Source organism: Gobius niger (genome assembly GCF_951799975.1).
Source record: "Gobius niger genome assembly, chromosome: 8".
Lineage (NCBI taxonomy): Eukaryota > Metazoa > Chordata > Actinopteri > Gobiiformes > Gobiidae > Gobius > Gobius niger.
Window position 1 is genome coordinate 10,847,886 of NC_136859.1, and position 60,667 is coordinate 10,908,552.

The 60,667-nt window shown below is 43.2% G+C and overlaps 6 protein-coding genes across 7 annotated transcripts in view; 2 read left to right on the plus strand and 4 right to left on the minus strand.

Moving 5' to 3' along the window:
- lpcat3 (lysophosphatidylcholine acyltransferase 3) overlaps positions 1-2,273 on the minus strand; it is a 17,796-nt gene extending 15,523 nt beyond the window's left edge. The window contains exon 1 of the mRNA XM_079560902.1: positions 2,159-2,273. Coding sequence (XP_079417028.1) covers positions 2,159-2,243 — 85 coding nt within the window. The 5' untranslated portion in view covers positions 2,244-2,273. The remainder of the gene's footprint in view (positions 1-2,158) is intronic.
- Positions 2,274-17,870: 15,597 nt separating this feature from the next.
- On the plus strand, positions 17,871-21,622 carry tpi1b (triosephosphate isomerase 1b). Its single transcript, XM_079561370.1, has 7 exons — positions 17,871-18,080; positions 20,031-20,154; positions 20,243-20,327; positions 20,404-20,536; positions 20,638-20,723; positions 20,804-20,891; positions 20,962-21,622. The coding sequence occupies exons 1-7, from the start codon at positions 17,972-17,974 to the stop codon at positions 21,078-21,080; spliced, it is 744 nt and encodes a 247-aa protein (XP_079417496.1). The 5' UTR covers positions 17,871-17,971; the 3' UTR covers positions 21,081-21,622.
- Positions 21,623-25,251: 3,629 nt separating this feature from the next.
- atn1 (atrophin 1) lies at positions 25,252-36,057 on the minus strand. Of its 2 annotated transcripts, none has more exons than XM_079561285.1 (10): positions 35,631-36,057; positions 33,350-33,475; positions 33,150-33,251; positions 31,565-31,684; positions 28,816-31,364; positions 28,382-28,592; positions 26,660-28,241; positions 26,376-26,519; positions 26,076-26,250; positions 25,252-25,909 (listed from the first exon to the last, which is right to left on the minus strand). In XM_079561285.1, exons 2-10 carry the CDS (start codon positions 33,374-33,376, stop codon positions 25,876-25,878), a joined length of 4,944 nt encoding a protein of 1,647 aa, XP_079417411.1. In that variant the 5' UTR covers positions 33,377-33,475; positions 35,631-36,057; the 3' UTR covers positions 25,252-25,875. The 2 variants fall into 2 exon arrangements, with proteins under 2 accessions (XP_079417411.1, XP_079417410.1); XM_079561284.1 differs by having other exon boundaries at positions 25,253-25,909; positions 26,352-26,519; positions 35,631-36,056.
- Positions 36,058-37,805: 1,748 nt separating this feature from the next.
- LOC306966552 (gamma-enolase-like) lies at positions 37,806-43,420 on the minus strand. Its single transcript, XM_079561350.1, has 13 exons — positions 43,297-43,420; positions 42,797-42,886; positions 42,433-42,528; positions 41,842-41,900; positions 41,684-41,753; positions 41,452-41,585; positions 41,003-41,225; positions 40,666-40,863; positions 40,132-40,208; positions 39,858-39,982; positions 39,595-39,703; positions 38,228-38,286; positions 37,806-38,105 (listed from the first exon to the last, which is right to left on the minus strand). The coding sequence occupies exons 2-13, from the start codon at positions 42,879-42,881 to the stop codon at positions 38,036-38,038; spliced, it is 1,305 nt and encodes a 434-aa protein (XP_079417476.1). The 5' UTR covers positions 42,882-42,886; positions 43,297-43,420; the 3' UTR covers positions 37,806-38,035.
- A 1,864-nt stretch (positions 43,421-45,284) lies between these two features.
- mlf2 (myeloid leukemia factor 2) lies at positions 45,285-52,451 on the minus strand. Its single transcript, XM_079561382.1, has 7 exons — positions 52,164-52,451; positions 51,526-51,679; positions 50,555-50,608; positions 50,352-50,480; positions 50,038-50,197; positions 48,320-48,533; positions 45,285-46,088 (listed from the first exon to the last, which is right to left on the minus strand). Exons 1-6 carry the CDS (start codon positions 52,205-52,207, stop codon positions 48,322-48,324), a joined length of 753 nt encoding a protein of 250 aa, XP_079417508.1. The 5' UTR covers positions 52,208-52,451; the 3' UTR covers positions 45,285-46,088; positions 48,320-48,321.
- Positions 52,452-52,581: 130 nt separating this feature from the next.
- cdc42l (cell division cycle 42, like) lies at positions 52,582-58,418 on the plus strand. The gene is made up of 6 exons (XM_079561385.1): positions 52,582-52,655; positions 53,382-53,486; positions 54,883-54,955; positions 55,048-55,157; positions 56,543-56,740; positions 57,758-58,418. Exons 2-6 carry the CDS (start codon positions 53,382-53,384, stop codon positions 57,845-57,847), a joined length of 576 nt encoding a protein of 191 aa, XP_079417511.1. The 5' UTR covers positions 52,582-52,655; the 3' UTR covers positions 57,848-58,418.
- Positions 58,419-60,667: the final 2,249 nt, after the last annotated feature.

A 60,667-nucleotide genomic window follows, 5' to 3' on the forward strand; every position in this document is an offset into this window, starting at 1 on the left:
ATTAACGGCAGTGACCTTGGAGTGAAAGAACACGAAACACGAAGGAGTTGCTGTTGCATATCTAGTATTTACAGCTGAAGATAAGAGTCCTGACCAAGAGCAAGGGCAAACACGCCTGTCTTTGCGCTTCATGTACAGTACTACCAAATCACAAAACTCACTGTAGATTAGATAGACATTTTTGATAAACGATGTCTCTAAATAAAAGACAACACATTTTGAAGATTATTCTTGAGTCACATCGATTCATTATTACCCACTTAATGCGATGATGTGAGTGAAATAATGACCGGAATTTGAGCTTTCTCAAAAGATAAATTGTGAAACAGTCAACATAGATGTAGTAAGACTTGGGCACATCATACTGTATGTTGTTTACGGATACTTTTCGGAAGACTGCAACTTAAATCCTCAAAATGTGGAGTAAAAAAGCCACTCAGAAAAGGATTACAAATGAGAAAATCGCAAACAGTGCTGAATTGTCCGCAAAAAGAAATAAAGGAAATAAAGAAACAAACATGATTGTTCAAATGCAACACTAGACATTTATAAAGTGTGCGGTCAGCATTAATCAGAAAGGGCAATTGGTGCAATAATATGATGGTCTATATAAGCGGAAACATAATGAATATTGTTGTTGAAACTTGCTCTTCCACAATGAGTGAGAGCAATAACGTATATAAAATGATACATAAATGCCGTGATTTGCCCAATAGAAGAAGATTTCTTATCAAATGTAACTTTGACTGCACCAGCCTGGCAGTTACTATATGACCACAATATTACGCAACACGTTGAGCAACAGGAGCAAGGAGCACTCAGCACTCAGCGTTAAGGCTGGAGGATTCACATTACTCAATCAGAGGATGTGAGCACAGCATGTACAGCATTAGAAAAGCAAAAAATAATATCAAAAACTGATCAACTTAAAGCCACATTTCACCCAATAAACAGAATATAATACACACATTGACTTCATTATGGATGTTTTTATTTGGGGAAATGCCTCAAAAATCTCTCCTTAGATTTGACTCATAATATCAGTGGGAGCGGGACATCATCAGCTCGTCTGGAGATGCTGCTCCTTTACTTTGACTACAGGCAGTCAAACATGAGATTAGGCCCTCTTTCAAAGGCTTTATTATGATCGCACAATATCATACGATTGCCACCTCGAGACGGGCCAATTGCATTTGATCTTAGAAGCTAAATTAGGGTTGGGCCTGGCCTCCCAGTCATTGGCTGGTTTGGATTCAGTTACACCGTCTTTGATTCATTTCAAGATACTGCATTTTAGATTTTCATATCAGCCACATCTTCTTCAACGAAAGCAAAAGCAGCAAAAGCCAAGCAAGCAACGTTGTTCTTCAGATTTAATCAGGCACACATTCATAATGCAAATGGACAGAACACAGAGGAAGGATTGAGTGCATTTATTCAGATGAATCGCTTTCCTCTTTACAGCACACATTATGATATTGTAGATATAGTTGTAGAGAAGGAGGAGGCGTCACCATATTGAGAACAGAGACGTGTCCAAGCTGCAGGTCAAAGTGCACGGTCCTGCCCCCCCTTCACTACACTACACTGCCTCTGTGGATCAGCAGGCAGGTAAATATAGGTTACATGGTCTTTACGTGTTGTAAATACCCAAGCCCTTGCTAATCCTTTCACCAACAAACCAAACCAGGGCTCGCTTCTGACGTCTCGGTAAACAAGCCCTGCAATCTTAAGTTACACCAATGTTTAACCAGGCTGTTCGCAACGGAGCCCGTCCTTTAAGCAATCCCCCTGTCACTTTTACACAAATGCATTTTTTGGAACAAGAGGGCTCATTGTTGAAGCCGAGGAGAGAACTATAAACACTGTAGTCTGTGGACATTTGGGTCAATGCGGTTATTCATGTAAGAAAGCCCTTATAACAGCCCCACTAGGCACGATCGGGACACGAAACTCTTTAGGCTTTGCAGCTTGGTTCAGGCAGCCATACATTTATTGTTTACTGCAGCTTTTTGTTGCAGATCTGCTTGTAGCCACTCTTGACTTGACAGAGGTTAGCGGTTGAGTGCTCTTTTACACCTAAAGGGCGCCTGTCAGTCCGATTGGCGTGACCTCGGCGTCCACATGTGAAAGATCGAGAATAAATGTGGTAACTTACCGATTAAAATAGATAAAATAAGCCGAACAGCTGGTTCTGGCGATCCTAAGGACTCCGATAGTTTCTCCAGCAAGGGAGCCGCCATCTTTCTTGTGGGCGGAAACGCGACGCCTGACTGAAGTCTCCTGATTCAACGGACATAAACGCCTGGCTTTTTATGTGCACGAGTCTCCTCCTTTTACCACTCCTCCCTCAGCTACCTAGACGAGCTGACTTGTGGACACTTTCATCAGGCATTTTAGCTCTAAGTCGTTGTTGTTTGTCTTCTCCTTCAAGGTTTCAATACCTTATACATGGACAGCCTTTTTAGCTTTTAAAGTGACCGGTTTCTTTTGTAATTATATGGCTTAGTTCTGTGTTGTTAGTAATAATAATAGATTTATTTCATTGAAGCAGCAATTTCATGAAGAAAAGTTGGGTAGAAAAGTTATTCTTATTAAAATTTTGAAGATGCAAGTTGGTCATTTTTACTCACTACTGCCACCTCAGGTCTTACGCATAACTGCAGGTTCTATATTAAAGGGATATTTCAGGATTTTTGACATAGGGCCTCATTTCCTATAGTTATCCAGAGTGTAAAAAAGGCCCCCTTGTGGCCGCTCAGACACTTTACTGTGACTTTCTCTCTCCTACGAAGGGACGTCTCGCTTCACCTGGACTCTTAGCCAATCACAAGTTGACGCAGGCTCGCGGCACGCTGGTATCATTCAGCACGAGACTTTTGCCAGTAGTGTACGCTCGTAGCACCCATAACCCACCTTGTGAATACAACTGTCCTGTTATTCTGTGTGCGTCTTACAAGTAAGCATCTGTATTTCTTTGTTTCTGTACTGTCGTTGCTAAAGCTACATTTGTCGTATGTGATCTGTTTAATGTTGCTAAACGTAAGCTCAGGCTTTGCCTGCCCTACAAGGCCTCGAGCGTGATGTTCCCTTCTATAGATGTGGAAGTTGCCACTCGGGCATTATTGTTTGGTTACACCATGTAAACTAGCAGTTAAGCACTGTAGGTGCATCGTTTGTAAGCTATCACTGCGACATTCGCGTTAAGTCCAGTTAATTGGTATAAGTCACGCATCTCCCGCATGACCACTGGTGGTCACGTGACACCTCCCGGTGAGGCCTGGTGTAGTTATTTACGCGACCAGCAGAGGGCGCCATCGTATTGTGGATGGTGTATTCTTTCCCATTTTCATGGTGGAGCGGTTAGGCCCACATAACATCCTTTTACGTTGTTTAATGCCAGTTTCGGCCATGTTATTATGTTACGGTGATGTATTCCAGCTATTATATTATCATAGCAGATAGGAAATATGGATAGATATTTGTTGCATTATAATTCATTTGCATTCAACTAATTCTGTTTTTATTTCTGTTTATCTGTTTCAGAACCACACACATACACACTCACGAACAGTTGTAACTTCAATAAACCAAATCTAAAGAAACATCTGGTGTGATTCTGATCGATCACCCACTGTGGGCTCTACTTAGCGATCCAACACAAATCTAACTCAACGAAGCCAGTCTTCTTCCGTACAAAGTGGTCCTTCGAGCCGGATCCAGAGCTTGCAGTGGAGCAAGATGTTTACCACAACGGATAAAGAGTCCAGTGCACGAGCCAGGAGGCAACGGTCCCTCCCCAACTACTTGCAAGATTACGACTTGTCTGATCTCCCGACCAGATCTCAAACCAAAAGGTCTTCTGAGTCACCATCCAGAGAGCGACCAGACGAAGAGGACAACAGCAGACCTGATTCACGCCCTGCATCTCCAGATGGTCAGCTGCACCGCAGCCCAGCGCAACGGTCAGTCACTGACACACGGGAATCTTCGGCAGAGGAGTGGAGAAGGGAGTGCCAAATCCTAGAACGTGAAAGGGAAGATCTCTTAGCATCGATGGAGAAACTGAAAATACAGAACAAGCAGCTCAGAGCCAAAGCGGAGCCCAGTAGTTCCCGTCAAGAGCCACGTCCTGTAACTGCCAGAGATAGACTTTACAGAGAAGGGCTGGATTATGGAGGTGCTTCATCCCGGTACAAATCGTCAGTCCACTTCCAGGACAGGGACACTGTATATAAAAGGGAGTCACCACCACGACCGTCCTCTGACAGGTGTCATGACTACAGCAGAAAGACAAAGGGCTACAGGGAATCATCCAGATATGACTCTCCCTCACCTAAGCGCTCTCCTGAGTCAGCACGCACCAGGCACCATTCCCCGCGACGAAGCTATGAGTCCAGAGAGGGGCGCTATAGTTCTCACTATAATTATGAGCAGTCCAGCCATCGCCGTTCACCTGAGCGTCGCGCCAGCTACAGAGACTCTCATTATTCCTCCAGAGAATACAGAGAACCATCACGCAGAGGTGACTTTTCTCCTGCACGTCGCCGCAGCTACTCTCCAGACCGACGTGACAGACATAGTACTCCTTCACCTCGGCGCGAGCCCAGACGTCGACGCTCAGTGACTCCCCCTGGTGGACAGGAAAAGACTTACAGAGGGCCTACTCCTAAAATCCCGGACTTCAACCAGCCTAACCCAAGAGACTTTGCGAGACTCCGCATCGCTCTGGACAATCTGCTTCCGAGGGATGCCACTGAACGTTTCAAGTTCCAAATATTAGTGGATCATCTGAAGCTGGAGGAAGCATTGCTGGTGGCAGATTCTTACAGCAATTCTGATTACCCCTTCACTGACACTATGACAGCCTTAAACCAGCAGTACGGGCAACCACACCAACTCGCCCTTCAGCGTATAGCTGAACTGATGGACGGCTCCAGCATCCAGAGTGGTGACATCAAGTCATTCAGGTTGTTCGCCCTGAACGTCAGATCCCTGGTGAGCATGTTGGAGCAGCTCGGTTTAAAGGGGCAAGTTGAGCTGGACTGTGGTTCTCATGTCACCCGTCTACTGGGCAAACTACCACACGACCTGAGATCCAGTTTCAGGCGCTACATCCACCCGCTCCGCATTCCTATTCCCACTCTTCTGGACCTAGCAGATTGGTTGGAATACGAGCTCCAAATCCAGGAGGATATAGCACAATATCGCTTGAAAAAGGACACTGGAGCTAAACCGAAAGAAACCAAGAATACTGTCAAGTCGTCACCCAAGGCATCAGTCCTCATGCTTGGGGCCGAACCTCAACCGGTTAGGGAGCCGTCCAAATCCACTCCTCCAACCAGTTTAGACCAAAAGAAGTTCTGCCCATTCTGTGACAACTTTAAGCACACTCTGAATAATTGTGCAAATTTCAAACTGCTCAGCGCTACCCAGAAACGCAACTGGATACAAGAGAACCACCGATGTTGGCGGTGTGGCAGAGAACACAGATCAGCTGAATGTGATCTGAAGATGTGCTGTAAAACATGTAACAGCAGACACCTGCTCGCTCTGCACGATGTCAGCGAGAGAAGCCAAGCCAAGACTGACAAAGCAGAGAGAGGACCTGTGCAGGTGAAATCCAGTGAAAGTAAACCTTTGGCCATAAAAAGTGCAGACCAAGTGCTATACATTGGCAAGCCACCGCAGGGACATCGTGTGCTTCTAAAGGTCAGTAAAGTTATCCTCCGCCATGGTGACCAGACCCTAGAAACATATGCTGTGCTAGACGACGGCTCCGAGCGCACCCTGCTTCTCCAACCAGCTGTCCAACAGCTGGGACTTGAAGGTCAGCCCGAGGATTTGCCGCTGCGTACAGTCAGACAGGAGCTGCAGACGCTTCACGGGGCGGCTGTCTCATTTACCATCTCTCCAGCCTGTTCCCCAGCCATGGTATACGACATCCAGGGAGCCTTCACTGCACCTAAGCTTGGGCTAGGCCAGCACACCTATCCCTTCAAAGCCCTTCAGAGCAAATACAGACATCTGAAGAAGCTTTCTATCCCTTCATTCAAGGACATTGTCCCACTACTGCTCATTGGCTCAGACCACCCCCACTTGGTGACTCCAGTTGAGCCAGTCATCTTTGGTCCCCCCGGCGCACCAGTGGCTGTCCGCACCCGTCTCGGATGGACGCTGCAAGGTCCGACCAACAACCTAAAGCAGTACCTTATAGAGCAGCGCTGTCTTTTCACCACCTTTGGGGCACCTCCAGCCGACATCTACCATCACGTCGAGAGACTGTGGCAGCTGGACGTCCTCCCATGGCGCAGCGAAAAGGCCAGTATGAGGTCACGGCAGGACAAGGACGCTCTTGAATGCTTGGATAAACAGACTGTGCGAGTAGATGTTGATGGTGTTCACCGCTATGCCACCCCTCTCCTCCGTGTGAAGAACTTTCCCCAGCTCTGTGCACCAAAGGAGGCAGTACTTCCTCAGCTCCGGAATACGGAAAGGCGGCTGGCGAAGACCCCTGAGACAGCCCAAGTCTACAACGCAGAGATCCAGAGACTCGAACAGGCTGGCTATGTGGCGAAACTACCCCAAAGCACAGAGACCACCTCAAGCAGCTGGTACATCCCTCACCACCTTGTTGAGCACAACGGCAAGCACAGAGTGGTTTTTAACTGCTCTTTCCAGTACAAGGGCGCTGACCTGAACAAACTCCTGCTCCCCGGTCCAACCCTCGGTCCACCTCTCCTTTCAGTTCTTTTGCGATTCAGAGAACATTGGGTGGCCTTCAGCAGTGACATACGGGGAATGTTTCACCAGGTCAGGCTCCTTCCGGAGGATGAACCTCTCCTCCGCTTCCTCTGGAGGGAGCTCAAGCGTGAGGAACAACCCACAGTCTACCAGTGGAAGGTCCTTCCGTTCGGCACTACCTGTAGCCCCTGCTGCGCTACATATGCCTTACAGAAGCATGTCACCGACCATACTCAGCCAGCTGACGCAGTGAGAGACTCCGTGTTAAGACATTTCTATGTTGATAACTGTCTTCAGAGTGTGTCCACAGTTGAAGAAGCCAAGCCCATCATCAACAAGCTGCAGACTCTCCTGGCCGAGGGAGGCTTTGAGCTACGCCAGTGGGCCAGTACCCACCCAGACACCATCCGTCACCTCCCTAATGAGGCGAGATCGGCTAGTGCTGAAAAGTGGATCGCCCAAGGTCACCCAGGTCAAGAAGAATCAGCCTTGGGCCTGCAGTGGGACTGTCGAGAGGACACCCTGTCCTTCAAGTGTCGAGAGGTTGCAGCCACTGAAGAAGTTGCCACTATGCGCTCTATCTACAAAGTGGTTGCAAGCCAATATGACCCCCTTGGCTTTCTAGTACCTTACACCTCCAGGGCCAAAGTTGTCATCCAACACCTGTGGGACAAAAAGCGCGACTGGGACGACCCTGCTCTACCAGACCACCTGCTTGCTGCGTGGAGAGAGTGGAAGGACGAGTTACCTCACCTACAAAACATAGCACTTCCGAGGTGCTACACTGACCGTGAGTTAGACTCTCCCACCTGTGACCGTGAGATCCACGTGTTCTGTGATGCCTCAGAGAAGGCTTATGGCTCTGTGGCATACCTCCGCACCGAGAACCCTCACGGTGTAGTCCAAGTAGCTTTCATCACCGCAAGATCCAGAGTTGCTCCAAGAAAGCAGCAATCAATCCCACGCCTGGAGTTATGCGCCGCTCTGACCGGAGCACAAATGGCACAGCTCCTCAAATCTGAACTCACACTGCCCATCCAGCGGGTTGTGCTCTGGTCGGACTCTACTACCGTGCTCACGTGGTTGCAGTCTGAATCATGCCGATTCAAAGTGTTCGTCGGCACACGTGTGGCAGAGATTCAAGATCTCACCAAGGACGACACATGGCGGTACGTGGACTCGGCACAGAACCCCGCCGACGACATAACACGTGGCAAACCTCTCAACACGTTGACACCAGACAGCCGCTGGGGTCAAGGCCCAACCTTCTTGTGGTGTGACCAAGACAGATGGCCACAAAGTCGTCAGCTTCATACAGAATCAGATCAGGGTGAAGAGCTCAAGAAACCTCCATTTTGCGGCCTCACGACTACCACTCCAAGTAATCTCCCAGACGCTACGCAGTTCTCCTCCTTCACAGACCTCCTGACCGCCGCAACTAAGACTCTACACGGGGCGGCCCCAGGCAACGTTGCAGCCTACGGGCAAGCGCAGTTGGCTCTGCTACAACAGGTCCAACAAGACAGTTTTCCTATTGATTATGCCCAGTTGCAATCAGGGAAACCGGTTGCCAAGACCAGCCGACTTCTTAAGCTGGCACCGGAGTTCGACCACAGTGACAAGCTCATCCGTGTTGGCGGACGTCTGCGCCATAGCAACCAATTGGAACCTGATACTATTCACCCGGTGGTACTGGATGCCAAACACCCAGTCACGCAGCTGCTCATCCAAGAGTACGATGACCGTCTGCACCATCCAGGCCCAGAGAGGGTCTTCTCGGAGATGCGCCGCAAGTATTGGATGCCTGGAGGGCGAGAGGCTATCCGCCGTTTTCAGCGCAAGTGCCAGGTATGCCAGAAATGGCGCGGAAAGCCACAAATCCCTAAAATGGCAGACCTACCACTTTCCAGAGTCCGACTTTTCAAGCCAGCATTTTACTCAACAGGAGTAGACTGCTTCGGGCCATACTCGGTGAAGATTGGAAGGAGGAGTGAAAAGCGCTGGGGAATAATCTTTAAATGCATGACCACCCGAGCTGTGCATATCGACCTGCTCTCCAGTTTGGATACAGACTCCTTCCTCATGGCCCTGAGACGGTTCATCGCCCGCAGAGGGAAGCCGTTCGAGCTGATCTCAGACCAGGGGACGAACTTCAGAGGTGGCAATCGAGAACTCCGGGAAGCATTCGCCGACCTCGCTCCAGACATCAAAGCTCAGCTCGCCTCTCAGCAAATAGACTGGAAGTTTAATCCACCTAACGCCCCTCACTTTGGCGGCTGCTGGGAGCGTGAGATACGCTCGGTGAAACAAGCCCTGCAAGTAACCCTCGGAGCCCAGCTGGTGACAGACGAGGTACTGAGAACCCTGCTAGTTGAGATTGAGGGGATTCTCAACTCCAAACCATTAGGCTACACGTCTGCAGACATCGCCGACCCTGATCCAGTAACCCCCAACTCACTGCTCATTGGTCGGCCAGATGCTTCTCTCCCGCAGGTGGTGTATCCGGACTCCGAGCTCCTGAGCAGCAGACGTTGGCGCCATAGCCAGCTGTTGGCTGACCACTTCTGGAAGCATTTCATCCGTTTCTATCTGCCCAGCCTCCAGGCCCGACAGAAGTGGAATGCTGAAAACCCAGACCTGCACATCGGCAAGACGGTCCTCATTATCGACCCGCAGCTCCCCCGCTCACTGTGGCCAGTGGGCAAAGTGACCAGCGTCTCCCCTGGCCACGACGGTAAAGTAAGATCTGCTGAAGTGAAGGTAGGAGACAGGTCATACACCCGCCCTGTGGCTCGACTCATCCCGCTTCCAGAGCTGCCAGACTAACCATTACTGGACGAGTGGGTGCCTTTTCTTCTTCAACAGATTACCTTCAGTAATCTGGGGGCGGCTGTAAAAAAGGCCCCCTTGTGGCCGCTCAGACACTTTACTGTGACTTTCTCTCTCCTACGAAGGGACGTCTCGCTTCACCTGGACTCTTAGCCAATCACAAGTTGACGCAGGCTCGCGGCACGCTGGTATCATTCAGCACGAGACTTTTGCCAGTAGTGTACGCTCGTAGCACCCATAACCCACCTTGTGAATACAACTGTCCTGTTATTCTGTGTGCGTCTTACAAGTAAGCATCTGTATTTCTTTGTTTCTGTACTGTCGTTGCTAAAGCTACATTTGTCGTATGTGATCTGTTTAATGTTGCTAAACGTAAGCTCAGGCTTTGCCTGCCCTACAAGGCCTCGAGCGTGATGTTCCCTTCTATAGATGTGGAAGTTGCCACTCGGGCATTATTGTTTGGTTACACCATGTAAACTAGCAGTTAAGCACTGTAGGTGCATCGTTTGTAAGCTATCACTGCGACATTCGCGTTAAGTCCAGTTAATTGGTATAAGTCACGCATCTCCCGCATGACCACTGGTGGTCACGTGACACCTCCCGGTGAGGCCTGGTGTAGTTATTTACGCGACCAGCAGAGGGCGCCATCGTATTGTGGATGGTGTATTCTTTCCCATTTTCATGGTGGAGCGGTTAGGCCCACATAACATCCTTTTACGTTGTTTAATGCCAGTTTCGGCCATGTTATTATGTTACGGTGATGTATTCCAGCTATTATATTATCATAGCAGATAGGAAATATGGATAGATATTTGTTGCATTATAATTCATTTGCATTCAACTAATTCTGTTTTTATTTCTGTTTATCTGTTTCAGAACCACACACATACACACTCACGAACAGTTGTAACTTCAATAAACCAAATCTAAAGAAACATCTGGTGTGATTCTGATCGATCACCCACTGTGGGCTCTACTTAGCGATCCAACACAAATCTAACTCAACGAAGCCAGTCTTCTTCCGTACACAGAGTGTTGTTGATTTCTGGAGATTTTTTTTTTTGTAATTCATGCAGTTCTTATATTTGAAGAGTAAAGTGGTGCTAGGCTAGTGCATGTCTATGGTATTAGCTAGCCTGCATTAAAAACAGTCTGACCCGCTCCACAGTGCACCTGAGGCAAATCACTTATAACACCAGACTAACCATATAAATGTCTGTGTCAATAGAATGTTTTTTTGTAATATAAATGACCTTGCTTCACATGAATGATCGCATTTTGAGGGACTATTTTCTAGCAGATCACTCCGCCGCTGTGTAGCTTATACAACCACGAAGCTGATGCTGCTCAAATATAACTTCTTTTAAATACAAAATGGTAAAAATTATTCTATCGACGCAGACATTTATGTGAGTCTGGTGTTATAAGTGATTTGCCTCAGGTGCACTGTGGAGCGGGTCAGACTGTTTTTAATGCAGGCTAGCTGGTACCAAAGACATGGACTAGCCTAGCACTAGCCTAGCGCCACTTAACTCATACCAGGAGTAGTTCGACATCCGCACAGTAAAGTGAAGATATACTTTATAGTGTAACACTTCACGTAACCATATTTAAATAGGGAAAACGTGGAAGAGCTTGGTAGGTTTTATGTCATATTTTTATTGAGCATAACATGAAAACATTTACAGGACAGCGAGGACAAAGTAAGTGAACCCTTGGATTTAATAACCAGTCGACCCTCCTTTGGCCGTAATATCTTCATCCAGACGTTTCCTGTTGCAGATTAGACGTGCACAACGATCGGGATGAATCTTGGACCATTTCTCTTTACAAAACTGATGCAGTTCAGCAAGATTCCTGGGATGTTTGGGGTGAATGGCTTTCGTGAGGTCATGCCACGGCATCTCAATCGGGTTTAGGTCAGGACTTTGACTGGGCCATTCCAGAACACGTATTCTGAATCCATTCAAGTTGATTTGCTTTTGTGATTTGGGTCATTCTCTTTTGAGCTTCAGCTGTTGGACAAATGGCCTCAGGTCTCTCGGCAAAATATCTTGATACATTTGTGAGTTCATTTTTCCATTGATGATAGCGAGTTGTCCAGGCCCTGAGGAAAGCAGCCCCCTACCATGATGAGCCCTGCACCTACTTGTGTGAGAATAGGGTTTTGATGCTGGTGTGCTTTTTCCATGTTTCCTCCACACAAGACATTGTGTGTTCCGCCCAAACAATTCAACTTTGGTTTCATCAGTCCACAGAAAATTTTGCCAGTCGTGCTGTAGAGCATCCAAGTGCTCTTTCAAAAACTTCAAATGTGCAGCAATGGGTTTTTTTAAACAGTTGTGGCTTCCTCTGTCCCGTTCTCCCATGAATCCAGTTCTTGTTCAATGTTTTACAGATTGTAGATGTGTCAACAGAGATGTTGACATGTGCCAGGGATTTCTGTAAGTCTTTAGCTGACACTCCAGGGTTCTTTATTTACCTTATTGAGTATTCTGCCCTTAGAGTCATCGGACACTCCTTGGAAGTGAAGCAACAGTGTTAAACTGTCTCCATTTGTAAACTTTTTTTCTAACTGTGGGTTAGAAAGACTTTTAGGGCTCTTGTTGTGTCGCTGCCCTTTGCAGGACACGTGTGGAACTCTGTCGAACTCTTTTTAAAAAAATTTTTTTTTAGCATATTAGGCATATTCAAGAAGTCATGTGCTGAAGGGCAGGGGCTGGATCCGCGGGCCTATGTTTGACACCCCTGATGTAAAGTATAAGACAGCCTCCAATTATTATTTTTTATCTTTACTTTTATTTCATTTTATTTTATGTTATTTTATTTCATTTTATTTTATCTCTTACTCTAATTTGTCTATTGTGTTGTTTTGTTACATTGTCTGTCCTTAAAATAAATTAAAAAAGACTAATCACCAAAAAAAAGAAAGACTTTTAGAGATGGTTTTATTACCTTTTCCAGCTACAAATCAACAATTCTTGATTGTAGTTCTTCAGACTGCACTTTTGAGTGAGGCATGGTCCACATCAGACACTGACAACAAGAGACAATTCCTAATAGTGTGTGTTTTCAGTTAAAGCCACACCTCAGGGATTGGACTTCAGGTTGGCTCACAACTGACTCTAATTTGCTCTGTGATGATCCTGAGCCTGGAGATTCCTTACCTTTTCCTCCCTGTCCTGTGAATGATTACATGTTATGTCCTCCGCAAGGATTTGGTTTTTTACCAACTCAAAAAACCTTAATGCATAAAAATCCTATTTGATTCAAAGACTCTATTCAAACTATTACCAATTACTCTGCCAAAAATTGCATAAAATGTCAAAGTTGTGTCCAAAGTTTGTATCAACACCAAACGGCTTTCCACAAACCTCATTGAATTTGACAATAACATCAACATCAGCATCACGTTAGCCCGGGCTGTTTCACTGGCTGCTCTGAGCATAATTCAGAAAAACAACCCAGTTTTATTATGGAACAAAACAAAATCGTCAACTCTATGTTTTCCTTATTTCAGATTCTTTACTCTCTTAACCCCAGTTTGGCTTTACCCAAATCTTGAACAAAGCATCAAAAAAGCGCAGAAAATGAGGATGAAGACACAACAAAACTGTGACGACCACTGAAGGAACACAAAATAACAACCTGCCTCGGTGCATCAGGTTTTAGGAGGAAACAGTCACTATTTTGTCAACTCTGTCAGATTTGTGTCTGACAGAGTTGACTGGTTGTTGACGAGGTGGACAAAATCACCTTAAACCTCTAATTGTGCCAGTATTTATTGATTTATATATTTGTAAACATGGGAAAGGTTTAAATTGTAATTTCATGGTGTCTTTGACAGATTATGAACACGAAAAGCTGTTTTTTTTACTTATTAATTCTAATGATGACGTCTTCTGCTCTTAGTAATCAGAATCAGAATAGGTTTTATTGATATTCAGTGAACTGGTTAACAAAATAGGATGATTTTTTTCCCCCGGTGCAACATGAAACATAAAACTTGAGATAAATAGTCAACAATAAAAACTACAATAAGGGCATAAATAGTTAGATAGTTAGCATTAATAGTAACATAAAATATAAATAACAATTGAACACAGAACAGCAGCGTGAATGGATTACAAATGTACATTACGTATTAGCAGAATATGAGTGTGGACATAACACATAGTGCAAAAGAGCTGCAGTGAAAAATGCTGTAAAGGATTAAACTGATTTTTTTCCACAATTTAATTACATTCAATTATGTAATTAAATCTAATGTTTGCTTTTACCAATTGGCATCGCTTTGACAGTTGTGAATTTAAACCTTTTGAGCCAGATGTGCCATTACACACAGTGCCACATGGACTATGAGGAGGGTGTGTAAAAATACAATGTGAAATCAAATGGGTTAGAATTCTTCAGGAAGTGCAGAAGAGGGGAGAAAAGAAACACCAGAGGAGCGGTTGAGAAAAGGAAGAGGAAGGAGAGAGGAGGGCGAGGGAGAGGGTGAAGTATGCTCCCCATGAGTGAGTTTACTCTTTAGAAAATAAAACAAATATTAGTTCTATAGTTTTCAGTCAACCATTTAGTTTCATCTAGATAAAAACAGGTTTGTGCAGTGTTCAGTGATTTTCTTTAAACTTTTTCTCAACTGTGTAGCTCAGACCTCTCTCTTCATAATACAGCAATAATACAATACATGTAGAAGAATTTTGAAAAACGGTTACTCTTAATCCTCACAATGATGTCATTTTGTAAACAATTAATTCTTTAAGTCACTATATTTATTACACTATATTTATTTACTGTACTTACTCAGATAACTTTGGCCAATTGGGTTTGATAATACTTTTTGGATTTGTAAAAAATTAAGAAGAAGAAGACGGAGAAGGAGATGAAGGAGAAGAAAATGAAAGAGAAGGAGAAGAAAGAGAAGAAGAAGAAGAAGAAAGAGAAGGAGATGAAGGAGAAGAAGATGAAAGAGAAGGAGATGAAGGAGAAGAAGAAGAAAGAGAAGGAGAAGAAGATGAAAGAGAAGGAGATGAAGGAGAAGAAGAAGATGAAAGAGAAGGAGATGAAGGAGAAGAAGAAGATGAAAGAGAAGGAGAAGAAGAAGAAGAAGAAAGAGAAGGAGAAGATTAAGAAGAAGAAGGAGAAGAAGGAGAAGGAGAAGATGATTAAGGAGAAGAAGAAGAAGAAGAAGAAGAAGAAGAAGAAGAAGATGATGAAGATGAAGATGAAGATGAAGAAACTGGATACGCCCATAGGCCCAGTTATATGATATTTGTATGGTATTTTATTGGGAAAATAAATATATTATATAAGTAGGCTTTTACAAGGTTCAAAACAGGCTATGCAATAACATCATAATTGATTCAATTGTGGCTTGCAAACCATTAAGTGGCCAGAAACATTTGAAAAAGACTCACCACAGGGCCAGGGGGATAAACAATGAATTTCAAGTCCTTTTCAAACCGTGTTGGATGAGTGTTTCCTCATCACACGTCAGTCCAGTTCTATAGGGGTGCAAAGGGGTGTATAGCAACAATGTTTTTTTTGTTTTTTTTGCATACAAAATTCTAAGTAGGCGACACAACTGTTCAAGACCAAATGAGTTACCATAGTCAAGGCCAAACTGCTGCTTTGAAGGCCATATCACTGACTGGTGATAGAAAATTTTGTATAAAACATATTTCATCAAGGACATTTGTATCACTCTCTGGCTGCTTCACCGTTCAAATAAATCTCACTCTATTCACCTCAGATATTTTTTAAATTCTATCTACGGATGCGCCGCGCCCTCTTGTGGTACATCTGTAAACCTGCACTTAGTTACCAGTGTTGGGGAGAATACTTTGAAATAGTATTTAGTTACAGAATACTAAATGCATTTATTTTTGTAACTATCCCGTTACTTTGCCCGATGTGTAGCTACTGTATTCCTGAATACTCAGAATAGGCCTACTTAATGTTTATTTGCATTTATTATCATGCCTAAAAGGGGCGTATGGTTAACCTCTTAACCCCCGCCTTAACCAAGTGCATTTCACCCAATTCAGCTTTACCCAAATGTAAAATGTTGCAGTCTATGGGCCAGTGTGACACCTCTTTTGAAAGTTAAGACCTAAAACTCATCGTATCTTTTTCGTCGCATTGTTGCTGCGTTGTCGTCACTTTTTTTGTTGTTACCATTTTTTAAATTAGTTTTTATTCCCTTTTTTTCCCCTTCTTTTTTTGTGTGCTTTTATTGTAACATTTTTGTCTGTGCTTGGTTCAGGTGGGGGTTAAGAGGTTAAAAACATGCTTATTTGCCACTTATTCAGAATGCATGGAAGCACTTTGCAAATGCCCACAGTCCAAAATAACAAAGAACTATGAATTATGCTTATGAATATGAAACTGAAACTTAATCATTAATTGACTGCAATGTTGATGATACTAGGAAAGTAACCGTATTCTAAATACTAGGGCTGGGACGATCCACTTCTGTCACGATCCGATACGTATCACGACACTCAGGGGCCGATACGATACGTATTGTGAAATAATTATGATTTGTAATATGTTTACCGTAAAATCAAAATAAAAAAAAATTCTCATGTGTCCAAAGTTTATAAACTCAAGGCCATTTGACATTTATTGAAGTGTTAAGATCAAAAAGTGCATTAACACAAAATGCAACAAAATGCGGTTACTGGAAAATAAAGGAGTGCAGGATAAAAATGCCTCCAAATTGATTGTATTGAAAGTATTTTCATTTCATTTATTTATTCATTTGAGCAGAAAAAAGTATGTCAACATTTTACAGAAAGAAAAAAATACAAAACAAGACTTTGTGCTCAAAAGGAGTAGGAAGAAGTTCAATAACTTATAGTAAACCTACCCCTTATCTCTCATTCAAGTAATCATAAACTTTCCGCTAGACTCATGCAGGAAACCGATGCATGAGTCTGTGCTTACATGTTGATATAAATTGTTTATGATCGTACAAAATGTCAAAGAATTTCATCATTTACAGTCTACCAAAAAATAAAAATAAAGGATTTATCATTTACAGTCGTAAATAAATAAATACACCATATGGTACATAAGAGTTATGCCAAGGCACATCTCTCTTTCGTTCTGATCACACAAAAATATATATAATATCATTCAGCCCTGCTATACCAACTATACCCAATGTACAAGCTCTGTATAACCATGTAGAAATAGAAACTATCTGTCCATAGTCACTCACTCAAGATTGGCAGGGAAAGGGAAAGAAAAGAAAAAAGACCTGTATACATCACATTGGTATGTGTAATCCATGAACATATTGAAAACATGTGTTTTGTCCATAGTCATGTAAACTTGAACTAGTATTGCGATACTTGAAAAAGTATCGATACTTGGTATTGCAGCACAAAGTATTGCGATCCAAATCCGATCTGATATTTTGTTCCGGCCCTACTGTATACCCTCAAGTACAGTTACCTAAATAAGTACTCAGTTACTTACTCCCCAACACTGGCTGCCACCTCAAATTTGAACACAATTTGTTATTACGATTTTATATTTTACATTCATGGGGGCTTCTCGTTATGAGAAACCTACTAGAGAAATATAAAAGAGCAAACTTCTGATGAAACCGGTCGATGTTTACTGTCTTATAAAATGGGCATAGCGGTCTGAGTCACGGTGCAAAAGCTTCACAGTGATATTATTCCGTTTACATTCACCGTGTACTATAAGCACATTTCACAACTACAGCGTATTTTTTTATGAGCGTAGATGTATCCAAAGTGGTAAAAACTTAAATTTCCACGTATGTCTGTTCATATTCAAAACAACGCCACCATTGTCCAATAGAAGGAGGTTTTACGCGTGAGGAGGGCGTGTACATAAACCACATGGCCAATCAGATGATCAGGATGAAATGTCGGGTTATTTGACCAAAAATGTAAGAAAACTGTGCGAACCTGTCAATCCGTGGAGTTTCTGATTTAGAAGCAACAAATTGAGACTCAAGTTTGCAGAGAATAGACCTGGCCTGACCGTGCGTAAAAGTGAACGGACTGTTAACGCAAGTCAATGACAACCTCAGGCACTGTTTGTTCATCGGTTCAAAGATGACGCTCTAGGCTTGACTATTACGCATTTCTATCGTAACCTTTTGACAAAGCGTGTATTTTTTACGCGCAGTGTTTGAAAGCAGCGTGACATTCGCCTCCACTTCCTCAAAAAGTCGGGGCGTACCAACGTTAAACCAATGAAACTCTGCGGGAGGAGGGCCCACGTGGCTCGGCGTATAAATACCCTCGAGCCGCCGTCTGCGACTGCTCTCTCGCCCCAGTCACGAAGGACCCTGGTGGTAGACTTTGAAGGTTACGGTTATTTCTCTGCAAATACGCACGCAAACGCCGCAATCATGAGCAGGAAATTCTTTGTCGGTGGAAACTGGAAGATGAACGGCGACAAGAAGAGCCTCGGGGAGCTCATTCAGACCATGAACGGAGCTAAAGTGGACCCCAATGTCGGTACGTGGATTTTTTTTAGCACCCGCTTTGCCCAGCCGTCTCACAATTAAAGACTTTTACGTAAGCGCGCCGTTGTGTTATGAATGTGCCACCCGTGCTTTACAACAGGAACGCACGACGAGTCCTTAGATCCAGTGGTTTATTGTTTGTAAAAGCACATTTAGTCCTTATTTCCACTTGGTTCAGTCCTCTCTGGTGGCCATTCATTGAATAAATCAATAAGCGCTCTAGTATTACGCGCTCCATAATAGTTTTCTCTCGTCAAAATTGCTCCCAGTTATGGCTTCCACATCCTCATCTGCACCAGAAATGATCCAGCGCGTTGTTGTTCAATGCTCAACTGGTAGACAAGCCTGGCTCATGTCGTTGCATTGGGCAGTGGGCGTGCGTTCATAGCGGCACGTAGGCCTCCTCCAGGGCTGCAGACGGGCAGGAGCGAGACGCCGAGCCTTCTCTGTGCAGCCCGGCGCATTCACGGACCTCTGTTATCAATGATGCAGCTGTCCATTGTCCTCTACATACAGATATACCGTGGTCTTTTTTTTTACAAATTGATCTTATCTGCAAAAACATGTGATCTTGATTGTGATAAATATGTTAAAATAGGTGCAATGTTTGCTCCACCCTTCTAGGCAAGCCTGAATATTAAATCTTTATCAAATACTATGTTGGAGGGAAAGCTATCAACAGTTTTTCAGTTTACAGTTTTTATGCCTCTTATGTCCTGTTGCTGATGGTGGTTATGCAACACTTGCACATCACAGCACTGCCCACATTCTCCCCTATTTGTTGCTTTTTCTTTTCTCAATTATAATTATTGACTGAATTACCAAAAAGTAAATCCACATACAAAGATCACAAAAGATCTTGATCTCAAACTGAGAGGATCTTGTTCCCATTCAAATCTAATAGCCTGTTTTACACTGTATCTTTGCTGCTCCATGTTAGCCACAGTGTTGCTCTTAACACAGAAGCTACTATATTTTTACAGTTTTGTGCTGTATTGATTTCTGTGTTTTGAACAGTTCAGTCCTTTTTTTTTTTATCGACCTTCTATTGACCCCCGGACTGGCCTCTTCAGTATGCAGCCCTGTCTGACATTTGCCAGATGAACTTAGACCTTTAACTCCGACTGAAATGACCTTCACTAAACCCAACAAACAGTTTTATATAGACCAGGGTCCGGTCACAAGATATAGATATTGTTACATTTCGAGAGCTTAACATTTGCACTCGCAAGTCCCAACTTGTAATCGATGCAGTGGTTCTGAAGCTTTTATAATGACTTAACATGAAAGTATTTGAAATCCAGAGTACCACCGTGATACAGCAAATCAAAATTTACTGTTTGAATGTTTGGAAATGGCTTATTGCAAATGAAATTCTGCAGTTATTTTAGGTAATAATATGGTCTAACCCTGTTTTATTAGAGAAGCAGCTTAAACTAAAGAATAACGTGCATATAAATGTTAAAGTGTACGGTCAATTTTATGTATTAAGCTCACTAACCATGTAGTTTGTCAGTCCACTTTATTTATGTACCACATTTAAACAACATTATTTTGTGCTACACATAAGATGAAAAAAACAAATGCAGTCCTTGGCTCCATCACTAAATAAGTATTTCAAACAAACGGATTAAAAACAAGAAATGGAACAGAAAAAATAGAAATAAACACACACTAAATTGGGGAGACTAAATGTGACCTAAAATTAAACCCAAGTTGGCCTAAATCATGACTTGAATGAACATAAACCAGGACACATCTCTACTTTTATGCAGAAATAAAACTGTATCAAATGAAATGAGGCCATAGATGCAAAAGGCCCATGCACAGAGCCACCAAATAACCCATTATATTGATTTAAATGGTTGCCTATTCATTTTTCCTTTTAGGTCTGTCCAGTGTAGTGCTGCTGTGCAAATGAATGGTTTGTTTTGCCTTCCAGAGGTGGTGTGCGGCGCTCCTTCAATCTACCTGGACTTTGTGAGGTCCAAGCTCGATGCCAAATTCGGTGTCGCTGCCCAGAACTGCTACAAGGTCCCCAAGGGCGCCTTCACTGGGGAGATCAGGTAAGAGGGTTGTTTGTTAGTCAGCTTGGGGATGATATGGGGGGAAAAAAAGCAATCTTCACACGGCCCTTCATGCTTTTATTCACAGCCCTGCTATGATCAAGGACTGTGGAGTGAACTGGGTGATCCTGGGACATTCTGAGAGACGCCACGTTTTTGGGGAGAGTGATGAGGTAAATGGAGCTTACTTTTGTGATTACGGTCGTCTCAAAGGCGATTGAAGAGACTAATTGTCATTGTGCTGTGTAGCTGATTGGACAGAAGACTGCCCATGCTCTGGAGAACGGACTGGGTGTGATCGCCTGCATCGGTGAGAAGCTGGACGAGAGGGAGGCAGGCATCACCGAGAAGGTTGTGTTCGCTCAGACCAAATTCATTGTAGGTGTGTACAACCTTTTCACTCCATTGTGACCCCTGTTTAAACCTGTGGAGAAATCCTCATGCTTGTGCAATACCCATTCACGTCTTATCACCTTTCTACAGACAATGTGAAGGACTGGAGCAAAGTAGTGCTTGCTTATGAGCCTGTGTGGGCCATTGGCACCGGCAAGACTGCCTCCCCCCAGCAGGTAAACATTACAAATAAAGTATTTTAGTTGTTGCAATATGTTCTCCCAGAGTTAAAGCTGTACTGTGCTTAATATTTTAGGCTCAGGAAGTCCATGAGAAACTGAGGGAATGGCTGAAGACCAATGTCTCCGAGGCAGTGGCCAGCTCCGTGAGGATCATCTATGGAGGTCAGTGTCTTTAACCGTTACATCTTTTCACCCGCTGTTTTTTCTTAACATTCTTCTTTTTCCTCTGTAGGCTCTGTGACTGGAGGGACCTGCAAAGAGCTTGGTTCACAAAAAGACGTGGACGGTTTCCTCGTAGGCGGAGCTTCTCTGAAGCCAGAGATCATTGAGATCATCAATGCTAAAGTGTAAAATGTGCACAACGGTTAACAATGGTGTTGAATGATTGGATCGGTTTAGGTAGTTCATCCATATTTGCAGCACTTGGTCCTTCTTCCCTTTTTTATTAAGACATTTGTGCAATGTTGTCATTCCCTGCTTTACCTGTACTTTGCTCTTTTTGTTTAAAAGGGACAGATTGGCACATCTAACTGCACTGATAGTTGAGTCCACTGAGGTGTAATCAGTCTGTGTGCTACTAACTTCACAGCAAGTGCTACAGCTGTAAAAACAGCTTTTCACTTTAAATGGACCAGCAGTCCACAACTTTACTTGAACAAGTCTACAGAGTATTGTGTAAACGCTGTCCGAGCAACGTCAATCAGATTTATTTGTCTTTTTACTGTGTCTCTATCATTATAATGTTCTGTGGCCTCATCCCTGTAGACGGCAGTGACCCAGTCTTTGGCTCTTCAGAGGGAGATGTACTTCATATGTTGCATACATGTGTAGTTTTATTTGTCATGACCAAAGGCTCATCTGAAACATTATAATAAACTGAGACTTTGCCAGTGCTTCAGTGTGTTCTTATTCCAAAACAGAAATCCTTTTCTTCTATTTTTAGTTCGAAGGGATCTTATTACAGACAGCACTATGCCGGAGCTCATCCATTTTTACCCTGGCCTTGAGCCAGTATTGTCACAAGACAAAAAAGAAAGTCTGGAATGCAAAAAAAGATCACTACACAAATTTAAGTTTGAAACTGTCGATATGAACTAACTGACCTTCTTTATTTCTGTCACTGAACACATAACTTACAAAGATGCACTAAAACAAAACGAACCCTCCATTTATTTCCTTATCATTTTTAGTCCTATGTAATTTCAAACATTTTCTCAGTTTGTCCAGCAGAGGGGGGTGTTGCTACGTAATCTGCACGTATTCAAGCGTGACGTTCACTGACAAGGTTGTCACGTCGCTTCCATGGTTACAACATTTTTGCTGTTCAGCGGCACTTGAAACACGAGCGTGAACGAAAACGCGCTGGTTCTGGTTTGTTGTTGAAATGTAATTATCTTCCTGATTTAAGCCCGAGCCCGTGACAGTTTTATTAATCTATTAGTAGAAACTGCAAATGGACCAGCCTGCGCTCACCACCAGCAGTGAACAGGTGAGTGTCTTGAAGCAGTGGGACTATGGAGAGCGCAGATCGGCAGCCACATTGAGCTTACAAAAGCAGTTTAGCAAAGGGAATGATTAATACATGATTTTTTTTAAAGCAACTTGTTATAGTGTCGATTTAATCTTGGTAATTAACTGAACCAACGATTGATCTCATGACTGGCTGGCGCTCTTGAATGAAAACTAGTGTGAAGTATTTAGCCCTCGTGTGTGTGTGCTTCAGTCTCAGGGTGAAGATGAGCTCAGTGGAGGACACTCATTCACGAGAGACTCTCCTGCAGGTGCTTGACAAAGTAAACCACTTCTCTTTGAGTGCACAATGCACTGTTACAGCACATTTTGTAATTGCATGAAATCAACAATGAAAAGAAGCACACTGTGGCATGATAACTTACATCAGGCCCTTTATGTAAACCGAGATAGACGTTAGGGCTGCTCGATTATTGAAAAAATAATAATCACGATTATTTTTGTCATAATTGAAATCACGATTATTCAAACGATTATTTGTTGCCTTTAAAAAAATCCATCAAAAAAAGTGACAGAAATCCATCAAAAAAGTGACAAAAATCCATCAAAAAAGTGACAGAAATCCATCAAAAAAGTGACAAAAATCCAGCAAAAAAAGTGACAGAAATCCATCAAAAAAGTGACAAAAATCCAGCAAAAAAGTGACAAAAATCCAGCAAAAAAGTGACAAAAATCCAGCAAAAAAAATGACAAAAAACCATCAAAAAAATTACAAAAATCCAGCAGAAAAAAGACAAAAATCCAGCAAAAATAGTGACAAAAATCCATTAAAAAAAGACAAAAATCCAGCAGAAAAAGACAAAAATCCATCAAAAAAGTGACAAAAATCCAAAAATTAAAAATGTGAAAAAGAAATGTTTAAAAAAAAATTGAAAAAAAAAAAAATTGAAAGAAAAAATTATAATCGATTTTTTGCGATTATGCTAATTTTATAATCGTTTACTGTTGTAATCGAAATCGTAATCGAATTTCGATTAATTGCACAGCCCTAATAGACGTCAAGGGAGGAAGATTTTTTTTTTTTTTAATGATTATTTGCTTGTCTCGACCACCATGATATGTTTCAGTATCTATCTCAAATGGTGGAAAAAGTAGAACATAAAACTAACCGCAGACTTTACAAGCCATAAATCTCACTTCTATTTGATAAAAAACCCTTTTGTGCTCAGGTTGAAGGCTGTTGGAAGTGCTAAGAATACCCCCCACTGTGATGTCACCAGGCTCGTCCTACAGGAGGATCCTTACATTATATTGACACACTTTCCCAAGGTGACTTTTAATGACTTGCTCCCTACACACACCCAGGTTCATCTTGTATATAGCACACCGTTCACATGGCTCACACAATAATGGGGCTCACACATTGGTTTTCACTTCTGCTGGCCAGGTTAAATTTCCAGGCCAAGTGGTGTTTTACTGTGGGCAGAGTTTCCGCGTTCTGATCTGGGTGCTCTGGTTTCCACTACACATAGACCGTTAACCTCAGCGTGCCTCGGATTTGTAACTTCGCCCATCCTACAAGAGCTAAACCATTTCGTGCTGTTATTTGTACGCTCATCCTCTGTATCCCACTGCAGTTAGAGTCCCCTCTGAGGCCAGGATTCCCCAGTGAATGGTTAGCGCTGTTGCGTCTCATCAAGAGGGTCCTGGGTTCATTTCCCAGACCAGATGGGGCCTGTGTGGAGCTTGCATTTTCTCCTCGTGTCTGGGTGGGTTTCTTCGGGGTACGTCCCCCTGTCGCACCAATACATGCATTATATCCTCACCTGACCATGAGGCCGAGATCTGGAGACGTACCCGGGCGCTGCTCTGCAATCGCCCATTGCTTCTGACAAAATTACAGGTTGGAAATATGAGTCAAATGCATGACAAGTGTCCCTACAAGGACAATAAAGCGAAATACAAAAAGTCCAGTTTGTTTTAAAGAGCAATACTAATTTATGTACAGTGTCTGACCAAAAAAAAGGAGTCACCTGGAGTTTTTGATCTGGGCTTGCTGCAGTTGGTCAGGTCTAGCTTCAGCAACACATATGTGCCCAGACAATGAGATCAGCTGAACATCCTGAATGACCTGGTTCAATGGATTTCTTCTTCCTAGATGGCACAGGCATATTCCAAGATGAAATGCCAGGATTCATGGGGCTCACATTGTGAAAGGGAAAACATCAGGGAAAACATCAGTTTCACACATGGATTGGCCAGATCTTAACCCCTGTCAGAATCTTTGGAAAGTGCTGGAGAAGGCTTTGAGCAGTGGTCACGCTTTCCAATCATCAATACAAGATCTTGGTGAAAAATCCATGCAACACAGCTACTTTTGACATTGCAGAAGCTTATTGAAACAACGCCACTGCAAATGTGAGCTGTTATAAAAAGCTAAAGGCGCTCCAACAAAAATGTTATGGCTATGGTATATCTTTACAATACTGTCCATTAATTTTATGCTCACTTAAATATTCTCTCTTTACAATAGGGCTGCTCTTGATTGACGAAAAATGTTGGCCATTTTATCCGCCTCTCCCTCATGGTTTGGTGCAATTTGCAAGAGTCCTGAGTCCGCTGCAGTGTCCGTGAATCCCTCTCTCACTGCTCCTCTGGCCTCTCTCTGCTTATTTCTATTTTTTTTTTCTCTCTCGTCTTCTCATTTTTTACTGTGTACTATGGAATGCTGGCTCTACAGGGTGGCTGCTGTTCGCTGGAGCAACTCAACTCCCATGTCTCGCACTCATCCCATGTGTCTCCTATTAGCTACACTCGCCGAGAGAGGGAGAGAGAAAGCAAGAAAGAGGAGTGACAGAAAGAGAAAAGCAGGGGCGCGAGGGGGGAGGGGGAGGAGAGAGAGGAATTTGATATGCTTTGTGCATGAGTGACTTGTATAAAACAAAGCCACACCACTGAATTTACACACAAAACCAAAGACAGCATGTGCATAAAATCAACAAAACACCGTATAGCAAAAGAGATTATAATTTATTTCCAGATTTTTTTGCCTTGAATTGCATCTTCTGGTTTCACAAGGTAAGTGGAAAATAAAAACCGACTGCCATACCATAAAATGTAAAAAAATAATACAAATAATATGTACTGTATATAGAATTTTATCATTATCAACAAACAGACAACATTAATAATAACAATACCATTGCAAAACATAACACTAAAATTGCTGGTCTCATGCATAATTATGGAACACCCTCAAATACAAAAGAGGGGCGGAAATTACCAAAAAACAGAACTGAAAATGTCACCAGTCCAGAATAAGCGCCTATAGCAACATGCGAAGACATAAAAGAGACTCTGGTACACATTCCTTCCGGCATCAATTATTTTACATGAACTGTACATGACTATTGCCTTCCCTCTTATCGCATAGTGCACAATACAAAACAGGACACAGGGAAGCGCTTGAGTCTTCAAAGTGGTGCTGTTCAGAGCGACTTTGTGCAACATATTTTCACATTGAGTTCCATTTATGTGAATCCTTCGAAAAGTTCCTGCTTGCTTCAGTGCATCAATCTTTAAGTCCAAAGTCTACGTTTGGTCGCCGTCCATTTTAGTGCTTTGTTGTGTTCTTTCTCTCGAACATTCTTCATACTGCTCTTCGTATCACCCTCCCTCACAGGGTCTTGTCGCTTTCTTTCTTCAGGTGACTAAAACACAAAGTTTTTTATTCAGTATAGCTTTGTGTTAGGTACAAAAAGTCATAAAGTGAATACAAATCATCCAAATAAGTAAATGCATAAATGAGCTAAATGTAACCCCATGCTCCAAATGACCATGGCGTGTAGAGTACACACAGTTTATGCGTGAAAGTACCTGTAGTACTCATCCTGAGTGAGGGAGTGGTGGTGGTGGATCCACTGCTGCTCCAAGGCCATTCTCTGGATCTGCAGCTCTGCGCTCTGGGCCTGCTGCATGGCCTGCAGCTGGTGGGCCGCGGACATGGGCCCTGAGAGGGAGGACGACTGGGGCAGCTCACGGAAAGGAGCGCCTGGGAACAAGTGAAGGAAGAAAGAACAGAAAATTGTAATCAGCAGTGTCAAATATCTCCTCTGTGTTTGAATACTTGGATAAGGAAATAAAACTGAGTACATGGACGAGGAGCCTTCTCCTCACCAAACAGCTGTTGGCGGAGCACCTCGCTGTCAGTGAGGGGGTGTGCCAGGATCGGGGTGCCAAGACTCGCTCCGGGGTAAGGAAGGCGCGCCAGTGGAGACCCCGACGCCAACGGGTCCATCAGGGGGTGAACCCCGCCCGCCGCTAGATGCCAGTGATGTAATAGAAAACACAGGACATATTCAATAGGGATCAAAGTCGTGACCAAGTTTTTGGGTACAAGATACAAGATTTACATGCACAACATGGACACGTGTTTTGTAGCATTGTCAATAGAGTTGTACCTGTGTCTTGCTGATGCAGGTGCAGGTGAGAGTGGATGTGTGAATGCTGGTGGTGATGAGGCGTCACGTTGAGCATCTGAAGTCGTCCGAGGTTTTCTCCTGTTCCTCCTCCAGTGCTCCCTGCTGCCCCTGCACTGCCTCCGCTGCCTCCACGCTCTCTCTCGCGCTCTCTCTCTCGATCTCTCTCCCGATCTCTCTCCCGATCTCTGTCCCGATCTCTGTCCCGCTCTCTGTCCCGCTCTCTGTCCCGCTCTCTGTCCCGCTCTCTATCCCGCTCTCTTTCCCGCTCTCGCTCATTGAAAGCTGGGGCTCTGTCTCTCTCCCGCTCTCTGTCCCCACTCCTCTCTCGCTCATAAGACCCAGGGGAGCGGCTGGGCGTAGGGTAGTTCTCAGGGGGTGCGGCAGGGGCGGGGGCAGGAGGCAGGTGAGTTGGTACTGAGCTGGGGAAAGAAGTGTGTGGGGCAGTTTGATGAAGGGAGGAGGCTCCAGAGGTTGGAGGAACAGGTGCTGGAGGGGCAGCAGGAGGAGCTGTGGGGCCCGATGGAGCAGGGGGGGCAGCTGGGGCAGAGGCTGGGTGTGAGGGCAGTGAGGGGGGCAGAAGAGACGTAGGAGCAGGGGTGGAAAGGGGCTGAGGGGCTGGGGCGGTAGGAGGTCGAGTTACCGGAGCCATGGGTGGATTCTGGAGATGTGGCGGAGCAGGGGGGCCAGGAGGGGGAGGTGTGCCATAGATGGACACCTCAGGTCCTGCAGAACCCGGTCCGAGCAGCAGGGGGTGTGTATGAGCACTGGCATGAGCATGAGCATGTGAGTGAGAGTGAGCGTGAGCCATAGCCAGGGCAGCCGAATCAGACATAGAGCCTGGCGGGTAAACTCGATCATCGCTCTTAAACTCAAAGCCTGGCTTTAATCGATCTCGATGTGTGGGTACACCATGAGGGAAGCCAACTCCCCCTAAACCTGCACCACCCATACCCCCAGGTACATGCCCTCCTGGCATCCCTGGGTGACCCATAGCCGGACCCCCTTCAAGGCCACCACCGTACAAGAAGCCCAAAATGGCTGCAGCAGTGGCTGCGTCTGTGGGGAGGTGGTGCGGATGGGCGAGGGCATGGTTCTGAAACTGAGGAAGGAAGAAGGAGGGGTGAACGTGGGGGTGTCCATGGTGGACCTGCGGGTGATGCGCCGGAGCACGGCTCATTCCAAGTGGAGACATGGCATGGGGCCGAGCGTATTCACTCAGAGTCCTCAATGCCGGCGTGTCAGGACCAAGATACGGTCCTCCTAAACCTATCCCGAGACTGCCCTGTGGGCCTCCCACTACAGCTGAGGCTCCACCCATAGTAGGCAGCAGAAGGGAGTGTGGGATGGAGTGAGAAAGAGACGGGTGGAGCGGGTGTGTTGGAGGCAGGTGGGCGTGTGGGTGAGATGGGTGGTGGTGGTGGTGGTGCTGGTGGTGAGGAGGTTGGTGAGGGTTCACTGAAGAGGCAGTGGAACAGGACGGGTCCAGAATGATGGAGGATGACGAGGGGAAGAAGAGAGAGGAGCCTCCTCGACCCGCTCCAGGGGCACTCACTTCCTTCTGCTGGGGAGAGGAATAAGAGAGTAAATTCACTCCATAGTGACATGAGACTTGAAATCAGACTTATTCTTTGTTTTACGTTATTGGTTCTATAGTATTATGATACCATATGAGACGTGTGTGTCATTCATTCATGTGCTCACCTGCAGATGCCGATCCAGTTCGCGTTCTCGCTCCCTCTCTCGTTCTCGCTCTTTCTCTCTCAGGTCTCTGGCTCGCTGCTCCACCTCTCGCCGTGCCCTTTCAATCATCTCATTCCGTTTCTTCCACAGCTTTGAGCCATCCAGTGGGACAAACAGAACATCACTACGAGCGCATGAGTTCCCACTGCCGCGGTCCAGGACCTTATGGAACCTGAAATTTAAATAGAAGTTAATATCCTGACTATTTAGACCAGACTTTGACAAATTATTAGCCCACAAGAGAAGTTGCTTGGCCTCAGTCGCTCAATAATACAACGACTTAAACAGCAAACTTAGATTAATAAGAAAATATGAATGAGCAAGGTGCCTAGGCACCAAAATTCAATAAACACATACAGTAATACACAGTTTGAGACAGCCCACCATGTCCTTACCTTGCAGACTGGCTGGCGTGGATGGGAATATCCACAGGTTTGGGCTCTGGAGAGGGACTCCTCAGCACGGGAGGTGGACTATCTCCCTCTTCCCTTTCCTCCATTGGCTCCTCTTTGATCACAGGTGTGGCAGACAAACCTGAATCTGTGTGTCCATCACCTGCATTGACTGTCGAGTTTGGTGCAGTAGTTGAAACACTGTTGGCAGAATTACTAAGAGGTGGAGGACCTTTTGAAACACTTTGAGGAGAAAGTGACTGGGGGTTGCTGCTGCTATTATTGGACGCTCCGGTGCTGATATTGCTGGTACCCACATTGCTGTTGCCATTTGGATGATAAGTCCCGGCGAATGGAGAGTGGCTGTTCAGCGCACCATGGAACGGGGCGGGTCTGCAGCCAGGTGAACAGCTGGAGGCCGGCAGCGACCCGGATGACGAGCCGGGGGGATATGAGGAGAATTGGTTGGTTGACGGGCTCGGCAAAGGGGAGAGGGGCGTGGGAGGTGTCTGCGCAGAGGACTGGTAATGCGTGGGGCGAGCGTTGGGCGGAGGCGGCTGGGAATGCGAGCTTTGTGGTAGGGGATAGGACGCATTCGGGGGATAATGCGCAGCGGAAGAGGGAGACAGTGCAGGAGGTTGGTTGGAGCTTCCGCGATTTTGGTACAAAGACGACTCCCTCTCTCTGTCTCTCGCCCCTGCTTGGTAGTGAGCATGAGGCGGGTGTTGGGTTCCCACCGGGTACTCTCTCCCTATATTCGGTGGACCACCTGACGGGCTTAGGTGGATGCCAGTGGATGCCCCAGCAGGAAAGTCCCTCTCCCTGTCCCTGTGAAAGTGTTCTGGTGCAGAGGGGGGCGTTTGTGTGGGGTCTACTGAAGGAGGGAAGTCTCGATTTGTCGAGCCTGGGGGATGTGGGGGCAGGGAAGAGTGGTTGCTGTTGCTTTGGGGAGATGCAGGTGGCTCGCGACTCAACATGGTATTGACAGGCATCCCATTTGTGGAATTAGCCTGATTATTTTGGCCATTATCTTTGACCTGACCCCCAAACTCTCCCCACCTCCCTCCCTCTTTGTCTCTGGGATGGCCCGCGCTTGCTCCGTTGGGACCATATTCTCTAGACTGGTTTTGGTTTTGTGGCGGACAGTCCCTTACACCCTCTCTATCTCTGTCCCTGTCCCGGTCTCGGTCTCGAAAAGCTGGACCAAAGTCTCTCCTGTCAGGCCCCAAGTTTGCTACATCCCTTCCCGAACTTTGGAACTCACGGTTCTGACCCACAGCCATACCACTTAAGTCCCTACCTCCACCTGCAGTGCTATTACCTGCACTGTTACTTGTGCTACTGTTGCCTATGGGGGCTGAAACTTGCTCCCCTCTGGCTGCCCGCTCCCTCTCCACTGCTGCCACCCTGTCCCGGTCTGCCCCTGTGTATCTGGGCATGTAGTCCCGGTGGTGATGGGGCAGATAGGAGGGGTGTGACGGACCGTGGCGGGACGAGGGAGGGTTGTAAACAGAGGGGAGCTGCTGCTGCTGCACTGGCGGCTGGTGCTGATGTTGGTGTTGATGATGGTTTCCCGGGTAACGGCCATATCCCCAACTCCCGTGGCAACCAGCAGGCGTGGCACCATGCCAGCTGGAGGCGCTGTAGTGATGAGGATGGGCCGTTTGCGTTTGGGGCTGCGGACTGCTTTGAGGCAAAAGAGAAGGAGGCGTGGACTGGGATTTCTCTAAGAGTTTGTCTTTTTCAGATTTTTCTCTCTCTATCTTTACTTCTGCAGACAGATTTTGCCCACTGACTTCCAGGGGCTTCAGGGCAGGTGGAGGAGGCAGCGGCGGGGGCAGAGAGTGGGAAATATTTGGACTGGTATGGGAGCCGTCTCCTCCGGACATTGTGGCCTTGGTCACGCTTTGAGGACTGGCTTTGGGATTCACCCTGTTGCCCCCATCGGCACCCGCAGAGCCACCGTATTCAACTTTACACACCAATTTGGAGTCCATGGAAAAATAAGATTTCCTCCCGCTGCTGCTGTCGTTAGATGAGTCCCCGGCTCCGCGCAGAGATGGTGAAGGGCCTGATGAGGAGCATGGGGTAGTTGGGGGCTTGAGGGAGGGAAAGTCCTCCCCTGTTGCATCAGATTCATGTTTTTCCCCATCCCTACATGCATCCTCTCTGTCTCTCAAATCTCTCAATGCCCTGCGCTCCTCTGCGGCCAACTTCCCGCTGGAACCTTCTTTGCCCTTTTCTCTGTCCGTGTCTTTTTGCTTTGGCGAATCAGGGCCATCCGAATCCGAGTCGAGGCTGCCTAGAGGAGAAGCAGACAAACTCGGAGATGACGAACGATTGTCTTGGTCAATGTCCCGCCCACTGCTCAAGCTGCTGCTGCTGTTGGCCAGGCTCCCCACAGCCGAACTCCTGCTGCCTTGCGATTGGCCATCCTCATTGTCGCTCTCGCGCGATTGGCTGGCAGCCGAAGTCGGAGGCGGAACAGTGGCAGGAGTTGAGCTGTCAGTCGAGAGTGTAGATGTTGGGGGGTTTGGAGTAGAGGCGGTCTCCTGAAAGAAAGAATTTTGAGAATTTTCAATCCAATCCACTTTATTTCTAAAGCACGTTTTATAAACCACAGTTTCCAAAGCACCGCACATAATTTATTTAAGCTCTGATTAAAGTAATTAATAGAAAAGCAGTGAAACGAATTAAGTTTTGATGAATAAATAAAGCAGTAGTTAACAGGTTAATAAGATGCAACACAAACCTGAACTTTCTGTCTTTTTGGAGGGGAGACAAGATCCTCCCCCTCACTCTCTGATGAATCATGCCCTTGTGATCTCCGACTGAAGCGATTTCCAGCCAATTCTTCCGCAGCACCTCTTTGCTAGAACAACACGAGACTCTTAATTCAGCTGTGACGCTTCAGAATGCCTAATAGGGCCTTGTCTGTTTTTAGAACAAAGCTACACTCACACAAACATGCAACATCACCATCAAACATGCAACTGTGATGATTTTAGCTTAGAGCGCACCAAAACACACAAGTGCACCGCAAAGGCATGTCTCTGGTGATCACATTACACATGCATCAAAAAAGGGTAGGGTTTAGATTGATTTTCTTTAATTTGTTTTTCTAAGAATACTTTTCAAACATCCTACTTCATGATATCATTTAGAAACAGTTAATGCTCAACTCGAGTTAAGTATGATTACATCTAAAAGTAACAAAAGCAGCGCTGTGTCTTCGGTGCACTATTAAATTATGCAACTGACTAAAAAATGCATTTATTGTAATTGTATTCTCAGCAAGCTTCAAATCCAGCTGTTTGCAGTTAAGAGTTTTTCCCTAAATTGAGCATCACTAGACAAAAGCTTTATGTTAAATGTTAGTATTTCCTCCACCTTGCCTTTAAAGTATTGGTGTTTCTAATGTTATATACTATACAACAATATTTTAAGTTAAGCTTGCTTGCATCAAATCATAAATTCGACTCAATGTCCATCCATCCATCCATTTTCTTCCGCTTTATCCGGGGCCGGGTTGCGGGGGCAGCAGTCTCAGCAGAGATGCCCAAACTCCCCGATCCACACACACCTCCTCCAGCTGCTCTGGGGGGACCCCGAGGCGACACCAGGCCAGCTCGGAGACATAGACCCACCAGCATGTCCTGGGTCTTCCACGAGGCCTTGTCCCAATGACTCAATGTCAAAACACTTATTGAGCACTTTATTGTATAGTACTGTTATATTATTTGGATGACTATTTTTCATTTATTACATGGGTTTGGGTACATTGAGGACGTTTCGTGGGTGTAGGCAGTTTTGGTTCCCTCCTCGTGGGAGGGGCTGGAGTCTTATTTAAAGACTGCCCTAGCTTTGGTGTAGTGTCATGTTGTGACCACAGGAGCTAAGAAGAAGCTTCTGCGGATAGATGTCGGTGATTTAAGCTTCACAACTATATACTCGAGTAATCTGTTCTAATGCAACAGTACTCTTGGATAAGCTACTGTATACTTTATTGTCCCCGTAGGGAAATTTCCTCTGCATTTAGCCCAACCTTTAAAGTCCCTGTAACAACCTCTTAAGAGCAGTGGGCGATCACAGTGCAAGCCTTGGTAGTCATGGTTATGGTGGAGGATTAGCCTTTACTGCATGTTTATTCAATTGTACCTGTGTAAAATATTAGACTACCACCATTTACCCTGACATCAGCACATACAGTATTTCACCTTAATATTGCTATACCTTCATATTTATGCAAACGTCTGGCACTGCTCGGCACCAGTACAGATTTATATGGACTTAAAGCAAATTGAAAAATCCCAAATGAAAAACGGCCAGGCGCTCACCGTTTGTCTGTCATTGCGTTCAGTTCGAGAGGGGCTTGTATGAGGGCGCCTCCCCCTTCTATCCTCACTGGCCCCACGCCTTCGCCCACTGCGCATGGGCGCCTGAAATGCCATGAGTAATAGTAAAAGTAAACAGGAGGACACTTCATCAACATGCAGGACAATAGGATTAAGAAAATAATTAATTCAACGCTTCATACCGATTCCTTGTGTGTTCTTGTTTTCATGATGTCTTCCTTACGCCATCCATTTTACCACATGGGCCATAATGAGCTGCTTGAATGGGGCGCTGATGTTGATGGGTTGAAGTTGCTACACCATGAGAGCTGAAAGAACATCGTAGAGTTAACGTGCTGAACATATGGGTGAGCCGTGGTTGCCATTTCGTTCCCTTAGAATTACTGTCATTTGAGATATTAAGGTTGAAAGTTTTGACCACCCATGTGATCCTTTTGCTCATAAAAACAAAAAATGCACCAACATCTACACAACTTTGATGTTATGTACAAACTGGATCCAGGAACAAGAAAATACAAATGACAAAAATGAGAGTTTTCCATTCTTGATTGATAACTAAATAGTATTATTTGTAATAACAAAATCCAATTATATATGGATAGCAGAATTTTAGTTTGAGAACAAAATATGGATAAGATACAATTACATACAAAACAATAAGAGGCAGTTATACCAATGTTTCCAAAGCTCAGAAGTGTAAGTGACGCAATATGCCGAAATAAAATGATTGTTTTCAGAATTATTTGAACAGCAAATAAATGTATTTGAAAAAGAGACTGCAATGTGAGTCTGAAAGGATCATTGTATGTCTGTTTAAAAGCTTTTACTGACAACAATCGTAATGTTGATTTATCTACAATTATAAAAACATCATGCATGATGAATGAGATGTTTTTTGTTCTCAAAACAATTATCCGGTTAGAAAGCAGAATGAGCCCAAAGCTCCATATTCCCACAGATTCAATGGCTAAAACCAGTTTGGAAATGAGCATAAAGTGACTTTAAACTTTAAGCTTTCAAATGTCAAACATTTTGTGAAACTAGCAGATGATTTTATTACCAAAATAATTGGTAGATGCAGCTCCGTGTCGCACTAAAATGTTAGGTATTGAGGGTGCAGTAAAAAGTAAGAAGCCTGGGCCAACATAAAGCACTGAGGCCCGTGATTGATCCCCAGGCCGCACTTTGTGCACTCCTGATATACAGTACAACTGAACGGTGTACAGTATATCTGAACACTGTGGACGTATAAGCCACTGCTGTGTTTGGGGGCGGTCAGCAGTTGACAGAAGACTAGCACATGTCTGAATGGCCCCTCCCTCCACTGCCACCTTCACCACAACAACCCAAACCCACTGACACTTGTGGTTAACCCCATGGCCTGGTTACAAGCCGGTGAATCACATGTTCTCATCCACCCAGCTCCATTAGGGAAATATGGCCCACAATGTCAACATTAATCCAGCTGCCTGTGCCTTTATTTGTATTACTTTGAAGTGACTGTAACTCCATTGGAAATGCATTCATTCATGTACTACCATGATGAAACATATGATGCATATTAAATGGGTTTATAACAACTGAACACCACTTGAAACAAGTCACACTGTACAGACTCCTGTATAGTCAATTGTTTTCTGCCTGGTTCATAAAACAGACATGCTCCTACTGTGGATGAAGCGGTGTGTTCAACACGAGGCTGTGCATTAATAATTAGTACATGCTGCAGTGACTGATTCACTAGTAAGAAGACTAGAAGAGATATAGTCTACCTCATTGTGCATACTTAATATGCACACAGATGAACCACATTTGCATGGATGTAATGACTATTTGAGGAGAGTTAATGACCTGACCACCACAAGGGAAGCAAAGGATACCAGTAGCCTGCATGGCTATCAGTTACAGGTGGTATCTTCAGTCCAGTCTTTGGAAATAAGGCTCATAAGACGCACGGCACCAGTATATGCTCATTCTCACGGCACATGTATTATCAACTAACTGAGCACTGCGTGTAATGCAAAACAGCATGCAGCAGATCTGCTTACATCACCAGCGAGGCCACTGCACCGAGGCTTTCTTCTTTTTTGCTGCGAATGTTATTGATACACATGCGGACTGTGCACCGACAGGCTGCCTCTGCACGACGGGAACGGCCCTCGGTGCCAGGGTCGTGCTCAGTCCCGCATATGCACGTCCGCCAACACAACAGCGTGCAGTTTCGAGACGCTGCACATCAGAGCAGAGAGGTAATAATGTATCGCGACTATCACCGGCCGTAGCAGACCTTTTCTTGCACAAATGAGCCATTTTGACATAAATTCCGCTAGATATTATCGCTGCAACAGCCCAACAGGATAAAAAATAAAGCACAAAGGCATTTTAATTAGAGTGCACCAAACCGGCCAGCAGGGACGGTGCCAAACACAGAGGACTATAAGCATCCATTTTCCTTTTCCTTACCTATAATATCCAGCGATGCGTGCTCCACTCTCACTGCCCCTGTCCTTTCTCTGTTTTGTCGTTTTATGTTGCACGTTGACACGCACACCTCAGAGCCCGGGCGTCTCTCCACGGAGGCTGGCGCAGGCTCATGTTGCAACGGTCTCCAATCATAACAATAATGCAGAAGAGAAGAGCCCCTTTCTACTCGTTGCAGTGGAACCAGGGGTGCCAAGTGAAGACTGTACAAATTGATGCGTATACCCTCGTCTCTTCCTCCCCACCCCCTTTCGCCCCTCTTTCTTTTTTTGCCCCGCTCCCTCTAGTACCCTGACTGCTCCCCCTATTCTCCCTCGAAGACGACTTGCACTTTTTTTTTTCCCTTCCCTCTTTACAGCTACCCCTCCACAGTCTTACAGTCACAATTTTTTGGCAAAGGGGTGAGTCGGAGAGAGGGATGCACGTTGGGTGAGAGAAAGGGAGAGAGGAAAGGGCGTGATTTGCATAAGGGGAGGGGGGGGGGACCGAGAGAGGGCCAAAACTCTGAAGAGGGAGGGTCTTTTTCCTCTGCTCCCCCTGGAGTCACCTTTACTGTATGGAGAAGGTCTATAGTCCGTGTCACACAGGCCTCGCATGTATATAGGCAAAGGACGGAGCAGAACCCACATTATAGGTATATGTTTTTAATGGATGCTGCAATAACAAAGAACTTCACATAAATACATGCGGTGTGTGTGAATCCAGCCTCATGGCTCCATAGAAGTCTCAGAGGTCCGGACCACACTAGCCTTGTTTTTCAAGAAGGTCTTTGTTTGTGAATGTGAGGGTAAAAGCAGGACAAGGACCTGAACCGATCACGCACAGTACAGGGCCAAACCCGGCCAGGACTAACTGGTCTAAACCAAGACAAAGCTTGAACCTATTCCGGACTAAACCAGGTGGAAACTAGGACTAAACCAAGTGTAAACCAAGATAAAAACCCACCATGGGTATCAACAGATCTCGGAATTCCAAATGTAGCCTAAGCTGTGGCCCTGTCCAATCTCCCCCCTTCCCTTCTCTCCATTTCTGTCTCTGTCTGGGAAAAGCTTGCAGCGTGTGTCCAGTGAAGCGGCTCTGCAGACCATGGACCTCCTCCCTCTCTCCCCTTCGCGCAGCCCCCTGTCCCGTCTCCTATTGTGTGGTATCCATGGTGACGCACGGACGGACGGAGACTGTGCGTAAAGCGCCTGCGCGGCTTTCCCCAGTCTTCCTTCATCATCACCAGCGGCAGCGGCGCAGCACGACAGCGACACAAGCGGGGCTGCCAGGTCTGAGTCATGCACTCATTCATGGTTTGGACCTGGTTTAGAGCCGTGGGCTAACGCGAATCCTAATCTGATTTCATTAGTCAGGAAAATGTGTCCGCGTGTCTTTCAGATGATACGTGATCAGCAATGTGTGCGAGACGCGCGTTCCAGGCTATATGTCCGGAAAACAAGCAGATAGAAATTCTTTGAGGGAATGAAAAGCAACACAAGCGCCCTGGAGGTCCGCGCAAACCTCAGTACACTGTTTAAAAACAAAAATTGCAACAAAAATATATAACTTACAATATATACAATGCAATATTTTTTTTTCTATCATTGTCATTGACTCAATTGTTTTGTCAAATTTGTTAAAATGCAAACTATTTCCCCAACAAGACACGTACGCACAGATTAATATATCATGTAAATAATACACAGATACTAAATAAAATTCTGCAAACAGAAAACATCAGACATTTTGTGCTCCCCCTGTCGTCAAAGATGATGTAATGACTTCTTAGTATTATTTTCATGTGTTTTTTTTTTTTATTGCACTTGAGCTCCTTCCATAATTGACACACAGAGACATAGTTCAATTGCACACCACTAAGACTCACACAACATGGCATGGCACATTAGTATTATTATTATTATGGTGAAATTATTACATGTATTATGTGGCAACAACAGCTATAGTGAAATGTACAGTGGGTTCAGGAAGTATTCATACCCCTCTGTTTGTCCCTGTTCTTATGCTGAAAAATGGAGGCTGTACCTTTATGTATCACGGGCAATGAATGGTGTTTATGACTGAAAGATTTAGTTTTTACATTATCATATCAAGGGGTTTAAATGTCTATTTTTATTGTGTGGGAAAATCATTATAGATTTTTACGAGTGAATCCCTCTAGTATAGGACTGCTACATATTAAAATAAAAACACAAAAAGATCTGAAAACTTTCTGAACTCACTGTGTGTAATTTTAACTTTAATGAACACCAACACTGTCTTTGCATAAAGCTGTGCAAGCGGACTCACAAGATTTTAAAGTGTCGGCCAACAGAATGCATATGTTACTGTAGACGATAAGTGAATGAGCACGTAACCAGGGACGCTGCCGAAAATGCCTCTGACGCTCAGATGGCACTTGGGTTGCGAAAGTTGTGACCAGCAAAGCGAGCTTGATCACCCAACTCTTCCTCAATCCTGAAAAAAACAAACAACAAACAAATAAGGTGAATGTGATAGTTGAAAACAAAATATATAAGAAAAAGCAATTGAAAGATACAGTTAATTCTACATGAAGCTTATTGCTATACAATCCTCACCTCATCAGTTGATTGTATTTCGCCAGACGCTCAGATCGACAGGGGGCTCCGGTTTTAATCTAGAGAGAAAATAATCACGGAAGACTGTTTGATCACTTGTGCACTCTGTATGTGATTCTTTCTAAACGTCTACACCAAAATGTCTCAGCGTTTCTTTGGTTAATTACTCCCTATTGTGCATATTTTTGTAGTAATATTGAAAATATCTCCTTGGCAACTGAGAAACAGAGATGTATTTTGTGACTTTTTTCTTGTGTTGTTTTTGTGGTTGGAAATACTGGGACCATCTCACCGCCTCCTCAGTCCTGGCTCAGGAGGGTAGTACTCAGGTATATTTACTCAAATACATATGTACTTGAGTAACATTTTGAGGTAACTATTCTTCTTGGTGTAGTTTTATCATATAATACTTTTTATTTCTACTTGAGTAATCTTATATTGAAGTATCTTAAAAAAAAGTAACAAGTTCCAAAAATGCCATGTTGACGTTAAAACATATATGTATGTGTTTTGTGTACCATATTCTTCAAAATGACACTTTTTATACATTTTATGGCTTTGGAAATGTCAATATTTTCACTTTTTCTTTTATGTTTAGTTTGTCACAATTTATGTTTTTACTGAAACATAAATCCAATGTTTATGCTCTAACAGTTTACTCACTAGCACCATATGCAAGTGGTGCTTTTTTAATTATTTGGGCCATTACTTTGAAAATTATTATTTCAAAGTAACGTTACTCCTTACTTGGGTAAGAATTGTGGCTACTCAACCCACCTCTGATATTGTTGTCATTTTGCACCAAAGGCTTGACAGTAATGCAATTTCTATTCTCTGTGTGAGGTTTGTGGTCGAAATTACAATAAAGCTTAAATGAAGTGCTACCAAGGGCTATACTAAGTTAGCTCAGCAACCACATCATTATTTAAATTATTTAGAATATATGAATGGGGGTGGGAGTAAATAAGTTTGTCTTCTTGCCACTCCTTTTTGAGCTAAAATGTTTTTTTATTTTATTTTGTTGACCAATTATAGGGGCAAAGGAAGTGTGTTGTATGTAAAGGTGAAAATCTGGGCTAGATATGGCAACGGCCTTCGTCTCTGTATTTGTTCTTGCACACTGTTTGTATAGTTTTGTTTATATGGATCGAAACAAAATGTTCAATTCAATCCAGTTCAGTTCAATTCAATGATCTAAACTTGAGTATTTGAGGCAAGTGACATGGAAACTGAACTACACACTGCCTTAACTTTGTGTCTACAGGTTTATGATTGTTTATTTTATTTGAGCTTTTATATATTAGGGTTAAGGCTAGCTTTCGATTTGAAAAACAAGGGTCTGTCCTCGCGTGCTTTATCGACTGTACCTGACCAGTGCAGAGGCCGACCACCAGATCGGCTATAAACGTGTCCTCTGTCTCTCCAGAGCGGTGGCTGACCATGACGCCCCAGCCGTTCTCCTGAGCCAGTTTACACCTTTGCGGAGAGAAGGAAGGGAGGTAAGACATTTGTCCTGTCCTCCTATGTCGCTGGGGTAGTGTCAGAACTGAGCTCCCCATCAGAAAGGCCCACAGGGTTAGGAAATCTTGTCTTATTGTCTTATTACATTTTTGCAATAAGAAAAACTCACGCTTTGATAGCCTCAGTCACGGAGCCGATTTGGTTGACTTTAAGCAGGAGGCAGTTACAGGCCTTGTCCTCAACGGCTTTCTGTATCCTGCGAGGGTTAGTCACCGTCAGGTCATCCCCGACTACCTGCACACATTCACAATCCAGTGCAAAAGTTCTATGTTATCGTCAACAGAAACATTCACAAGCACTGAAATCATGGCTTTACTTCTATTAACCCAAGAAGTGTAAGTCAAAGCAACACAGAATTTAGCAGGTGTTACATTGTGACTCACCTGGATGCCTACGGAGGATGTAAATTTGGTCCACGCTTCCCAGTCGTCCTGATCAAACGGATCTTCAATGGACACCACTGAGGGAAGAGAGTGTGAAATCAGGACAGATAACCTATGAAATCCCTCTGTTCAAAGCTCTGCACTTTAAACACCGCTATTAAGTGCTTTCAGTAGCAGAGGTCTTACATTACATATACACAATCCACATAAGTAATTGTCCACAGAGGCCGGAAGCACATCATTGACAGAGAAAAGACCTGCTTTAAACTGGGTCTTCACTGGCGCAGTAGCATAATTAAACCTAATCAGCAGGGTCAGGGAGGGACTGGGCCGGCACTGTATTGTTTCCGCTGCTTCCCTGCTGCCATAGGATTAATCGCAATCACCCTAAAATTGCTCTTTGATTTGCAATTAGCAGATCTTAAGGCTGCAATTATTAAGCTGGTCGAGTGTTCCTGTCTCCATGGGGACTTGTTATGTGGAAAAACTGCTGCTAACCCTGCAGGAGTAACACTTTGGTGGAAGGGGACGGACCTGGGTAGTTGTTGATGAAGCCCTGGTAGATGCCGGCCAGCTCGTCTGCGCTGATGTTGCGAGCCGCGTTAGGAGGAGATTTGAAGTCCAGGTCATATTTTCCCTCGATGAAAAATTCAGACGCAGCGACGTCCATCCCGATCACCACTTTGTCTGTGAACCCCGCCTTCTCTATGGCCGTTTTGATCAGCTCCAGTGCTGCAAACACAACGAGAAAGATCAGCATCATGGGGTCGAGACACTATAAATAATCTAATCTAATCTTCTGAATTAAAATCTTAACTTGTGATAGCTACTTCATTTCTTTAAGTGGACTGTTATGCAGTTTTGGCATCACCTTCGCTGTTTTCTTGTATATTTGGCGCAAATCCTCCCTCGTCCCCGACATTTGTTGCGTCCTGTCCATATTTCTCTTTGATGACGCCTCTCAGTGTCTGGTACAGCTCTGCTCCCACCCTGAGAGCATCTCGGAAAGACTCCGCTCCCACCGGCAGCACCATGAACTCCTGCATGGCCAGCCTGTTTCCTGCGTGCGAGCCCCCGTTGATCACATTAAATGCCTGGGAGAAATACATACATTAAACATTTTTATAGGGATGAGCAATTTTCATAAAAGGCAAGTCAAATTTCCATTCATTTATTGATTCCCCAGCTGCCGATCACCAGAGCCACCACCTTTGTCCTCTTTGACCTTCTCTCCTCAGTGGGAGGGATTTACAGCCGGGGAATCGAAACACTGAAGAGTCAAGAAGGCATAGGGAACAGAAACGGGACGTGGCTGCTTACAGGAACAGGAAGGACCAGGTCTCGATTTCCCGCCAGATCAGCAATGTGCCGGTATAAAGGGACACCCTTCTCTGCCGCGCCAGCTTTGCATATGGCCAGCGACACTCCGAGAATAGCGTTGGCCCCGAACTTTGCTGCGGGGGGGAAAAACATCAGCATTAGCTCCAGAGCCGTTTATGTTTCACGAAGTAACAGCGCCCTGTGGTTTTAGACACAGAGGAGCTCGTCTTACACTTGTTCTCAGTGCCGTCCATCTCGATCATCATGTTGTCCAGTGTCTCCTGCTCCAACACACTCACGCCCTGCAAAAAAACACACACACATCCCTTGTATTAAGAACTTTTATTCAATTCAAAGTCATAATTGTACTTGAAATACGACATTACTCACTGACTCAATCAGAGCAGGTGCAAGGGAGTCATTTATGTGACCCACTGCCTTTGTAACACCTGGAATGCACATTACACAAGTTTTATATCACTTTACGTTTCTATGCAAATGCTAGTTCATTGCACCAAAAGTTTGGCTATTTTACGCGGCCGCAAGGTGACAGTGTCTTTGCAATCTATTCTGTATCTGTACTGTATCTTACATGTGAACTAAACTATAGCTCAAGTAGCTACGACACAAGGTCACAAAGCTTCATAAAAAGGAACAGGAACAACAGCCTTTTCTTATTACGGATTTAGTGCCTCCCTCGCATCTAAAACCCTTAATATTAGATATGTATTGAAGAAAATAGGGCCCTCCCTGTATGAATAAAGATAAATATGGTACATACTCTATAAATTAAAACACCCTAGGCCTCTAAAAACCTTCTCAAATGTACGTTTTTCTAATTAGCAATGTCATTTTTTTCCCCCTAATGAAAATGCTGCAAAACATTGATACATTTATGTAATATGTACAATATGTCGCTTGGAAAAATCGCTATACTCATGTTTCCTCTATCTTCACATGGGGTTTATTTTTAGTCATCACCTTTGCCCTTGTAGCGGGTCTTGTCCCCATCCCTGAGCTCTAGGGCCTCGTAGATGCCAGTCGATGCTCCACTGGGCACAGCCGCTCGGAACAAACCTGACACGACAGCAGCAGAAACACCTCCTCTTAGTACAGGAGGCTGCGCTCACGTGACATCACAACAGTATCTGAAAGAGCTGAAATGGACGAAACTGGGCACGTCTTGGATTGTAATGGTCCAAAAGCACATATTTTTAACCTGATTTGTGGTCAGTGTCTCTGGGCCTATCCACTTGAAACAAAATTTGGCAGGAAGTTTAATCAAATAAAGGAGAATGTGAACGGATTATACACACAGGAGAAGGAAAACAGAAACATTTCACACCTTTGCTTGTCTGTAGGTCGACCTCGACAGTTGGGTTTCCCCGGGAGTCCAAGATCTCCCTGGCAACTATGCTCACTATGGACATCCTGCCTGTTCAAACATCCAGGAATAGACATTTAAAAAACAAAACGCATCCACAAAACATGACACTGCATTTTTTTTTTTTTTTTTTTTCAAAACCAGGGGAAGCCAGAAAAAAGATGCAACTCTCTTCATCACATGCATGCTCAGGTCGTGACAGTGATGGCGGGACAAGACTCTGCAACATGATATACACACACACAGGATGGGTCGCATGCAAACAGGCCAGGACCCAAAGAAACCACAAATCTCAAGCCCTAGAGTTGCATCTACGTGGGTATCGCCAACCTGTCCAGTGCCACGGCAGGAAAATGCAACGAAATGAGAGAAACCGGCGACAAAACATGGGAGTGTAGAGGCGGGATGGAGAGGATGGAGCGAACAGACACATGCTATAGATCAGTGTTTTTTAGCGTTACCTGCAGTGGATTTGGAGCCTTTAGGGAAGCAAGAGAGCAAATGGGTGCAGATGACAGCGATGGAGGAGCAGGAGGAGTGGGAGGGAGAGCCAGCGTAGGGGGAGGGGGCGGTGACTCACTGGGTGATGCTGAGGAGGGAGACCAATGAAACGTCAAGACTCAAATGGAAGAGGTTTGTGATTGAAATAGATTTTTCTTTTTCGTATTGTTTGTTCAAGTGACAGGTTAGATTACCCATTTCAGACGAAGTTATTTCAATTTTTTTTAGACTTTTTTTTTTTTTTAAGTATTAGGAAACGGTAGCCTAAGTATTTAATATCATCATCCAGCAATACTGCACATAAGGGCAATGAGCAAGTCCCTGTTTATCCTTAACACTGGAATATGCAACTCTCTCTCTTCCTATGTGTGAGACTTCATGAAATGTACTCACCAATAACCATGGACATTATCAAACAAAACAAAATCAAGAAAACACTGTTATATGTAATGTTTTAATCCAATTGGTAGATGCAATGCCACAATAAACTTTCATGTATCGATTCGATTGTAATTTACATACATTTTTGGTGGCGACACATTATGTTTTTCAATTACAGTGATTAAAAATCATTAACAGATGGATTTAACAGTTGGTATTAGAGCAGTGGATGCAAAACCAAATATGTCGAGTTTAAGACGATATTGTGCACAGGTTTTTAATGTTTCTTTCCAATTTCCCCGAACAGACTGATTTTCATCAGTCAATTCAATTGGTTGCGTTCACATTCACGTAGTTTCAAGAGGGTATTTTGAAACAGAAAATCAACAAATGCTGAACCTAATCATTATTTGTTAGTGATTGGATCTAGGGTAGGGCCATATCGTTATCGCAATATATTTTTTTATATCGTTGTAGACACGATATCATTTATGCTACGCTCAGCTCCATCAGAGCAGCACAAGCACTGACTGTAGAACACGGGGACAGGTGCTTAAAAAGTAAAATGAAATGAAGGATGTAAATTGCTTGCGTAGATCATATTTGCGAGGAAATTAGCGTGGCGCTTTGCATTTATCTTCTCAATAGGCGTAAGACTGGGATTTTGGGATTTGTCTGTTGTCAATTATATCGTCAAATATATCATCGTGATATTTCTTTTTTTTATATCGTGATAAGAGAATTTAGGCCATATCGCCATCAGTAGTAACCAATAGTAACCAACAGATAAAATAATAAATCTAAGAAAAACACATTTTGGGGTAATTAAGATCAAATCAGACATAAGAGAACATGTCAAACTATTGTTCTGTACTGTAGCCAGTAGACTGCCAAAAATTACAAAACTACATTTGAAGTGCAGCATTACACTGCCCGACCAAACAATGTCGCCACAGTGAAAAAAAAGGTCACATGCTCTAATATTTTAGCTTTGATTACAGCACACAATCACAGTGGCATTGTTTCAATAAGCTTCTGCAATGTCAAAAGATCCAATGTTGCATCTTGTACTGACGATGGGCGAGTGTGAGCACTGCGCAAAGCCTTCTCCAGCACATCCCAAACATTCTCAATGGGGGTTAAGATCTGGACTCAGTCGTGGCCCAATCCATGTGTGACAATGTGAGCCCGATGAATTCATTGTCATCTCGGAGTAAACCCATGCCATCAGGGAAGAAGAAATCCACTGATGGAATAACCCGGTCATTCATGTTCATCTGATCTCATTCTTTGGGCTCATAGTGTTGCTGAACCTGAACAGCTGCAGCGACCTCAGATCAGAACATTTAGTTAAATCCAGGTGGCGACTTTTCATTTGGTCAGGCAGTGCATGTCTGCGGGTACAAAATGTTATCATCAAAGATCTGTTGTAGGAGATTTTGATCTGTCACAAAGTATGCAGAAAACAAAGCGGGGGGGGGGGGAAAAAAGTGTCTTCGATCTTTCTAGGCTTTTGAAAGCAGCATCAAAATGAAAGCATCAAAGCAGGCAGGTAGACAGGCGACAGGAGCAGTGGGAGGATGTGCATTTAAAAATAGTCGTGAATGAAATTAAAGATGCAGCACCCAAAAGGAAGGAGACAGAAAGCAAGGCCTATTCACGGAGCCGTAAGCTGCAAGATAGTCTTTTATTGGCTGCTGTAGTTCTTGCACTCTGATAGTTATAAGCCGTACAAGTGGTGTCACAGAAGGGGGGGGGGGGGGGGGGGGGGAGAAAAAATGCATTTAACTGCTTCATGAAAATAGGTGACTTATTTATTTCATGCAATACCACAGAAAGGTCTAACAAGTACATACAAAAAAACTATTTCTTCACTCCATGACGTCTCCTTACTATTAAACGAGGTATCAATTCAATGCACGTTTGCAATAATCTAAAGTTTAATCAAACCTTTAAGTGTAATTAGTTACCAGTTTACAATTTATTTCACAAACACACGCCTTCACGAAACATCAAATGGGCTTCACGGCAGTCGCACTGTGGGGGGGTACAAATGTGCAGTGGCCAACACACGTCAAGTTTTTTTTTTTTTTATAAATCAAAAAATGATAAATAAAGTCTAGGACAGTATGTGTACTCAGTTTTGCCGGTATGCGTTTTTGGAAGTAACATAGAAATTGTACAACTGCGAGGAGATCTATTGCGTGTGCAGAGTTTCATTCTGTGTGCAATATGCTGTTAATGTATAGGCAGTCCAGTTCAAATCAAACACCACTGACAGACGGCTGAAGTGACCATCTGACCGGTCTGTCCCGCGACGCGTAAAACTTCTTCTTTCCACCGTTTTCCATCGGTTCACATTGTCTTACTCCTGCAAGTAAAAATAACATGAATAAGCACAATGGAAAAGATCGACACTGACAAGAATTGAAGAGAATGCGTTAAAAGGAAAAGCCTTATATGATGCAGACTTTTAAAATACTGATAAAGCACTGATCCAGGAAAAATATGGTGTTGATTCCAAATATCTGATACTGAACCAATATCCATTTTAAACAGCACAACTTTCATCAGCTACATCCAAGTGAAAGTTTACGTACAGCATCTCATTTAGAAGATCTTAACTTGGAGAATTCAATCGCACTTTTGATCGCAGCACAAAACCGCAGCTAGCAGCAACATGCTATAGTAATAAAATATATTTAGCCACTGCTGCAGTGAATAGTTTGTTTTTTGGTTTATGAAAAGCTGTTAAATAAAATATGATAAAACATATTTGTGATGCTGAAGGTGCTATGGTCAGATCACGTTATGTTGTGTGTTTATGTGAACCTAAAAGCCTGTCCTATAACCCAGGATGTTTAAAAGTCCAGAGATCCTTGTTTAAAGTTTACAGTTTATTGATAGATAGAATTGATAATTGATATGCAACAACTCTTTTCCAAGAATGACAAGACTTTATGGATCTCGCAATGGAGAAAAGAGAACCAGCCCCTTTTAAGAAAGGTGGTAACACTTTGTTTTAGCACTGACTTATTAACAGCTAACTAAGTGCTAATTAGTGCAGTAATTGATGGTTAATTAGCTCTTATTTGGTATTTAGAAAGCACTTCCATCCATCCATTTTCTTCCACTTTATCCAGGGCCGGGTCGCGTAGGCAGCAGTCTCAACAGAGATGCCCAGACTTCCCGATCCACACACACCTCCTCCAGCTGTTCTGGGGGGACCCTGAGGCGACACCAGGCCAGCTCGGAGACATAGTCCCACCAGCTTGTCCTGGGCCTTCCACGAGGCCTTGTCCCAATAGGACATGCCTGGAACACCAGGAGGCATCCGAAACAGATGCCCTAGCCACCTCAGCTGGCTCCTTTCGATGTGAAGGAGCAGCGACTCTGGTGTCACTGGTCATGACATTTAGGTAATGACCGAAAGGACAAGAAAGCACCTGTCAGTCCTTATTTTTTTCATGGCCTTATTCAACATCTTATGAGCTACTATTACTTTACACATCACTTCAGAATGGAGAACATATTCTCAGCAACAAATACTTAATTAACTGGATATGAATTAGGCCAAGTATGATTTGTTTTCTTGCTTAAGATTTGTCCCTTTATATCGGGAGTCATTATTATAGTATCAATCTCTTACTTGCCGTCTCCCTGATCAGGTTAGGATTAGGAACGACAAATATGATGCAAGTTGTTTCACTCACACAGATCTTACACATACTTTTAGAAACTAGAAGGTTTCAAATGAGGTATCACACTTGTATAAAGGCTGTAAGTTCTGCTTAATACGCTCTGAGATTTGGATATGGATAAGTGCTAACCCTCACTCTAACTCTAAGCCAGATAACAGGTTAACACCTAATAATACAACCAGTATAACCAGAAGCGTATTAACACTATAATTAATGTCCAACAACGTTCTAATTTCTGGCTGATAAACTGTAATTAAGGCCATGCAAAATAAGGATTAATAAGTGCTTTATAAATAACAAATAAGAGCTAATTAGCCATCAATTAGTACCCTAATCAGCACTTACTTAGCTGTTAACAAGTGGGTGCTAAAATTAAGTCTCTTGGTATTGGTTTGTATTGGATATTGGTAGATACTCAAACTGCCAGAAGCAAAAAAGCCGGCTCGGTGCATCTCAGTTTATAACCCACTTAATCGGCCATCCACTTCTCATCCACCAATAAATTCAGTCCTGGCGCAGTCTTATAGCTTAAGAACAATCCAATTGTTGTGACTTTGTCTGAAATCAATGCCTTTTATGAGTAAGTTTAATTCTGTGATGCATTTTATAGGAGCCACGGTTTTGAATTAAGAGGCCCCGACCTGTCTCTGGTTCAAACACTAAGGGCTTCAAGGAAACCAGTGTATATGGAGTGATGCGAGACATAATGAAAAAGCTGGAAACGCTTCAAAGAGGAGCCTATTTGAGCTCTAGCGCTGAAATAAAGACGAAAGAGAATGTTTTAAAGTTCCACAAGGAGTCAAACTTTGCCGAATCACATTGTATGTTAGTAATAAAAAACAACTCTCTGCATATTATGGGGCCTTTACATTAGTTCTGCTGCAAACATTTGGTGTCATACCTTCACCAGTCGTAGCGTGGGCGAGGCTGGTGCTGGTGCTGGCGGTGTCTGGGGGACTCTTGCCTGTGGCCTGATGGGGATTCGGAGCTCGGGGGCGCGGTGAGGGCCAGCTGCTGTCCTCCTGCGCGACGGTCACGGTAGTCCAGTGCTCTCGAGTTTGGCCCAAATCTGCCCGACTGAGTCCTCCACTCGTCGTCAAACGCCGCAGCCTCGGCTACAGACAAAACACAATAGATACCTTAAAGCACACGTATGATTCTGGAAAAGAAACACCCATAAATGTTCATCCCCTGAAGCCTTTCAGAAAAGTCAACAAGATGTTTTTAACGGTTCTCTTGATAAGAAACACCACTGTCAACGTCAAAAAAACAACAAGGAAGCAGTTTTTGACACACATCATTATCCACATATTTTTTACCATGTCGCTACTGAAGGTGTAATTAGATATGGTACGTCTGCTTGGTTTGGTAACTTGACAGTGAAAACAAAATCAGAGCTGACTAGGTTGCTGCGCCCAGTACAAAAAGTGAAGGAAGAAAAGAATATCCATCACTCCCAATATGAGCTGCTTCCATTCTGACGACGCTGCAAAGTTTCAATAAAAAACAAAAAGAGATGCGTAAACAGGTGAACCTCCTGAACTTATGTTTTGTGTTCAATGTTCACAGTCCTCATCATAATTTCTGCATTTTTTTTAGATTTAAAAAAAAAAAAAAAATTAGTCAAATGCAATATAAAAATGAAATTACGTTTCACACCTACCCAACAATTTAGTGCAATGTACAATTAATTAAACAAAAGTTAATTAAATAGAGTCCATAGAAGACATAGACATAGACTTCATCTATCAGCCGGACTGCTGTGGGAAGCTATGGTTATGGTTATTAGCTACTCTAAAAGGCTCATTCATACTTCACAAGACGCAAGAACTTCTTGTTCTTGCACCCTGAGCTGCAGAACAAAATGAAATCACCTTTGACCTGGTTATAAGGTAAAAGTAACTTCCTTTTGTTCTGCAGCTCAGGGTGCAAGAACAAGAAGTTCTTGCGTCTTGTGAAGTATGAATGAGCCTTAATACTCTAATAACCACAACATTCAAGAAATTTCAGTAATCAGTCATTTCAAAGAGTCTTTTAAAAGGAATAGGCCACCTTTTTACATAGTGAGATATGTTTATACCTTAGCTTAGCTTAGACGAAGACATATTAATACCTTAGGAGCACTTTATTGCATGGATGTCGAAGTACTCCTAACGTTATTACGCCTTACAATATAGTGCTCCTTTTTATCCGCTTGGGAAATATTTAATTTTGTGTAACTATACTTGAGTCGTGTAACTTCTTATGCAACTGTATTTAAATAGGGGAAACGTGGAAGATCTTTGTAGCTTCTAACTTCACCCCAGTTTGGAGCAATAGGAATATGCTGGAAGAGGCTAAATGCTAACAACATATTTCATCTGCTTGCATGACTGAGCGCACGCACAAAGATCAGACAGGTACGCATCAACTCATCTAAGCTAAGGTATGAACAGATCTCAGCATGGAAAAACGGTGGCCTATTCCTTTAAAAAAAGAAAACCAAATGCATAGATGAATGGATGGAGACATGAACCCAGGAGTTTACTATTCTTACGGTAAATTCAAAACGGCATGATGTGTGTTATAAATGTGTGCCTTTAGATTTCCTAAAAACATTTCCGCCTTTTAATCACTTACCTTCATCCATGTTAATATAGTCTTGTCGTTCCTCTCGGTCCCCGGTGCGGCGGTTTCGAGAGCGCGCCATTATATGAGCGCGTTCTCCGATGTGGTGTCCAATGGCAAGTCGCTCGAGGCCACTCTCACTATCTCTCATTGACTGGCAAGTTTCACGGATCTGAGGAGACACATTCATGAGAAATAAGTCAAGACAATATAATAAACATAACGCATGAATAATGTAGTGAGAACTGGGATTTACAGTGCTACGGAATTGATTATGTTGTGGCAATAGAGTGGCGGGAATTTGCCCCGGTCTGGGATGCACTTACCCCGCCTGGCCCTGTCCGCGTCTCACTGGTTTGCTGATAGACTTTAGGAGCTCCAGTGTCTGAGGCGGAGTATGAAATCACAGTTGACGAAGAAAATGTCTGACAGTTTGGTGAACCAGTCATTCTATCCTGTAGAAAAAAAAGGATAAGACTTTGTCGGTTCCGGCTTCACCGCAAAAGACACAATATAAAGAATCTCTTACCATATTTCCCATCATGTTTCCCATCATGTCGAACATATTCATGAATCCTCCACCCTGCAGAAATACAAAATCAATAATGAAATCAAACGTTTAAGCCATAAAAAGAAACACAGCTTACGATGTAAAAACAAGCAAGAAGGTCAGTCTACGGGTCAGTCTACGGGTCAGCTTATTCATCATGTCAGGTACATTCTTCAGCAGTGGTTCTCAAACTGTGGGTTAAGGTGCTTTATTTGTCACTACACAACAACCGTACAATGAAATTTGTCCTCTGCAGGGAACACCAGAAATAGAGATGCGGCTTAGGCCAGTGAAGCTGTCAAGTTACAGCATATGAAATGATGAGGCATGAAGTATGTTTTTTTTTTCTTCTAATAAACCACACCAGATTGAGAAAGGTGAGAAAAAAAGATTCTTAAAATATTGGGACAGAACATTAAGTTGTATGATGTTTAGGTTGTGAAGACCAAATTACCTGGCCGAGATAAAAAAAAAGTAAAGTTTGAACTTGTCAAAACAACAGTGGTAAATGAAAAGTGGGTCTCAAACAGTGGGGTAGGACCAAAATTGAGGTCATTAAATTATTCTGCCCGGCCCTACCTCCCCTTATTATTCAAAACTGGTCTGTGTTTGACAGTAAATTGGTCCACTTTCTGGTAAGGCTCTCAAAGCATAAGTTTGCTTGGGCACTAGAGAGGTTAGACCCAGTGTTGGAAAAATACAGACGTATATTGGACAATCGGCATCACCAGTATTACAAATGATTAGGATCAGCATTTGTGTATTTTTCTTTTGGAGAACTCTTCTGGCAGAGATTTCCCTTGTTTCAGTGTTTCATGCACCTGTCCCGGTGAAAGGTGTGCAAAGATATGCCCTCTTTAAGACAAAACTAAACCATAGAGTCAACAGAGGAGTTCACCTTCTGCCATCTGAGAAAGGGGAATAATCACAGTGTAGAAATAACATCTCACCATTCCCATCATGCCAAAGGGGGCCAGTGGCCCAGCCTGTCTGCGAGGTGCAGGCCGGGGTGCCTGTATCTGAGGTACAGCAAGAGCATAGGGGTCCATGCCAAAAGGATCAAACATGCTCCTCATGTGTTGTCTGTGAGCAGCAAATGGATCCCTGAAAGAAGCAAGCAGGACAAAACTAGAACTCCAACATACAAGGAAAGAGCAAACGTGATTTTCAAAACTGATATTAATAAGATATTGCTGCATGAATAAATAATGCAACATCTAATGCCTTTGCAAAAGATGTTGCAGATGTTGTAAAGATGATGTCAAAGAGTATCTCTTCAAAGTACAAACGATTATACCCATTAATGACATTTTTCCTTCATAGTCTACTGTGAAGTGACAATATAGAAGTGACTAAATGTTGATCACTGATTTGTGTTGTCTGTATGTAACTGAATTACAGCCTGTCAGTGACTGTTGTTGCTTTATGCTAGTAGTAGGTGCACTGTAGGCCCCCGCAGCTGGCTTTGTAATCTTCACTTTAGCTTGGCACAAACAACACGGTCTGCCCACATTTAGTCCATGGTGGCATTGTCTTAAACATGAATATAAAATACGGCAATGTCACAAAGGTTAATCACTGTACTCACATCATGTAGGGGTCCTCATCCACGTCATTCAAGTACCGAAACATACTGAGATTAATCAGCTGGCTGCAACTAGCCAGCTAGCGTTAGCTAACACTCGTGTTTATAAATCTGAAATAAGAGGACACAACAAAACACTGCAGACCAAAGTGCAACGACCCTCTGATCTCTGAATGTAATGCACTGGTGAATTGCTTTATAAGACAGACTCTTTAGCCTGCCTCTTCTGGGAGTAGTTTCCAGAAAGCTGGAGAAAACACAAAAACGGAAGTCAGCGTTTTGACAAAGAGAAGCCACTGCTGGTAAAAAGCTCTCAGCAAAAGCCGCTCAGCGAACATCCACCTGTCCTACAAAATAAAACACTTCAGACCCGCGTTCATCCAACAGGTGGCGCCGTTTCCATCCTGTCGGCGCACGCCTATACTGCGCATGCGCACACAGTAATCAGCCCAAACCCGGATGTAACCAACGCCTAACCTGTCCGAGGAAAAAACGGTAAGAAAAGTGATTAATCTATCATCAAATTTACAAACTAAGGTCAGGGAGATGGTGTGACAGTCTGGGGAAAGTCTCCGTAAAAAGTAAAGACCGGGATCTCATGTCGGCGCTGTTTTATTTCCCGTTTAAACACCTTTTCACAAGCGTTGACTTATTTATTTATTTTTCAAACTTTTTAAATCATTGACGGTGCATAATCCTACTTTCTGTAGTTAGCCACACAACACTGCACACACTAGACTCATTATCCCGTTTCATTTAACTGTATAAAGTTGTCTGTGTTTTATCAGTTTTGTAATGGCTAACTTCAATCCAGTCATTTCACAGGATTGATTTATTTCGGTAGAACTTTTTATTGGCAGTCAATCCACAATAAATACAAGTCTGCTTTGCCTTTCAAAATCGTTTTTTAGACTAATAGCTAGATTGGTATGTAACTTATGCGGAAGTGAGCTGCTGTCACCGATTTGGTTGGATTTCCACATGCAATAACAAGTCCACTGATATCATTAAAACTGAGTGTGAGCGATAGCCTTCTTCATCCTGGTAAGTTAAGCCTTGGCCATGCTTTACGTCTTCACTCTTGTAATGAAATGGTGATTAAAACTTAATCTCTTCCAGCACTCTTATTTAGCAGGATGTGTGAGACTGTCACTTCCTTCCTGTGTCTGATTTGTTAAAGCTCGCCTTGTAATAATTTCCTAATCTGTTCTTTTTCAACAGATGCAGACCATAAAGTGTGTAGTGGTGGGGGACGGCGCAGTTGGAAAGACATGCTTGTTGATTTCCTATACGACAAACAAATTCCCCTCTGAATATGTGCCCACGGTAAGCGCATGAGTACATGGGTCAAAAGGTTTTAAAGTGGCGTAGAAAGATGAGAGATGAATGGTTTTATGCAATGTAGGTTCCATTCAACTTGTTGTTTGTGTCAACCAAACCTGTCACATTGTGCTGTTCCACCTGCTTTTTCAATCTGTTTACTGTCAAGAAACTCACCGAGGAAACAAACACTGCAGTAAAAAACATAGGACTCCCCACACCAAACCTCAAAGATCTGAATAAACGGGCCATTGGACGCATTACACTAGCAGTAGAACAGGACTCCACGCACCCCCTGCACATTCACCTCACCCCTCTGCCCTCAGGACGGAGGTACAGGAGGTACAGGACGCTTAGATACGGGAAGGCCCGTTTTAGAAGAAGCCTGATCCCGTCAGCCATTGAACAGGCCCTGCTGAGTGCTCCATACTGTTTGTTCTCTGTTGTTCTGTCTGTCCTTTGTCAAACACACACTGTGTACGTGAAAAAGAATTACCCTCCGGGGACAATAAAAAAAAAAGTCTAGTGTAGAAACATTTTTAAAAGTATTGTAAAATTGTAGTCATTTCCCGTGGAGCTAAAAAGGTTCTCAAAAATGGGACCAGTTCTAAGAGGCTTCTGGGACTGTTACAGAAATTTAGAGCAAGGAACTACAGTTTTAAAAATGAGCAAAATAGACCAAATCAGATCCATTACGTCGATCACCTGCGTAAACCGGGTCGATCGCGGAGTCCTGTCCCCCAAAAACTGTTACGGAAACGCAGACAAGCACGAGGGACTGACAAAGTACAAACAGAGTAATGACGGTCACTGGCAAAACACCGGCAGCATTTCAGATGCGTGTGCGCCCGGAGAAACTGTCACTCAGAAAAAGGAGGCAAAGAGGAGGAGACAGGTAGACCCATATAATGCATCCCTCCCACCTACCTGTTCTGTACTCAGTTTCTGTCCTCCTTGCAGTTTGTTGTTGTTAGATGTGAGCCTAAACAGCGTTACCATGGAGCTCCTGTTACTCCCCAAAACCACTCAGATAATATTTGACGAGCAAGAAATGAAGCAATAATAAGCCTCAATTTAGATTTATTTTAGGGATGATTATTTGGGGAAACATGACCCATCTTTGACATTTAGTTCAGGTCCTACTTTCAGAATCAGCTGCATTAATGATAAGCGATGACAGAATATAACATTGCACCGCTTTATCAGAAACAGTTGTTCATAATAATATCCATTCAAAAGGTTGTCTTACTGAAAATTGTATAGAAATGAGGGGCACAATGTTCAACCTTTGGAAATAGGACACCCATAAACCCATATTAAAAGAGTATGGATATTTTTCTTTTTCTTTATTGAGCACCCTAACATTCGGTCAAACCTTTAACAAACGTCTTCTGTCTCAAAGGTTTTTGACAATTATGCGGTGACTGTGATGATTGGAGGAGAGCCCTACACACTCGGGCTTTTTGACACTGCAGGTACCTTACATATTTTATGATGCATCGTATCATTTTGCTTGCATGTCTCGAGCGTTTATCCTGTGGCTGACATGTGAAATGTTCCCTCTTAGGTCAGGAGGACTATGACCGACTGCGGCCTCTCAGCTATCCACAGACCGACGTGTTCCTCGTGTGCTTCTCTGTCGTTTCACCCTCATCGTTTGAAAATGTCAAAGAAAAGGTTTGTATTTTTCCCCCTTTTTTTTTCTTTTGGCCATTATCTCTTTTTTTGTGTCGGTAATGGTGCTCAAAATGGGGCAGGACTTCAAGTTGCTGTTGGAAAACTGGGATAAGTGCAATAGCTTTAGCTTATAGTCAACTTTTTTCTCCAATCTTGACCAGGAAAATGTCTAAACGTCTGAATACATTTAATCTGAAAATGGGGAGATAGTGGCTCAGCGGTCCACAGACAGTGTAACTGAATACATGTATTTAGAGTAACTGTATTCTGGTAAAGTTACTTTCTCATTTGAGGTTATTTAGAATATGGTTACTTTCCTAGTATCAAAGGAATACATTGCAGTTAATTAATCATTGAATTACAGTTTCATATTCATGGTTCTGTTGTTTTGGGCTGTGGGCATTTACAAAGTGCTTTCATTCTGAATTAGTGGCAAATAAGTTCCTGTAGCTGCATGGTTTTTCTCAAGCGCCGCTTTTATGTATAAATATAGTGCAAACCAACATATTCTAAGTATTCAGAATACAGTACTCTGAATGGACAAAGTTGTGGAATATGTTACTTAATACATTTTAAGGCAAGTATTCAATATTCTGTAACCAAGTACAATTTCAAAGTCTTCTGCCCAACACGGTCCACAGATCCAGAGGGCAGCGGTTCGAGCCCTGGTTCTGACTTGTGTTGTCGTGTCCATGGGCAAAACACTTAAAGAATTTGCTAAAAACAGCTTTCTTTAGTTTGACCATTTTCGTGATATTTATAGTTTTACTTCCTTATTGGACACTGACAGGAAGTGACATAAATAGAGGCAAACAATTTTAAACTGTTGCCGTGCCAACCATGTTATGGCAATGGGAAATGAGTCAAACGGCTATGGGACTTTACGCCTAAATTATCTATGTGTTGCTTCCTGTTAGCAGCTAAAAAAATACAATCATTTCTTCATTTGAATTGCTGCTTGACTGAAATAAAAGGATAATTATTACTTACAGATGTTATTCGTCTAAATAAGTCATATTTTATATGCACATTTGCACTTTAACTCATCCTGCCTATGCATGACTGTATGGGTGAGTAAGTGGCAGGTGTTGCAGAAGCCTAACTTCAATCAGTTCAAAGTTATGCAATAAAAAGATAGCAGAGCATTTAGTAAAAAGACTATTTTCCCAAAGGTTGAATTGCCTTTGTTGTATGATTAACTATTTTATATTAAATCAATTTTTGAGAATTCAATTAATTGGATTTGGAAATTTACTTCAGGAACCAGAGATGAAAGTTTTGCGCTATAACTTATGAGGCAGTGAAATACAGCTTAATATTGTTCAGATCATTGCTTTTTCCTTGATTTCCCTTTATTTATTTTGCTCTTTATCCACCATTTTCAGTGGGTTCCAGAGATCTCCCATCACTGTCCTCAGACTCCGTTCCTTTTAGTGGGGACTCAAGTCGACCTCAGGGAAGACAGTAACACCATTGAGAAACTGGCAAAGAATAAACAGCGCCCCCTATTCCAAGAGAGTGGAGACAAGCTGTCTCGCGAGCTGCGGGCTGTCAAATATGTGGAGTGCTCCGCTCTCACACAGGTAAGATCACTCACCTCGCACTTTAAAGTAGAGTTTAATGTTTGTGTGATTGTAACTTTATTGAGATAATGCCGGATAGTGATGTGCCAGTTGGGTTGGGTCACGAAATTAGTAGTTTAGTAGTTTAAGGGATATTTCAGGATTTCCTAGTTTTCCAGAGTGTTGTTGATTCTGGAGATTTTTTTGTTGTTGTAATTTTCTTATATTTGAAGAGTTTCCTGGCGCTAGGCTGGTGCAAGGCTAGCGCATTTCTACGGTATCAGGTAGCCTGCATTAAAAACAGTCTGACCCAGTGTGATAACTAGGAAATGAGGCACTATGTCAAAAATCCTGAAATATCCATTTAAGTTGAGTTTAGTTTATTTGAGCAGTTAACATTTTTCTCTTTATCCAAAATCATACAGTTTATTGAAGCTCAAAGGGAGTAGACTGAAGCAAGAAGCTTATATGTGCCTTCCCCTTGTTGTCCCCAATGTAAATTACATTTGCATGTCATGGTGTTACAGTTAAACACTACTTTTACATTTACATCAGATAAACAGTCCTTCCTGTGTATTCTGTATCAGTTTCAAAACACAACTACCTGTACATGTTTGTGAGTTAACTATCCTAATATCGTTACATTTTGCTTATAATTTGCAGCACTGGCAGACAAAGAGGTTTTAGCTGCATTTCACATCATTTTCACAGCATGCTTTTAAATAATAATACAAATGAATAGTTATTGTTATTGATCATAACAATCGTCCTTCTTGCCTTTAACTATTGTCATTTATTATTTGATCTCGGGGCGTATCGAAACAGGCCGGTCGCCCCCATCATTGGCGCTGCACACGCATATCATTGTATCAATATCTGCAGATTTTCATAAAACCCTGACCTACGCATCACTAATGCAATGCCAGCAGTAACTATTATTCTAATCTAATTGTAGTTGCCATTGCCATATGCACATAAACATTGCATTACTTTATGATAAAGACAATTGATTTTTGTAATTTTCTCTTTTTCCACTAGCGAGGACTGAAGAACGTGTTTGACGAGGCCATATTAGCTGCTTTGGAGCCTCCAGAGACCCAAAAAAAGAGAAAGTGCATCCTTTTATAGATTATTAGTAAACAAAACTGCTGACCCTTTTTAAAGAGTGGACGAAAAGCAGAAAGGAGGTACCATACGTGTGTGTTTTCTTACGTGTACACTATCAGTGCCTTGAACATACCTTGTCAAAATGCTAAAGGAGCTGAGCCTTTGCAAGCAATAAGTACACCGTGTCAGTTTAAACTCTCAGTGTTTCATCATAAGTATAAAGGTGGGGCGGGATCCCCTCCCTATCGGAAATGCTCCATCCTTAGATTATTTTAGTTTGGGGGAAAAAGTCTTGGGCTTGACTCTTGACTTATATATATTTTTATATAGCTCGTTACACATTCAAGGGGAAACCAAATCCAATGTGGTACTTGATTAGCTTTCATTTGTGTATTTTGAATAGGCTGCGTTCACGACGTTCTACGATTTGATGTCATTAGTCAGATGGAGGACAGAAAATCTAAAAACAGACTATCAATAATGTTGATCCTTGTCATTTGTTGCCAGTGATTAGGCCACTTTTTAATGCAATAGTTGGAAAATAAACCTGAACTTTATTGCGGTTTTTAATTCATTCATATACACCTTAAAGTTACAGCGACATAAACCATAAACCAGGACAAATCATCCCCTTTTTTTTACAAATTCTACAAACTAAACCTGGCCTGTCCTCCACCTCAATATCGTGGTGTCCCGTGAACGCAGCCTATGGGAGACCTGAATACATGAGCGATTATGATCACTCCAAAGTGCAGTATCGTAGCTTTAGCCTCGGACCTCAGTGACTTTTGTGGAGGTGTTCTCTTGTGGGTTCTCTTGTCTGTTTTTTTTTTCTCTTTTATGCATAATGTGTTAATACAACGAAACTGTTTTTTTTTTTTTTGGAAAATGTTTAGCAGTTCATCGAAGACTTGAACTTTTTTTGTTTGTTTTTTGTTGTTTTTATTCAGAGACAGCAAACTTGATCAATACTGTAACAGTTTTATTATTTGAATGGATCATCATCTTCACAGTGATGAGACTAATTGTGGGTGTTTATAATCACTGAATATTTGTAATAAAATGGTTTGCATAAATATCTCCAACTTTGTTTTGACCGAGTATTGTTTTTCCAAACTGTGGGTAATGGAGGCCAAGAGGTCCATGATAGGGGGGTAATTGGATTTCAGATTAGAACTGGGTTTTCACGGTGCTTTAAAAAGTCGTTGAATGAACTGTGCCAAAATGAAGGCCTTAAATGTCCTTAAATTGGATTCACACGGACATTAACTCAAATGTGCAACTACTTTTACTGTATAAGTTCATCAAAAAAACACATTCAGCTGCAAGTCTGACTGAAAATGTTTTGCTTCAAAGTTTACTGTTGCATCCAATTTGCTTTTGAATACCAAAATGTACCCTCTTTCCTCTGTTTGACTGAATTTTTGTAAATCTTGCAGAAAAAAATATGCAGATTTTTACCTTTGTGGCATTAAAAATGTTGTATCTGGACATTAAAATGGCAATAAAAGGCAATACATCTGACTTCCTGCTATCTATAGAAACACTTAAAGTACATTTTAACTTCTAGCGGATTTTAGCTGTAATCGTTGAGATTTTCAGCTTTATTGTAACCCCAAATGTATATCTGTATCCAAGGCCGGATTTATGCAGGGACTTACAGGGACTAAGCCCAGGGGCCCAGCAGGTTGAAGGGCCCATGGGCAAAAGGAGAAAAGGAGAGGGTTCCCTCTCTCATTGCAGACTCCCTCACATGTAAGGCTTGATCAAATTACTTTGTACCTGAGACTAAACCTGGTCTAAACCAAGACTAAAGTAAGACTAAACCAGTTCTAAACAAGGTTTGCGTCATTTTCAAATATTAAATGATAATATATTAAAATACAAAAAATCTCTATGGGAGGACCCCCAGACCCCCCTTTTAAATATGTCCCCCCAACCAGTCTGGCAGTAGCAAAGGTTCTTCCACGATTACCATGGAGCTCAAATTGAGGTTTTGTTTTTTGTTGCTGTTTTTTCACAGATTTGTCATTTTTTAGACTAGTCCGACCCTGACTGTACCTGAATTATCTTTTGCTACAAATGTTGCATTTTTGTTCGATATTGGAATCAAAAACAGTGTGAAGGCAACACACAGGCTACTTTACATGTTGTTTTACTACTGTGTTTATTAGACGTCTCGAACAGAGCTAAAAGCAAAGTGCATAAATATACAGTAAGCATTTCCAAAGCACAAGACAGACACTGACGTTAGGAAAAAAATAAAGCTCAGATTAAACTGGTACATTGCATTAAACAAATAAATAATCCAAGTGGAGAAGAAGACGTTCTGACCTCTTGATAAACAAGGACTGACTACTTGTGGGTAAAATACCATAGTTGTGTGATGTACATGTTCACTGTTAGTTCTGGTTAAGTTCGGCTGTGAAAGCTTTGTCGGCTCAGCGTGGGCTTTTATGACGCGTGTGAGTTTGCGGAGTTTGTTTTGTGTTTGTGCCACAATCAGTGTTTTGTTAATAAAAGCTGACCAATTTGAAGGCGCTTTAGTAACACGGCAAAAAAGGGATTATTTACTATGTTCATTAAAGTGAATCAGAATGTTGTTTTGATAAGTTTAGATTAAATTGTAGGCCTGGATCATTTGACTTTTGTTTTGTTTTTTTGTTGCTTTTGGATCAGGGCCGTGTCTAGAGTGTGGTCGGGCCACTTGTGGTGTGGGATTAGCCACCACCATGTGCCACCACCCCACTCAGAGGAGCCATTACACTATATTGGGGATCAGAGAGCAGCGAGCAGAGTTGAATGTGGGATAAATAAAGAAATAAAGTTGTTTAATCTCGA

What these genes read in the sequence shown, in the direction of transcription:
- tpi1b (XM_079561370.1), top strand. Translation starts at nt 17,972, where the DNA reads ATGAGCAGGAAATTCTTTGTCGGTGGAAACTGGAAGATGAACGGCGAC. An exon ending in GCCTTCACTGGGGAGATCAG is followed by an intron (nt 20,155 to 20,242) that starts GTAAGAGGGTTG and finishes TTTTATTCACAG; the next exon opens with CCCTGCTATGATCAAGGACT. An exon ending in CGTGAGGATCATCTATGGAG is followed by an intron (nt 20,892 to 20,961) that starts GTCAGTGTCTTT and finishes TTTCCTCTGTAG; the next exon opens with GCTCTGTGACTGGAGGGACC.
- atn1 (XM_079561284.1), bottom strand. Translation starts at nt 33,376, where the DNA reads ATGAAAACAAGAACACACAAGGAATCG. An exon ending in CAAGAACACACAAGGAATCG is followed by an intron (nt 33,252 to 33,349) that starts GTATGAAGCGTT and finishes ATGGCATTTCAG; the next exon opens with GCGCCCATGCGCAGTGGGCG. An exon ending in CCTGCATCAGCAAGACACAG is followed by an intron (nt 26,520 to 26,659) that starts GTACAACTCTAT and finishes ACTGGCATCTAG; the next exon opens with CGGCGGGCGGGGTTCACCCC.
- LOC306966552 (XM_079561350.1), bottom strand. Translation starts at nt 42,881, where the DNA reads ATGTCCATAGTGAGCATAGTTGCCAGGGAGATCTTGGACTCCCGGGGA. An exon ending in GTGACTGAGGCTATCAAAGC is followed by an intron (nt 39,704 to 39,857) that starts GTGAGTTTTTCT and finishes CTCTCCGCAAAG; the next exon opens with GTGTAAACTGGCTCAGGAGA. An exon ending in TCGGCCTCTGCACTGGTCAG is followed by an intron (nt 38,287 to 39,594) that starts GTACAGTCGATA and finishes TTTTCTCTCTAG; the next exon opens with ATTAAAACCGGAGCCCCCTG.
- mlf2 (XM_079561382.1), bottom strand. Translation starts at nt 52,207, where the DNA reads ATGTTTCGGTACTTGAATGACGTGGATGAGGACCCCTACATGAT. An exon ending in CCTTTGGCATGATGGGAATG is followed by an intron (nt 50,609 to 51,525) that starts GTGAGATGTTAT and finishes GTATTTCTGCAG; the next exon opens with GGTGGAGGATTCATGAATAT. An exon ending in CGCGGACAGGGCCAGGCGGG is followed by an intron (nt 50,198 to 50,351) that starts GTAAGTGCATCC and finishes GTGTCTCCTCAG; the next exon opens with ATCCGTGAAACTTGCCAGTC.
- cdc42l (XM_079561385.1), top strand. Translation starts at nt 53,382, where the DNA reads ATGCAGACCATAAAGTGTGTAGTGGTGGGGGACGGCGCAGTTGGAAAG. An exon ending in TTGAAAATGTCAAAGAAAAG is followed by an intron (nt 55,158 to 56,542) that starts GTTTGTATTTTT and finishes CACCATTTTCAG; the next exon opens with TGGGTTCCAGAGATCTCCCA. An exon ending in AGTGCTCCGCTCTCACACAG is followed by an intron (nt 56,741 to 57,757) that starts GTAAGATCACTC and finishes TTTTTCCACTAG; the next exon opens with CGAGGACTGAAGAACGTGTT.